General features: G+C 34.2%; 1 long non-coding RNA gene across 1 annotated transcript; it reads left to right on the plus strand.

Moving 5' to 3' along the window:
• Nucleotides 1-9241: 9241 nt before the first annotated feature.
• Nucleotides 9242-57206, plus strand: LOC143228688 (uncharacterized). Its single transcript, XR_013015414.1, has 3 exons — nt 9242-9678; nt 41781-42004; nt 56585-57206. It is a non-coding gene; the product is annotated as an uncharacterized LOC143228688 (long non-coding RNA).
• Nucleotides 57207-60948: the final 3742 nt, after the last annotated feature.

A 60948-nucleotide genomic window follows, 5' to 3' on the forward strand; every position in this document is an offset into this window, starting at 1 on the left:
AAATCTTTGAGGTGGGTGTGAAGCTAAGAATACAGTTTACATCTCAGGTTTTTAAAGAAATCGTTTCTCTGTAAGTATAAACATGAAAACAATATTCCTTTACCCAACCTGAGTTCATTGTTGTGGTTAGGGCGAGGGTGTGTCTGTAGGGTGTCACGTTTGTGGGACTGACGCCACCACATCTACTGACATTTGAAACGACTTCGAGGAAACTGTTTTTTTTGTTTTTTTGTATAGGTCGTTCCATAGAACCAACTAAACTACGTCACTCCAACTGTCCTATGGTACTTCGAATAACTAGTATATCTTTATCACAACCATCATACATCCTTGTCACCGTACCTGTTACCATGACCACCATATATCCTAGTCACGGTACCTGTTACCACCACCATCATACATCCTTGTCACGTCACCTGTTACCACCATCATCATACAGCCTTGTCACGTTACCTGTTACCACCACCATAATATATCCTTGTCACGTTACCTGTTACCACCATCATCATACAGCCTTGTCACGTTACCTGTTACCATAACCATAATAAATCCCACTCAAAAGTACCTGTTATTATGACCGTCATATACCCTTCTCACAGGCACCTGTTACCACCACCATCATATACCCTTCTCACAGGCACCTGTTATCACCACCATCATATATTCTTCTCACAGGCACCTGTTACCACCACCATCATATATTCTCCTCACAGGCACCTGTTACCACCACCATCATATATTCTTCTCACAGGCACCTGTTACCACCACCATCATATATTCTTCTCACAGGTACCTGTTACCACCACCATCACATATTCTTCTCACAGGTATCTGTTACCACCACCATCATATATTCTTCTAACAGGCACCTGTTACCACCACCATTATATATTCTTCTCACTCATACCTATTATCATGACTATTATATATCCTTTTCACCGGCACCTGAGAAAGGTAGAAGGATAAAGAGAGAGAGAAGCATCTACCATAAAATGGAATATAACATACAGGAGGGTAGACAGATAGTTGTATGTAATAAATAATGGAACACAACGTAGAGAAGGTTAGAGAGAGAGAGCGACACCAAACATAGAATGGAACATTACATGCAGAAGGGTAGAGAGAAATTTGTATCTACTAAATAATGGAACACAACATAGAGAAGGTTAGAGAGAGAGAGCGACACCTAACATATAATGGAACATTACATGCAGAAGGTTAGAGAGAGAGAGCGACACCTAACAGAGAATGGAACATTACATGCAGAAGGTTAGAGAGAGAGAGCGACACCAAACATAGAATGGAACATTACATGCAGAAGGGTAGAGAGAAATTTGTATCTACTAAATAATGGAACACAACATAGAGAAGGTTAGAGAGAGAGAGCGACACCTAACAGAGAATGGAACATTACATGCAGAAGGTTAGAGAGAGAGAGCGACACCTAACAGAGAATGGAACATTACATGCAGAAGGTTAGAGAGAAAGTTGTATCTACTAAATAATGGAACACAACCTAGAGAAGTGTAGAGAGAGAGTTGTATGTAATAAATAATGGAAAACAACAATAGAGAAGGGTAGCGAGAGAGTTGAATCTAATAATAATGGAACACAACATAAACAACAGAAAGATAGAGCAACATCTATCATGGAATGGAACATAACATAGAGAAAGGGAGAAAACAGAGCAGGATATACCACAGAATGGAACATAACATACAGAGTGGCAGAGAAAGAGTTCTATCTGGTAAATAAAGGAACAGAACATAGAGAATGGTAGAGAAAGAGTTCTATCTGGTAAATAAAGGAACAGAACATAGAGAATGGTAGAGAAAGAGTTGTATCTAGTAAATAATGGAACAGAACATAGAGAATGGTAGAGAAAGAGTTGTATCTAGTAAATAATGGAACAGAACATAGAGAATGGTAGAGAAAGAGTTGTATCTAGTAAATAATGGAACAGAACATAGAGAATGGTAGAGAAAGAGTTGTATCTAGTAAATAAAGGAACAGAACATAGAGAATGGTAGAGAAAGAGTTGTATCTAGTAAATAATGGAACAGAACATAGAGAATGGTAGAGAAAGAGTTGTATCTAGTAAATAATGGAACAGAACATAGAGAATGGTAGAGAGAGATTTGTATCTAGTATATAATGGAACAGAACATAGAGAATGGTAGAGAGAGATTTGTATCTAAAAATAGTGGAACAGAACATAGAGAATGGTAGAGAGAGATTTGTATCTAGTAAATAATGGAACAGAACATAGAGAATGGTAGAGAAAGAGTTCTATCTGGTAAATAATGGAACAGAACATAGAGAATGGTAGAGAAAGAGTTGTATCTAGTAAATAATGGAACAGAACATAGAGAATGGTAGAGAGAGATTTGTATCTAGTATATAATGGAACAGAACATAGAGAATGGTAGAGAGAGATTTGTATCTAAAAATAGTGGAACAGAACATAGAGAATGGTAGAGAAAGGGTTGTATCTGGTAAATAAAGGAACAGAACATAGAGAATGGTAGAGAAAGAGTTGTATCTAGTAAATAATGGAACAGAACATAGAGAATGGTAGAGAGAGAGTTGTATCTAAAAATAGTGGAACACAACATAAACAAGGTTAGAAAGAGAAAAAAAAAACTATCTACCACGGAATGGAACACAACATAGAGAAGGGTAGAGACAAGGAATTCTATGTAGTAAATAATGGAACACAACACAGAGAAGGTTAGAGAGATAGAGCAGCATTTACCATAGACTAGAACATAAGACATTGGAGAATACAGATAGAGAGACCACCCTCTTACAGAGAATAGAACTCAACACATTAAACGATACAGATAAACCAACTTCTAATCCAAATTGGAACATAACACAATGAAAGAGACAGAAATACTGACCTGCATCTGATAGGAAATGGAACACCACGCAGAGAAGGAACAAGTGAGAGTAAAATGGAACATTGCTTTTGTTTACATTAGTGTCTCTACATGTCCTTACTTGTAGTATGCATTTAACAAGTGACAGTAAAGTGGAACAGTGCTTTTCTTAACGTTAGTGTCTCTACATGTCCTAACTTGTAGTATGTACTTAACAAGTGACAGTAAAGTGGAACAGTGCTTTTCTTAACGTTAGTGTCTCTACATGTACTTACTTGTATGTATGTATTTAACAAGTGACAGTAAAGTAGAACTGTGGTATTGTTAACCTTAGTGTCTCTACATGTTCTTACTTGTACTGTGCATTGAATAAGTGAGAGTAAAGTGAAACAGTGTTTTTGTTAACGCTAGTGTCTCGACATGTCCTTAGTTGTAGTATGTATTGAAGAACTGACAGTGAAGTGGAACATTATTTTTGTTAACGTTAGTGTCTCTACATGTCCTTGCTTGTAGTATGTATTTAACAAGTGACAATAAAGTGGAACTGTGCTCTTGTTAACGTTAGTGTCTCTACGTGTCCAAACTTGTAGCATGTATTGAGAAAGTGCCAGTAAAGTGGAACTGTGCTCTTGTTAACGTTAGTGTCTCTACGTGTCCAAACTTGTAGCATGTATTGAGAAAGTGCCAGTAAAGTGGAACAGTGCTTTTGTTAACGTTAGTTTCTCTACATATCCTTTATTTAGTGTGTATTGAAGAAGAGACAATAAAGTGGAACAGTGCATTTCTTAACGTGAGTGTCTCTACATGTCCTTAGTTGTAGTATGTATTGAAGAAGTGACAGTAAGGTGGAACAGTGTTTTTGTTAACGTTTGTGTCTCTACATGTCCATTCTTGAAGCACGTATTGAAATAGTGTGTAGTAAAGTGGAACAGTGCTTTTGTTGACATTAGTGTCTCTACATGTCCTTACATGTAGTATGTATTTAACAAGTGACAATAAAGTGTAACTGTGCTCTTGTTAACGTTAGATTCTCTACATGTCCTTACATGTAGTATGTATTTAACAAGTGACAATAAAGTGTAACTGTGCTCTTGTTAACGTTAGATTCTCTACATGTCTTACTTGTGGTATGTATTGAACAAGTGACAATAAAGTGTAACTGTGCTTTGTTAACGTTAGTGTCTCTACATGTACTTACTTGTAGTATGTATTGAACAAGCGACGGTAAAGTGGAACAGTGGTTTTGTTAACGTTAGATTCTCTACATGTCTTACTTGTAGTATGTATTGAACAAGCGACGGTAAAGTGGAACAGTGGTTTTGTTAACGTTAGATTCTCTACATGTCCTTACTTGTAGTATGTATTGAACAAGCGACGGTAAAGTGGAACAGTGGTTTTGTTAACGTTAGATTCTCTACATGTCCTTACTTGTAGTGTGTATTGAACAAGTGACAGTAAAGTGTAACTGTGCTCTTGTTAACGTTAGATTCTCTACATGTCCTTACTTGTAGTATGTATTGAACAAGTGACAGTGAAGTGGAACATTGCTTTGTTAACGTTAGTGTCTCTACATGTCCTTACTTGTGGTATGTATTGAACAAGCGACGGTAAAGTGGAACAGTGGTTTTGTTAACGTTAGATTCTCTACATGTCCTTACTTGTAGTGTGTATTGAACAAGTGACAGTAAAGTGGAACAGTGCGTATCTTAACGTTAGTGTCTCTACATGTCCTTACTTGTAGTATGTGTTAAACAAGTGACAGTAAAATGAGACAGTGTTTTTGTTAACGTTAGTGTCTCTACATGTACTTACTTGTAGTATGTATTGAACAAGTGACAGTAAAGTGGAATAGTGCTTATCTTAACATTAGTGTCTCTACATGTCCTCACTTGTTTTTTGTATTGAACAAGTGACAGTAAAATGAGACAGTGTTTTTTGTTAACGTTAGTGTTTCTACATGTCCTTACTTGTTTTTTGTATTGAACAAGTGACAGTAAAATGAGACAGTGTTTTTTGTTAACGTTAGTGTTTCTACATGTCCTTACTTGTTTTTTGTATTGAACAAGTGACAGTAAAATGAGACAGTGTTTTGTTAACGTTAGTGTCTCTACATGTCCTTACTTGTTTTTTGTATTGAACAAGTGACAGTAAAATGAGACAGTGTTTTTGTTAACGTTAGTGTCTCTACATGTCCTCACTTGTTTTTTGTATTGAACAAGTGACAGTAAAATGAGACAGTGTTTTTGTTAACGTTAATGTTTCTACATGTCCTCACTTGTTTTTTGTATTGAACAAGTGACAGTAAAATGAGACAGTGTTTTTGTTAACGTTAGTGTTTCTACATGTCCTCACTTGTTTTTTGTATTGAACAAGTGACAGTAAAATGAGACAGTGTTTTTTGTTAACGTTAGTGTTTCTACATGTCCTTACTTGTAGTATGTGTTAAACAAGTGACAGTAAAATGAGACAGTGTTTTTGTTAACGTTAGTGTTTCTACATGTCCTCACTTGTTTTTTGTATTGAACAAGTGACAGTAAAATGAGACAGTGTTTTTGTTAACGTTAGTGTTTCTACATGTCCTCACTTGTTTTTTGTATTGAACAAGTGACAGTAAAATGAGACAGTGTTTTTGTTAACATTAGTGTCTCTACATGTCCTCACTTGTTTTTTGTATTGAACAAGTGACAGTAAAATGAGACAGTGTTTTTGTTAACGTTAGTGTTTCTACATGTCCTTGTTTTTTGTATTGAACAAGTGACAGTAAAATGAGACAGTGTTTTTGTTAACGTTAGTGTTTCTACATGTCCTTACTTGTTTTTTGTATTGAACAAGTGACAGTAAAATGAGACAGTGTTTTTGTTAACGTTAGTGTTTCTACATGTCCTTGTTTTTTGTATTGAACAAGTGACAGTAAAATGAGACAGTGTTTTTGTTAACGTTAGTGTTTCTACATGTCCTTACTTGTTTTTTGTATTGAACAAGTGACAGTAAAATGAGACAGTGTTTTGTTAACGTTAGTGTTTCTACATGTCCTTGTTTTTTGTATTGAACAAGTGACAGTAAAATGAGACAGTGTTTTGTTAACGTTAGTGTTTCTACATGTCCTTACTTGTTTTTTTGTATTGAACAAGTGACAGTAAAATGAGACAGTGTTTTTGTTAACGTTAGTGTTTCTACATGTCCTTGTTTTTTGTATTGAACAAGTGACAGTAAAATGAGACAGTGTTTTTGTTAACGTTAGTGTTTCTACATGTCCTTGTTTTTTGTATTGAACAAGTGACAGTAAAATGAGACAGTGTTTTTTGTTAACGTTAGTGTTTCTACATGTCCTTGTTTTTTGTATTGAACAAGTGACAGTAAAATGAGACAGTGTTTTTGTTAACGTTAGTGTTTCTACATGTCCTTACTTGTTTTTTGTATTGAACAAGTGACAGTAAAATGAGACAGTGTTTTTGTTAACGTTAGTGTTTCTACATGTACTTACTTGTAGTATGTGTTAAACAAGTGACAGTAAAATGAGACAGTGTTTTTGTTAACGTTAGTGTTTCTACATGTACTTACTTGTTTTTTGTATTGAACAAGTGACAGTAAAATGAGACAGTGTTTTTGTTAACGTTAGTGTTTCTACATGTCCTTACTTGTTTTTTGTATTGAACAAGTGACAGTAAAATGAGACAGTGTTTTTGTTAACGTTAGTGTTTCTACATGTCCTTACTTGTTTTTTGTATTGAACAAGTGACAGTAAAATGAGACAGTGTTTTTGTTAACGTTAGTGTTTCTACATGTCCTCACTTGTTTTTTGTATTGAACAAGTGACAGTAAAATGAGACAGTGTTTTTGTTAACGTTAGTGTTTCTACTTGTTTTTTGTATTGAACAAGTGACAGTAAAATGAGACAGTGTTTTTGTTAACGTTAGTGTCTCTACATGTACTTACTTGTAGTATGTATTGAACAAGTGACAGTAAAGTGGAATAGTGCTTATCTTAACATTAGTGTCTCTACATGTCCTCACTTGTTTTTTGTATTGAACAAGTGACAGTAAAATGAGACAGTGTTTTTGTTAACGTTAGTGTTTCTACATGTCCTTACTTGTTTTTTGTATTGAACAAGTGACAGTAAAATGAGACAGTGTTTTTGTTAACGTTAGTGTTTCTACATGTCCTCACTTGTTTTTTGTATTGAACAAGTGACAGTAAAATGAGACAGTGTTTTTGTTAACGTTAGTGTTTCTACTTGTTTTTTGTATTGAACAAGTGACAGTAAAATGAGACAGTGTTTTTGTTTTTGTTAACGTTAGTGTTTCTACATGTCCTTACTTGTCTCTTTTTTGTATTGAAGAAGTGACAGTAAAATGAGACAGTGTTTTTGTTAACGTTAGTGTTTCTACATGTCCTTACTTGTTTTTTGTATTGAACAAGTGACAGTAAAATGAGACAGTGTTTTTGTTAACGTTAGTGTTTCTACATGTCCTTGTTTTTTGTATTGAACAAGTGACAGTAAAATGAGACAGTGTTTTTGTTAACGTTAGTGTTTCTACATGTCCTTACTTGTCCCACTTTTTTTGTATTGAACAAGTGACAGTAAAATGAGACAGTGTTTTTGTTAACGTTAGTGTTTCTACATGTCCTTGTTTTTTGTATTGAACAAGTGACAGTAAAATGAGACAGTGTTTTTGTTAACGTTAGTGTTTCTACATGTCCTCACTTGTTTTTTGTATTGAACAAGTGACAGTAAAATGAGACAGTGTTTTTGTTAACGTTAGTGTCTCTACATGTACTTACTTGTAGTATGTATTGAACAAGTGACAGTAAAATGAGACAGTGTTTTTGTTAACGTTAGTGTTTCTACATGTCCTTACTTGTAGTATGTATTGAACAAGTGACAGTAAAATGAGACAGTGTTTTTGTTAACGTTAGTGTTTCTACATGTCCTTACTTGTTTTTTGTATTGAACAAGTGACAGTAAAATGAGACAGTGTTTTTGTTAACGTTAGTGTTTCTACATGTCCTTGTTTTTTGTATTGAACAAGTGACAGTAAAATGAGACAGTGTTTTTGTTAACGTTAGTGTTTCTACATGTCCTCACTTGTTTTTTGTATTGAACAAGTGACAGTAAAATGAGACAGTGTTTTTGTTAACGTTAGTGTCTCTACATGTACTTACTTGTAGTATGTATTGAACAAGTGACAGTAAAATGAGACAGTGTTTTTGTTAACGTTAGTGTTTCTACATGTCCTTACTTGTAGTATGTATTGAACAAGTGACAGTAAAATGAGACAGTGTTTTTGTTAACGTTAGTGTTTCTACATGTCCTTACTTGTTTTTTGTATTGAACAAGTGACAGTAAAATGAGACAGTGTTTTTGTTAACGTTAGTGTTTCTACATGTCCTCACTTGTTTTTTGTATTGAACAAGTGACAGTAAAATGAGACAGTGTTTTTGTTAACGTTAGTGTTTCTACATGTCCTTACTTGTAGTATGTGTTAAACAAGTGACAGTAAAATGAGACAGTGTTTTTGTTAACGTTAGTGTTTCTACATGTTTTTTGTTAGTTAAGAAGTGACAGTAAAATGAGACAGTGTTTTTGTTAACGTTAGTGTTTCTACATGTCCTTACTTGTTTTTTGTATTGAACAAGTGACAGTAAAATGAGACAGTGTTTTTGTTAACATTAGTGTCTCTACATGTCCTCACTGTGTGTTTGGGATTTTGTTTTAAAACGTGTCTAAAGTTGTTAATGTGTAAATGTGTGCTATGACCTTGTTCAACAGAATGAGACAATTCTCACCATTGCAATGTTGTTCGCTCTTCCATGTAAAATATAAAAAGTTGTTAATGTGTAAATGTGTGCTATGACCTTGTTCAACAGAATGAGACAATTCTCACCATTGCAATGTTGTTCGCTCTTCCATGTAAAATATGTTCTCAACCCAAACGAGCCGTTTTTGCATATATATTGGTCTTATCTTAGAAGTGAAAATTATGTATATACAGATTAATTAAATATTCAAATTATGTTTCAGCTTTTGTTTGGGTTAATCGTTGTTTTATTTTGTTTTGATGTCTCACATTTATAGCCATGGTCCCTAAAATTAGAAGTTGTTCGACCCTCTCTGGACTTCAAAGATTTCCTGGTTATTCGTGTACTAATTTAAATATATGGTAATTTCGTAATAACCCAATTTTCTACTTTCTAGTAACTATATGCTTAATATATTCTCTGCAGCCCCAGATAATTACTATTTTATTCAATTGTTTAGAGGATTGTATGTTTCAGTTATTTGAATAAATTAAAAAACGCACCAATAGAGAAAATGATGTAGGCTTAATACTTTAGGACTACTTTTCTTTGTGTTGTACAGTAGACGTTCTTTCCTGTCAAATCTTTCATAGCAACGCAGATAATTTTTTTTTTGGTTAAGGTTAAATTTTAATTGTTATCATAAAGTAATATGCCTATCTTACATGAAGACAGAATTTTATAGGACTAATTCTAATTAGACTAGGGTATGCATTGGAATAAAAATACTGTGGCTTGCTCGTAAAGCTGAGAAGGTTTATTAGGCCTCTTTGTAACAAATTACCGCGGCTTCAGACTGAGTCAGATAAGATCTTTACGAGCCGCTATTTTGTCACATGAAGTAAAGACATTTGGCTACTAATCCTCATATAAAGATACGTCTTTCTTTTGTTGTAAATCTACATGTTCATTCGTTAAACTGTGCACTTAATTGTTTATTAAGCCTTGGATTGAATTCGACTTTGTTTCTGTGGGCACCGTGTACAACTGACTTATGGTAGGTAAATATTATCGTAATTATCATTTGAACTAACAGTCAATCTCACGAGCTATTGGAACAGGTTCTGTACGTTGATTACACGTTAAGCACTGGAGGAAATATAAAGGTTTAATTAAATGTTAAAAGTTCTTGATTAAAATATCAGTATTCATTGCCAAATAGTTTAATCTTACATAGACATAAAAATAAAATGAAAAATTTATGAAGTAAATCTGATAAATTATTCAACGTCAATCCATCGACTAAAACTTGAGTGTTTGTTCAGCAAAAATAGAGATAAGGTAAAAGTGTTTGTGAATTTTCAAAAATATCTACCAGTTGATTTGACAACTCCATATTAGCCTGATGAGATAGAGCCTTTAAAAATTTTATTCTACTAATTTTCCCAGTGGTGAGTTTAAAAAGATTTAGATTTTTGCTCTTCTCACTCCTAGTGGTGGATTAAAAAACGTTCAGAAATTTGTTTTATCAGTTCTCCGAGAGGTGTGATATTCAGAGTTTCATTCTACTGGTACTTATAGTGGTGGATTAAAGAACATTTATAGTTTTGTTCTACCAGTAATCCTTCTGGTGAATTAATGAACATTTATAGTTTTGTTCTATCAGTTCTCAGAGTGATGGATGAAAGAACATTTAGAATTTTATTTTACTTACTCCTAGTGGTGAACTAGAGAAAATTCAAAGTTTTGTTCTACTAGTACTCCTAGTGGTGAATTTAAGAGCTTTTAAAATAGTTTTATTTTTTACTAATACTCCTAGTGGTATATTTAAACACATTTAGAATTTTCTTTTACTTACTCCTAGTGATGAACTTAAGAACATTCATTTTTTTTTGTACTAGTAATACTCCTAGTGGTGGATTAAAGAGCATTCAGTTGTGTTTTTTTTTTGTACTCCTAGAGGTGGATTAAAGAACATTTGGAGATTTGTTCTACCAGTACTCCTAGTAGTAGGTTAAAGAACATTTAGATTTTTGCTCTACTCACTCCTAGAGGTGGATAAAAGAACATTCAGAAGTTTGTTCTATCAGTTCTCCCAGTGATGAATTTAAGAACTTTAGAGTTTTGTTTTACCAGTATTTCTTGTAGTGAGTTTAAAAACATTCAGAGTTTTGTTCTATCAGTGCTCCTAGTGAAGAGTTTAAGAACATTTAGAGTTTTGTTCTATCAGTGCTCCTAGTGAAGAGTTTAAGAACATTTAGAGTTTTGATTTAGTTATTTGTAGTGGTGGGTTAAAGACCATTCAGTTTTTTCTTTGTACTCCTCGTGGAGGATATAAAGAATTTGGAGTTTTTTTTCTACCAGTATTCCCATTAATGGATTAAAGAATATTCAGAGGCTTGTTCTACCAGTATTCCCATTAATGGATTAAAGAATATTCAGAGGCTTGTTCTATCAGTACTCCCATTAATGGATTAAAGAATATTCAGAAGCTTGTTCTATCAGTACTCCCATTAATGAATTAAAGAATATTCAGAGGCTTGTTCTATCAGTTCTTCTAGTAGTGGATTAAAGAACATTCAGAGGTTTGTTCTATCAATTCTTCTAGTGGTGGATTATAGAACATTTAGAGTTTTATTCTACTAGTACTCCTAGTGGTGGATGAAAATACATTTAGAATTTTGTTTCACTTTCTCCTAGTGGTAGACTAAAGAACATTCAGAGTTGTGTTCTACTAGTACTCCCAGTGGCGAATTTAAGAGCTTTAGAATTTTGTTATACCAGTACTCCTTGTGGTGACTTACAGAAAATTTATAATTTTGTCCTCCTAGTATCATAACAACATTTCATATTGTGTTACATGACTGTTTTCTTGCTGCGATATAGTAGGCTTTGTAAAAAACATCAAACGCAGTGTTCACATTGTCTTCCGCATATGCTATGAAAATATGTTTCAACTCCCTTATTTATGGAAGATGAGATAGCACACCTGCTGTTATTTTAGTTTAAGGTGTGCTTTTTCCACTCCTATAGTCTTCTTCATCTCGCCCAGGTGTGACACGTGCTGCACCCATAATAGCACCTGTAAACCTGACGCTAATCTGCGTAACCAGAGTCTCGACCACCGAATGGTGGGTGTGGAACGAATGCAGCGCCCCCGCTGTGCTAGGCTAAATTTGCAGCTGTGTTGGACATGCTCTTTTAAAAATCAGCGGGTTTAGGTAAATCCCGGTTGACAAGTGAAAAGGAGAGATACTTCTTACATTACAGTTCTTCCGGGCGAAACAGAACATTGTAGGTTTTTCTTGATTCTTGTTGAAGAGAAACCCACTTTAAATAAAAATATAGAAACAGTTTAGATTTATCTAAACACAGTAACTTTTGAGCTTGAACTTAATGTCCTCTATCGGCGATTATTGGAAACATCCTGCATGACTGACTTTTCTGCAGGATTAGTTTGGCAGTTTTGAGCAAAGCCACGTTGGATTTTATTCCGTGTCCACTACGATTTTGGCATTGTAAATTTATACACTTACTGCTGTCCCATCAGGAAACATTCTATAGAAACTAAAGCTTGAGCACTTATTAAAGCTAATTCGAAGTATCCTTCGTGACTAGCTGTTCTAGTGGAGACGTCAAAACACAAGTAAACAAAATTTATGTACACTTCAAACTTTTCTATTGTGTTATAACTTTTGAAATAAGACAAGCAATAAAATACTTTCTCCATATTTAGATTCTGGTAAATTATGAATTATCCTCTGAAGTACTTTCTTCCAGTCATTTATAATTAGGGTTTCTGTTTTTCGGTGTTTATTTTAGTTATTTATTGTGTTTAGGGTATTTTTAGATGTTTATATGTTAACACTGAGAGCCAGAAATTCTAATTGTAATAAATACTTACGAGAACAAAACTGTGATTTTCAATATCACTTCATTTTATTTTTCATAACATTTGTCTGGTTAATTTTAGCGACTAAGCACGTAGGCAGAATTAGGCTTAGCAGGATTATTTAGCTATTGTTTCGGGGCCCGACATGGCCAGGTGGGCTAAGGCGTTCGACTCGTAATCTGATGATCGCGGGTGCGAATCCCCGTCGCGCCAAACATGCTCACCCTTTCAGCCGTGGGGGGCATTATAAAGTTACGGTCAATCTCATTATTCGTTGGTAAAAGAGTAGCCCAAGACTTAGCAGTGGGTGGTGATGACCAGCTGCCTTCCCTCTAGCCTTACACTGCTAAATTAGGGACGACTAGCGCGGATAGCCCTCGAATAGCTTTGCGCGAAATTCAAAAAACGAGCAAAATATTGTTTCGGTGTTTTTTTAGTTATTAATTATTATAAGGGGTAATTACGTGAACAGAATTAGGACTAAAAGAACTATTTAATCATTATTTCAATAGCTTGTAATTACAAGAACAGAATTAGGCTTACCTTGATTATTATGTCCCGTTTTTCAAAACCTTTTTAATTGGTATTTACAGAAACATAATTAGGCTTATCAGATCCTTTCGTCAGGTTTCTGCTAGTCTCTAGCGATGTATTATGTGGAATAATTACGAGAGAAGAATTAGGCTTACCACGTTTGTTTGTCCTTTCTTATTCCCGTACTCATCATTATAACCAAGAAGAACAATTTTCACCGCTATTTATTACAATATTGTTTAGTTCTCATAAGCTATTTTTCAGTCACTCTTCTAATTAAGTCAGCTAGCACCGGGAATTCAACAGTGATATAATAGGTTGAAAATATTATGGTTTAAACATTCAGGCACAAAGATGTTGTTCGGTCACTCATTCATGCTATTTTAGTAGTTTTTTAAAAGACTACAAAAAAACAAGTTACCATAGGTAAGATAACCGATATCGTACTGAGACTTTTCTGTTTAGCTCCAAAGGCAAAATACAAATTCATTAGATGCACAGGAGGGCGCCTTCAGTCTCATTGCAATTCCTCTATGTATGGATCATGCACATTACCTGCAGACTTTATCGTTCAATAGTTTTAGTCACTGGTCCTATAAGCTGTGGAATAAAGTAATAGTTAGCAGTATTTTCCGGTGAAAGTCCATGTTCAGTCAGTGATGATACCGCAGGTTAAATACGGGGGATTTTCCGATAATATTAAACATTTAAAATGTTGAATGAGGTAACACTTCCTAGTAGTTTTATATTAAAGTTCAGTTCAACAGAAAAACGTACCACATGTTAAAGAGGGGCTGCTCTTCTCTATATTTAACATATGTTGATAGATAGAGCTAGGAAAGTGTAAAATAGTAACACTTTGTTAACAACTTTGTCGATAAAGATGTACTTAGGTAATTAACTTATTGTGTAAAAAGGTTAAGAAAGTGTAAAATAGTAATTTGTTTACAACAACCTTGTGGATAAAGATGTAGTTAGGTAATTAACTTATTGTGTAAAAAGGTTAAGAAAGTGTAAAATAGTAATTTGTTTACAACAACCTTGTGGATAAAGATGTAGTTAGGTAATTAACTTATCGTGTAAAAAGGTTAAAAAAGTATAAAATAATAATTTGTTTACAACAACCTTGTGGATAAAGATGTATTTAGGTAATTAACTTATCGTGTAAAAAGGTTAAGAAAGTGTAAAATAGTAATTTGTTTACAACAATCTTGTGGATAAAGATGTATTTAGGTAATTAACTTATCGTGTAAAAAGGTTAAGAAAGTTTAAAATAATAATTTGTTTACAACAACCTTGTGGATAAAGATGTAGTTAGGTAATTAACTTATCATTGAAAAGAAAGTGAAAAATAGTAATTTGTTTACAACAACCTTGTGGATAAAGATGTAGTTAGGTAATTAACTTATCGTGTAAAAAGGTTAAGAAAGTGTAAAATAGTAATTTGTTTACAACAACCTTGTGGATAAAGATGTAGTTAGGTAATTAACTTATCGTGTAAAAAGGTTAAGAAAGTATAAAATAATAATTTGTTTACAACAACCTTGTGGATAAAGATGTAGTTAGGTAATTAACTTATCGTGTAAAAAGGTTAAGAAAGTGAAAAATAGTAATTTGTTTACAACAACCTTGTGGATAAAGATGTAGTTAGGTAATTAACTTATCGTGTAAAAAGGTTAAGAAAGTATAAAATAATAATTTGTTTACAACAACCTTGTGGATAAAGATGTAGTTAGGTAATTAACTTATCATTGAAAAGAAAGTGACAAATAGTAATTTGTTTACAACAACCTTGTGGATAAAGATGTAGTTAGGTAATTAACTTATCGTGTAAAAAGGTTAAGAAAGTATAAAATAATAATTTGTTTACAACAACCTTGTGGATAAAGATGTAGTTAGGTAATTAACTTATCATTGAAAAGAAAGTGACAAATAGTAATTTGTTTACAACAACCTTGTGGATAGAGATGTAGTTAGGTAATTAACTTATCATAGAAAAGAAAGTATAAAATAATAATTTGTTTACAACAACCTTGTGGATAAAGATGTAGTTAGGTAATTAACTTATCATTGAAAAGAAAGTGAAAAATAGTAATTTGTTTACAACAACCTTGTGGATAAAGATGTAGTTAGGTAATTAACTTATTGTGTAAAAAGGTTAAGAAAGTATAAAATAATAATTTGTTTACAACAACCTTGTGGATAAAGATGTAGTTAGGTAATTAACTTATTGTGTAAAAAGGTTAAGAAAGTGTAAAATAGTAATTTGTTTACAACAACCTTGTGGATAAAGATGTAGTTAGGTAATTAACTTATCATTGAAAAGAAAGTGACAAATAGTAATTTCTGAACAAAACAAAAGAGAAATAGGATTACCAGTTAATCACTTTATTATTGGGAATAGTTAAGGTTGTGTATATGATCACATAGGATTACCAGTTAATCACTTTATTATTGGGAATAGTTAAGGTTGTGTATATGATCACATAGGATTACCAGTTAATCACTTTATTATTGGGAATAGTTACGGTTGTGTATATGATCACATAGGATTACCAGTTAATCACTTTATTATTGGGAATAGTTACGGTTGTGTATATGATCACATAGGATTACCAGTTAATCACTTTATTATTGGGAATAGTTACGGTTGTGTATATGATCACATAGGATTACCAGTTAATCACTTTATTATTGGGAATAGTTAAGGTTGTGTATATGATCACATAGGATTACCAGTTAATCACTTTATTATTGGGAATAGTTACGGTTGTGTATATGATCACATAGGGTTACCAGTTAATCACTTTATTATTGGGAATAGTTATGGTTGTGTATATGATCACATAGGATTACCAGTTAATCACTTTATTATTGGGAATAGTTACGGTTGTGTATATGATCACATAGGATTACCAGTTAATCACTTTATTATTGGGAATAGTTATGGTTGTGTATATGATCACATAGGATTACCAGTTAATCACTTTATTATTGTTACGGTTGTGTATATGATCACAAAACGTAAATTAGAGAAATCAATTTACTACAAAAAATACGAAAACTTATATTTCGAGCGTACTTCACTCGGTACAGTTTTCTTACACCTGTTCTAATTGACTTACTGGAATCTTCCAAACTACCGACCTTTTAATCGTTACTTTCACCTCTTCTGAGTAGGTTGTTGGAATCTTCCAAACTACCGACCTTTTAATCGTTACTTTCACCTCTTCTGAGTAAGTTGTTGGAATCTTCTAAACTACCGACCTTTCAATCGTTACTTTCACCTCTTCTAAGTAAGTTGTTGGAATCTTCTAAACTACCGACCTTTCCATCGTTACTTTCACCTCTTCTGAGTAAGTTGTTGGAATCTTCCAAACAACCGACCTTTTAATCGTTACTTTCACCTCTTCTAAGTAAGTTGTTGGAATCTTCTAAACTACCGACCTTTCAATCGTTACTTTCACCTCTTCTAAGTAAGTTGTTGGAATCTTCTAAACTACCGACCTTTCCATCGTTACTTTCACCTCTTCTGAGTAAGTTGTTGGAATCTTCCAAACAACCGACCTTTTAATCGTTACTTTCACCTCTTCTAAGTAAGTTGTTGGAATCTTCTAAACTACCGACCTTTCAATCGTTACTTTCACCTCTTCTAAGTAAGTTGTTGGAATCTTCTAAACTACCGACCTTTCCATCGTTACTTTCACCTCTTCTAAGTAAGTTGTTGGAATCTTCCAAACAACCGACCTTTTAATCGTTACTTTCACCTCTTCTAAGTAAGTTGTTGGAATCTTCTAAACTACCGACCTTTCAATCGTTACTTTCACCTCTTCTGAGTAGGTTGTTGGAATCTTCCAAACAACCGACCTTTTAATCGTTACTTTCACCTCATTTAAGTTAGTTGTTGGAATCTTCCAAACTACCGACCTTTTAATCCTTACTTTCACTTCTTCTAAGTATTTTGTTGGAATCTGCTAAACTACCGACCTTTTAATCCTTACTTTCACTTCTTCTAAGTATTTTGTTGGAATCTGCTAAACTACCGACCTTTCAATCGTTACTTTCACCTCTTCTGAGTAAGTTGTTGGAATTTTCCAAACAACCGACCTTTTAATCGTTACTTTCATCTCTTCTAAGTAAGTTGTTGGAATCTTCCAAACAACCGACCTTTTAATCGTTACTTTCACCTCTTCTAAGTAAGTTGTTGGAATCTTCCAAACAACCGACCTTTTAATCGTTACTTTCACCTGATTTAAGTTAGTTGTTGGAATCTTCCAAACTACCGACCTTTTAATCCTAATTTTTTTCTTCTTTTAAGTATTTTGTTGGAATCTGCTAAACTACCGACCTTTTAATCCTTACTTTCACTTCTTCTAAGTATTTTGTTGGAATCTGCTAAACTACCAACCTTTTAATCGATACTTTCACCTTTTCTGAGTAAATGTTGGAATCTTCCAAACTACTGACCTTTTAATCGTTACTTTCACCTTTGTAAAGTAAGTTCTTCGAATCTTCCAAACTACCGACCTTTTTAATTTTATTTTCACCTCTTTTAAGTAATTTGTTGGAATCTTCCAAATAACCGACCTTTTGATCGTTACTTTCACCTCATTTAAGTTAGTTATTGGAATCTTCCAAACTACCGACCTTTTTATCTTTATTTTCACCTCTTCTAAGTAAGTTGTTTGAATCTTCCAAACTACCGACCTTTTACTTATTACTTTCACCTCTTCTAAGTAAGTTGTTGGAATCTTCCAATGAACAGACCTTTTAATCATTGTTTTTAACTTTTCTCAGTACGTTGTTGAAATCTTCTAAACTACCGACCTTTCAATCGTTACTTTCACCTCTTCTAAGTAAGCTGTTGGAATCTTCCAAACTACCGACCTTCTAATCCTTACTTTCACCTCTTTTAAGTGAGTTGTTGGAATCTTCCAAACTACCGACCTTTTAATCGTTACTTTTACCTCTTCTAAGTAAATTGTTGGAATCTTCCAACCTACCAACCTTTTAATCGTTTCTTTCACCTCATTTAAGTAAGTTGTTGGAATCCTCCAAACTACTGACTTTTTTATCTTTACTCTCAGGTTTGATTAATTTTGAGTAAATTGTTGGAATTAGCCAAGTTACGAATTTTCTCGCTTATTTTATTTTTTATACGGGTTGTAAATACGTAAATTATTGTAATGAACGAACTATTTATTTGTAACTTTGATCTATTATAAGAGTTTGTGTAAGTTGTTAAGAATAACCCAAGTTCGACCATTTGAATCGTTACTGAGATCCTTTCTAAAGGTTTAACATCAGTAAACTAACAGAATTACCCGAAGTTCGAACTTTGTAGTTGTTACTCTGATAAATTGTAAGTTTTAACTTGTACTTTGGTTGAATAACGAACTTTTTTCAATGTTTTATTAAATAAAATGTTTGATATATTGTGACATATTGAACTCCTGTTGTATTCATTCAGGTGACGGATCTTGTTTTGTCTGTGTTGCATTACTCACAGTATAAACAATTAGTGTACGGCAACGAATCGACACTAATTTATTTTCCCATGTCAACGTGCCTTGCAGCTTAAGCAGTCCCCTGTAATCTCCTAGCCACGCGCTTCATTGTGGGTCCATGAGCTTGGAAGGTCGCGAGGCCCTGGTCCAAACGACGTTGAGCCTGTATTTACATGCATTTTGAATGACAGTATTGGCCCGGCAACTACACGGTTGGCCTTAGCAACTGGTGTTTTTAGAGTGAACCGTGTTAAACATATAATCACGACTTGCCACATCGTGCAGCCACTAATGTTTTATGTTGTCTGACGACAACGACTAGTACCGACTTGCTGTGCACTATGAGCTTTCCTCCAGTTAAAAAGAACTGTATTGGTGCTTCGCTGCTTCCTCTACAAACATAAAACAAACCGTTATTAAGCTACTAACCTTTAATAACTGTTATTACTGATTAAAAATTAAAATTAGACCGTTGAAAATTAGTGGACTTACTTTTCTTGTTTTTTTAAAGAGTTATTAAATTTGTGTGCGAGTTTCACCAACAAAACAGCGTCTGAATTATCCATGACCAACAGGCCTACTTGGATAGATAGTTTATCACGAGTCGCGTGCCAAGACCATTCGTTTGGTATGTGACGTTAAGGTCAGAATGATTTAAATTCCACCATATATTTTTAAAATACTTTAAATTATTGATACGAGAATTAGTATGCATTATTAATTTATGGTACGGGTTTATTAATTAATACTAACTAAACTATCCAGTTCTGAGAGAGACATTACTCATATTCAGAGATAATCATTGTCACCAGTAACAGTATCTAATGAGTGCTTTCACAGTTATTGGTTTTAAACACTGGTAGCTAGGTTCTTATGTATAATAACTTGCAAGTTGGTTTAGTTTTTATATTTACTTAAAGATTAACATCGAATCAACGTCAAAGATTTAAGGTTTAATTACAGATCTATTCCAATACATCAAACAGTTACAGTTTAACATTGTTGTTCTTTTTTGAATTTCGCGCAAAGCTACTCGAGGGCTATCTGTGCTAGCTGTCCCTAATTTAGCAGTGTAAGACTAGAGGGATGGCAGCTAGTAATCTCCACCCACCGCCAACTCTTGGGCTACTCTTTTACCAACGAATAGTGGGATTGACCGCAACATTATAACGCCCCCCCTGCTGAAAGGGCGAGCATGTATGATGTGACGGGGATTTGAACCCGCGACCTTCATATTACGAATCAAACGCCTTAACCCATCGGGCCATGCCAGGCCTACACTTTAACAATAGATCAACTCTAATACACCAGATATAACAATGGAGTTTATATATCTCAGAATGGCTGGTATGGGTCTTTACACTTTTACACAGTTAGTGCAATTTATTTTATTTTTTTATCAATAAAAATGTTAATACCCATACCAGCCGTTCTGAGTTACATTTTCATTTTAAGTGGGTTTCTGGTCATCATATATGATACTAGTAATGAAAGATTATAACCGGTGTTTTATGTTCTCCATATCTGATATCCGCCATGACCCAAGCTCACCATAACCGCGATGTATTACGTCCATGACAAGATATACCACTAGAGACACAGTATAATTTTATGTTTGAAATAAACAGTATCACCATGTTAGATTCATTTTAATATGATACTCCAATTATATCACGATCTTTATAAATTACTTTAACTATATATGGTACTACTATTAGACCGTGACCTCATGTTTCACATTCACTATACATGATACTAATATTAGAGCATGACCTGATGTTTTGCATTCACTATATATGGCACTAACATTAGACCATGACCTGATGTTTTACCTTTACTATATATGGCACTAACATTAGACCATGACCTCATGTTCAACATTATCTACATATCATACTAATATTAGACCATGACCTGATGTTTTACATTCACTCTATATGGTGCTAATATTAAACCATGACCTGATGTTTTACATTCACTATATATGGTTCTAATATTATAGCATGACCTGATGTTTTACATTCACTATACATGATACTACTATTAGAGCATGACCTGATGTTCAACATTATCTACATATCATACTAATATTAGACCATGACCTGATGTTTTACATTCACTCTATATGGTGCTAATATTAGACCATGACCTGATGTTTTACATTCACTATATATGGTTCTAATATTAGAGCATGACCTGATGTTTTACATTCATTATATATGATACTACTATTAGAGCATGACCTGATGTTTTACATTCATTATATATGGTTCTGATATTATACCATGATCTGATGTTTTACATTTACTATATATGGTGCTAATATTAAACCATGACCTGATGTTTTACATTCACTATATATGGTTCTGATATTAGAGTATGACCTGATGTTTTACATTCACTATATATGGTTCTGATATTAGAGCATGACCTGATGTTTTACATTCACTATATATGGTTCTGATATTAGAGTATGACCTGATGTTTTACATTCACTATATATGATACTACTATTATACCATGATCTGATGTTTTACTTTTCACTATATATGGTGCCAATATTAGACCATGATCTAACGTTATATATTTAATTTTTAGTGAACTTAGACGAGTTTGAAATAAATACAAGGACGTTACTTAACTCCTTTGAAAAACAACTTTATTGTGAGAAATCTTCGACGAGCTGTTTGTTTCCTTATGGCTAACAGTCACTATTCAGTGATGTCACCATTCGTTTATTTCTACCCTATAGTTAAGGACTGTCTTTTAGCTACAGCTCTCATGTTCCTGAAAACTCTTTTTTGATGACAAAACTAGTATCTGAGTTTAATGAACTGTGTATCAGTACTTAGTTTTATCTTGTTAATTATCATAAGGACTAGAGTGCTGGTGTTCTCTGGTATTGTTTACGTGTTTGTTATTATTCATTACACAAATAGTTTCACAGGTCGTTCTATAAGTTTACAGAAACTTCGAATTAAATTAAAGCTAATAACGGTGATTATCGGACAAATATGGTTTGAGATTCAATAAAATGCTTTACGTGTAAAAATATTCAATGGTAAACGACACGCGTTTTCTCTGTACACCTGCCCATCTGTCATGATCACATGATATGGGCCCAATTGGCCTTGTGTAGCTTTGTGCGAAATTCAAAACAAATAAACGTCTTCATGGATAGATAGTAAGGAATAGAAAGGATCAATCACTGTGGAATAACTGTGGTGAAAGGCTTACGTACCTATTATTAACTGAATAAACTTTGATACGAGCAATTTGTATAATATTATTTGCAGTACCAATATGCCTTTGATACATATGTACATATTTGATACTTGACTTAATAATTCTCTCGTGAAGTGGTTTTAGGTTTCGAATAAGTGCTGCGAATTTTAAAGCGTGTAGCTGGATGTTTTAATAAAGACTTAAAATGTCACAAGTATCATATGACATGACAATAATAATTTATTAGTGGGAGTTATGTGTCAGTTTGTTCAATTTTTCTAATTAAATCTAGGAACTAAACACACGTAAAGACGTGTTTTAAACCGTCCATCAATAATTACTCAACACAAATAGTTAAGCCTAATGTATGGATAAAAGAGCAATGAATGTCATACGAACCGAAACTCACTATAAGAATATGTGATTTATCTTTTAAGTTTTCTTTAACTAGTAGCCTAAGAAATAGATGAATGTATAGTTCAAGAATTCTAACCCATGTTCTAAAGACTGCGTTACAAGGTATAACACGGGAATCGTATCGTTTCCTCGTGTGATGATAACTGCAGCTGATAACATAAACCGTGTTTAATTATAATCTAACTAATCAGAAGTGTCATAGGAGTATATGGCTATAAAAGAACATGTACTTATTAAACTATGCCCAGTAGTAGTAGAGGCATCTCTCCCAGTTCTGAAGTCACGTATAACGAGTGTTTTGTACGTAAGATTCTAAAGAGAACACGTGAAGCTTTTGTAGTAATAATAGAAATGGTTGAAGTATAAAACTGAAACTCTCCAAAAATGACGTAAAGTATGTGAATGTGTGTTCCATACAAGGTAGAGGATGGTCAGGCACCGATCTGGCCATAATCACAAGTGTGAATGTATATGTGAGTGTGTGTTCTATACAAGGTAGAGGATGGTCAGGCACCGATCTGGTTATAATCACAAGTATATGTGAGTGTGTGTTCCATACAAGGTAGAGGATGGTCAGGCACCGATCTGGCCATAATCACAAGTGTGAATGTATATGTGAGTGTGTGTTCTATACAAGGTATAGGATGGTCAGGCACCGATCTGGCCATAATCACAAGTGTGAATGTATATGTGAGTGTGTGTTCTATACAAGGTAGAGGATGGTCAGACACCGATCTGGCCATAATCACAAGTGTGAATGTATATGTAAGTGTGTGTTCTATACAAGGTAGAGGATGGTCAGGCACCGATCTGGCCATAATCACAAGTGTGAATGTATATGTGAGTGTGTGTTCTATACAAGGTAGAGGATGGTCAGACACCGATCTGGCCATAATCACAAGTGTGAATGTATATGTGAGTGTGTGTTCTATACAAGGTAGAGGATGGTCAGACACCGATCTGGCCATAATCACAAGTGTGAATGTATATGTGAGTGTGTGTTCCATACAAGGTAGAGGATGGTCAGACACCGATCTGGTTATAATCACAAGTGTGAATGTATATGTGAGTGTGTGTTCTATACAAGGTAGAGGATGGTCAGGCACCGATCTGGTTATAATCACAAGTGTGAATGTATATGTGAGTGTGTGTTCTATACAAGGTAGAGGATGGTCAGGCACCGATCTGGTTATAATCACAAGTGTGAATGTATATGTGAGTGTGTGTTCCATACAAGGTAGAGGATGGTCAGGCACCGATCTGGCCATAATCACAAGTGTGAATGTATATGTGAGTGTGTGTTCTATACAAGGTAGAGGATGGTCAGGCACCGATCTGGCCATAGTCACAAGTGTGAATGTATATGTGAGTGTGTGTTCTATACAAGGTAGAGGATGGTCAGGCACCGATCTGGCCATAATCACAAGTGTGAATGTATATGTGAGTGTGTGTTCTATACAAGGTAGAGGATGGTCAGACACCGATCTGGCCATAATCACAAGTGTGAATGTATATGTGAGTGTGTGTTCTATACAAGGTAGAGGATGGTCAGACACCGATCTGGCCATAATCACAAGTGTGAATGTATATGTGAGTGTGTGTTCCATACAAGGTAGAGGATGGTCAGGCACCGATCTGGCTATCATCACAAGTGTGAATGTATATGTGAGTGTGTGTTCTATACAAGGTAGAGGATGGTCAGACACCGATCTGGCCATAATCACAAGTGTGAATGTATATGTGAGTGTGTGTTCTATACAAGGTAGAGGATGGTCAGACACCGATCTGGCCATAATCACAAGTGTGAATGTATATATGAGTGTGTGTTCTATACAAGGTAGAGGATGGTCAGGCACCGATCTGGTTATAATCACAAGTATATGTGAGTGTGTGTTCTATACAAGGTACAGGATGGTCAGACACCGATCTGGCCGTAATCACAAGTATATGTGAGTGTGTGTTCTATACAAGGTAGAGGAGGGTCAGACACAGATCTGGCCATAATCACAAGTGTGAATGTTACTTCAGAAAGAGTCACAGTATTATGAAATGGTTTCAATGGAAATATAGATAACTACTCGAAAACCGTTGCTTGGAAAAGGTAATGAAACTACAGTCAGTGGTATAAACAGACTGGTAACGTGTATTGTTTAAAGCTTTGAATTGTTCAGAAAGAATCATGGACGGTATAATAGTCAGTGAACAGGTAACCATGGTGGAAGATAAATACGAATTTTGGAATGCAAAGTTTCGATGCTCAACATAAAATTTGATGGCACCCTGACTGTTGATAAGTACAGACAGATTGTGATTCATCATTTTCTCAGGAACATCGATGGATTAATAATGAAATAATAACATACGACATCTTTATAGTAATGGTGTGTATGTGTGATGGAGCACCGAACGTTATTGTTCTATCTGTGCAATGTCACGATATGAACATTGTCGAGGTTATACTATAAAAGCCGAGAACTAAACAACTTGAATGGTTGTTGCAAGAAATGCGGGACATTTGGAGCAACATTCCACAATCACAAATTGATAGTCGATAAGTATGGCAGCATGGAAACAAGGTGTCAGTTCTGTATAATACCTCACATATATTGTATTTGTTCAACACATCACGTGTTCACTTGCACTTTCTGTGGCATTATCTTTATCACTCTGTTCCTTGTTTTGTGAGATTCTCCACTAAACTGGTCACAATAACGTACTTATAACTGACCAATAAAGTAATTATTCTCTGTGTTCCTCTGTAGTGGTTAATTAGAAGTAATTTGTCCTTCCTTACGACCAATATGACCTTCTCGTGTAATATTTCACTAATATAGTTTTTCACAGTTTGTGTGTGGCCATCATTGCTGGTAAGCCGTTTTACTCAAAACTATCAATTACAATTAAGTCCTCGTAGATGGGGTCAATCATGAAGACCCAAGGTCACGTTAGTCGTGCATTGCAAACTTGGCTAACAGCTAATTGGTATTCAACGAAAGAATGGCCAAGTCTTTAAGCTAAGCAGGACTTTAATAAGTTACTTGTTATCAATAATGACCATAATCATGCGGGAGTCAAACTGACGTCATCTTCACCTTGGTCCTCATCTCACCGACAATATCTTGTATTATCATGCAATACTTGTGCACGCCACCTTCAGGAGTTGAGGGAAAATAGTTAGACGGCCATGTCTCGAGGATGGATAATATTGTATTTGTTTTACCTTCTAACCTGAAATTACTTGTTTGATAACGACTAATGTAACTGAAAATCACATGTTAGCTGAAACGTCTAAACAAAATAGTAAAACTATGAATATAAACAAAACTTAGGAACCATATAGTACCTTTATTTTTGTGACCAAGTCGGATTAAGTAACAAGTTGAATAAAAATATCGTGAACTGCCAGAGATTTATAACAAACACATGCACATGGGGTCGTAGGTTAACCAAACAATTCTCTAGACACTGATGAAGTTTGACAGCTGTTTAATCAAGACTACTCTCTAGACACTCGTGATGTTTGACAGCTGTTTAACTAACAACAGATACTGGTGAAGTGTGACAGTTGTTTAACAGACACCAGATATTGGTGATGTTCTGCTCAACTAAGACATCATATGCTGGTGATGTGTGACAGCTGTTTAACTAAGACATCATATGCTGGTGATGTGTGACAGCTGTTTAACTAAGACATCATATGCTGGTGATGTGTGACAGCTGTTTAACTAAGACACCATCTACTGGTGATGTGTGACAGCTGTTTTGGTAAGACATTCGGCGTGATGTTGTTTTTATCTGTTTAAGTGTTTTGTTTTAAAAGAGTAAAACAGTTACCACAGTATTATAAGATTATTTTTAGTGCCAGTTTTTGGTTATAATTTTTTTTTCAGTTAATCAGAAATGTTCTGATATTTGTCAGTCATATGAAATTCATTTCGGTCTTTTCTTATTTTTTCTATATCAAACTCTATTTCAAACTATTGTAAAGATATACAAGATCTGAGAACCAACATACCTACTATCACAATAAATATTGCAAAGATATACAAGATTTTAGAATCAACATACCTACTATCACAGTAAATATTGTAACGATATACAAGATTTGAGAACCAACATACCTATTATCACAATAAATATTGCAAAGATATACAAGATTTTAGAATCAACATACCTACTATCACAGTAAATATTGTAACGATATACAAGATTTGAGAACCAACATACCTATTATCACAGTAAATATTGTAAAGATATACAAGATTTGAGAACCAACATACCTACTATCACAGTAAATATTGTAAAGATATACAAGATTTGAGAACCAACATACCTACTATCACAGTAAATATTGTAAAGATATACAAGATCTGAGAACCAACATACCTATTATCACAGTAAATATTGTAAAGATATACAAGATTTGAGAACCAACATACCTACTATCACAGTAAATATTGTAACGATATACAAGATCTGAGAACCAACATACCTACTATCACAGTAAATATTGTAACGATATACAAGATTTGAGAACCAACATACCTACTATCACAGTAACCTGAATATTTGTTACACAATTATTGTGTTACCGCTTGACTTACAATATTTTGATTTGCAAATGTTTGTTAAACTGATATGAAAACAACAAAAACATCTATGTGCTTGTACCGAGAAATATAAGATTCTTACAATGGGGAGTGACTTCTTTACTTTAAAGGAGTGGAATGTTTGGAAAATTGCCAAGTTATACGCGATACAAAGTGGTATTAACAACATACAAAGAGGAACGTTAGGTTTACCTATCATAGTGGATGGTTTCTAATGAGGAAGGAAGTTATCCTCACGATGAAAAACGAAGGAGTTAACAATCAACGTCCTAAATGTTGTACTGAAAATGTTCACCCTCTAGTGGTAAGACAATTTAATATCTTCTCTTGGTGACCAAATGACCTTTATTTGCCCGTCCAATTAATGTTTGATTAAGGGGCGTCGGTCTCGGTAGGCGTCTAGCCCCGTGGGTTTAACACATGTATCACATCAACCATCGGTGCGGTAATCAGGAACTCTGGTGAAATACTAGCTTTTCCTCGGCGACCAGCGCCCACCACCTTCTTTGTGACCTGTAACTGCCTCCTCCTGCTTGTGTCAACAGTTTGGATGGATCCGATAACTGTTGAATTGACCACACCTATTCCTTCGGATCTCGGTCTTTGGTCCAAAATTAGACGAGGCTTAATGTTTCCACTTACGAAGCTAGGCTGATTCTGTAAGTTTGGAACTTCCCTCATGAATGTTGAGAACACCTGCTTACAACAACATCAAATTTCCCAAGGTACATTTTCATTTTGGAAAATATATTTAGCTTCACAAAACTGCTATACAAACAAAGAGAAGTCGTCAGTGAGAGCTTGGCAAGCTGGTACATTAGCTTAACGTATACTACTAAGTAAGAATGAAATTACGTGAGGTGAAACACAGAGATTAAAAGTGAGGATTTATCATGTAGAGACGTGGGTATTATAGATAGGCTGTTAGAGACGTAGGTATTTTAAATTATAGATAGGCAGTTACAGACGTAGATATTATAAATTATAGATAGGCTATTACAGACGTAGATATTATAAATTATAGATAGGCTGCTACAGACGTGCATATTATAAATTATAGATAGGCTGCTACAGACGTGCATATTATAAATTATAGATAGGCTGCTACAGACGTGCATATTATAAATTATAGATAGGCTGCTACAGACGTGCATATTATAAATTATAGATAGGCTGCTACAGACGTAGATATTATAAATTATAGATAGCCTGTTACAGACGTGTATATTTTAAATTATAGATAGGCTGTTATAGACATGGATATTTTAAATTATTAATAGGCTTTTACAGGCGTGCATATTTGAAATTATAGGTATGTGTTACAGACATGGATATTTTAAATTTTACATAGGCTGTTACAGACGTGAATATACTCTTCAAAAAAAAAGAAACGCAAAAGGCAAAATATGAGACAAATTGTTAACAAGTTTACTCGGGTAGTTCTGTATGACGTGTGTGAAACTTTGCACATTCACTGCTGAACATCCAAAGTCTGCAAAGGCGAAGTCCACGCTCACTAGTTGAAGTTTAACGTCACTCAACGTCAATAACGAGTATGCCCCCCGTGAGCATCAATAACTGCTTGGCATCTCCTGCCCATGGAAGCGATGAGATGACGAATCACATTCTGTGGAATGGCTGTCCACTTAGCCTGCAAAGCTGCTGCAAGCTCAGGTAGAGTCTGCGGTTGAGGTTGTCGCTGTCGCAGACGTCGGTTCAACTCGTCCCAAAGATGTTCGATGGGGTTTAAATCTGGTGATCTGGAGGGCCAGGGAAGAACGTTGATGTTGTGGTGTCTCAAGAAGACAGTGGTGAGTCGGATTGTGTGAGGACGGGCGTGGTCGTGTTGAAAAACGTCGTTGACGTTCACCATGATGGGTTGCACATGGGGCCTAAGAATCTCGTCGATGGTTGCGTACGGTCTGATCGGAAATCCTACGCAGCCCTGGTATGGTTGAGGCAGTAGACGTCGCAGTGGTGGTCCTATCCCGAAGGTGACGTAACCGAATGTTGCGATCTTGTGCGGGCGTGGTCACACGAGGTCTGCCAGATCGTGGAGGGTCACGAGTTGATCCATGTTGTTTGTGACGATTTCATAGCCTTGTGATGGTGCTTGGGTGGACATTCACAGCTCTGGCAACATCTGATCGAGATTCGCCTGCTTCCAAGCAACCAATGGCGTTGTTGCGTTGTGCTTCAGTCAGTCTTGGCGTAACTGTATTGTGTGTCGGTGGCTTAACACTGAGCTATGGAAACCGAGAACCCGTCACTTTTATAGGGATTTTGCACATGTTGCACTTGCAGAACATGCAGATCTCTCAAACAAATTTATTGGACACGCATGCGTTTTGGCGTAAAATCCGATGTTTTCCTCCGTTTTCAAAGTGCACAACTTTTATTGTTATTTTGGTCTGACAATCAGTGCCTTAACACGTGTAACATCACATACTCTGAGCTTGTAACGTTATTACATATATTTCTCTTTAAAATAACAAAAATATCCCTTTTGCGTTTCTTGTTTTGAAGAGTATATTTTAAGTTACAGATAGGCTGTTAAGGCGTCGATATTTTAAATTACAGATCGGCTGTTACAGATGTGGATATTTTAAGTTACAGATAGACTGTTACAGACGTCGATATTTCAAGTTACCGATAGAATTTTACAGGCGGGCGTATTCTAAATTATAGATAGCCTGTTAGAGACGTGGATATTCTAAATTACAGATAGGCTGTTACAGGCGTGGATATTTTAAATTACAAATAGACTTAGAGACGTCGATATTTTAAGTTATAGATAGTCTGTTACAGACGTGGATATATTAAAGGATAGATATACATTACAGATGTGGATATTTTAAAGAATAGATACTGTCACAGACGTCGATATTTTAAGTTATAGATAGTCTGTTACAGACGTGGATATATTATAGGATAGATATACATTACAGATGTGGATATTTTAAAGAATAGATAGACTGTGACAGACGTGGATACTTTAAATTGTAGATAGGTTTTACAGACGTGTATATATTAAAGGATAGATTTTGATCTTGTATATTTAGATTTTCAGAAAGCTTACACAAGGTGCTGCATACATAGCACATTTCTATTGGTCTTGCATATAGGTTGATGTTATGGTTTAAAGAATTTACATTTGCTAATGATATCAATTTTTTGTTGTGTAAATGAAATTAGGATGTAAGTGTTTTGGTTAGTTTTCTTATCAGCTGGTAAATGGCTCTTAATAGTAATAAACAGAAGTCAACACTTGTGTCATAATTTAAATAATGTTGATGAGAACAACAGTGGTAAAGAAGAAAGCCTCTGGTTGGTTAGTCTATTGAAGCATCATGTAGCTCATGACAACTAAAGGTTTGGCTTGTATCTACAGCAATACTGAAGACGAATCTTTATAATGTCAATGTAAAGGGCATTTGGGCGTACAGTCCTTAGAAAGGAAAATTGTGTCGTTGAGAACACTATAACACCATAGAACATATTGCAGAGCAGACAGATTACCTTCATATAACATGATTCAAAAGAACTATACAATCAGGTTTTGTGAACCTGACGATGACCGAAGAAGGTCGAAGCGTTGTTCGCTCTTCTATGTAAAATATTTTCTCAACCCAAACGAGCCGTTTTGCATATAAATTTCTCAACAAGTGGGTTTCTCGACATCACTGATTGTATAGTTTCAGACACGAGACATACATCTCTTGTGTATAACACCATAGAACATATTGCAGAGCAGACAGATTACCTTCATATAACATGATTCAACAGAACTATACAATGTTTCTCACACGAGACATATATCTCTTGTGTATAACACCATAGAACATATTGCAGAGCAGACAGATTACCTTCATATAACATGATTCAACAGGACACTACAATGTTATCAGAACATATTGCAGCAGACAGATTACTTTCATATCATGATTCAACAGAACTATTGTTTCAAACACGAGACATACATCTCTTGTATATAAACTATAGAACATATTGCAGAGCAGACAGATTACTTTCATATAACATGATTCAACAGAACTATACAATGTTTCATAAACACAGACATACATCTCTTGTATATAACACTATAGAACATATTGCAGAGCAGACAGATTACCTTCATATAACATGATTCAACAGAACTATACAATGTTTCAGACACGAGACATACATCTCTTGTGTATAACACTATAGAACATATTGCAGAGCAGACAGATTACCTTCATATAACATGATTCAACAGAACTATACAATGTTTTAGACACGAGACATACATCTCTTGTGTATAACACTATAGAAAATATTGCAGAGCAGACAGATTACCTTCATATAACATGATTCAACAGAACTATACAATGTTTCAGACACGAGACATATATCACTTGTGTATAACACTATAGAACATATTGCAGAGCAGACAGATTACCTTCATATAACATGATGCAACAGAACACTACAATGTTTCAGGCAGGAAATATATATCGCTTGTGTATAACAGTATAGAACATATTGCAGAGCAGACATATTACCTTGATATAACATGATGCAACAGAACACTACAATGTTTCAGACATGAGACATATATCACTTGTGTATAATACTATAGAACATATTGCAAAGCAGACAGATTACCTTCATATAACAGGATGCAAAAGAACACTACAACGTTTCAGCCAAGCGACATATATTAGTTTTGTATAACACAACAGAACACAACACCAACATATTGGACAGTAGGCATATTACCTTCATATAGCCTGATGCAACAGAACACTACAATGTTTCAGCCAAGCGACGTATATTGGTTTTGTATAACACAACAGAATACAACACCAACATATTGGACAGTAGGCATATTACCTTCATATAGCCTGATGCAACAGAACACTACAATGTTTCAGCCAAGCAACGTATATTGGTTTTGTATAACACAACAGAAAACAACACCAACATATTGGACAGTAGGCATATTACCTTCATATAGCCTGATGCAACAGAACACTACAATGTTTCAGACACAAGACATACATCACTTGTGTATAACACTATAAAACACAATACCAACATATTGAACAGTAGACAGGCTACGTTCAGAGAACATTACGTTTCAGCCAGGAGACATATATTAGTTTTGTATAACATGATGGAGTACAAGCTTGCAACATTTGGATGAGAGACATATTAGTTTTGTATAACATGATGGAATGCAAGTTTGCAACATTTGGATGAGAGACATATTAGCTTTGTATAACATGATGGAATGCAAGTTTGCAACATTTGGACGAGAGACATATTAGCTTTGTATAACATGATGGAATGCAAGTTTGCAACATTTGGACGAGAGACATATTAGCTTTGTATAACATGATGGAATGCAAGTTTGCAACATTTGGATGAGAGACATATTAGTTTTGTATAACATGATGGAATGCAAGTTTGCAGCATCTGGACAAGAGACATGGTTGTGACTCTTTAGTTACAGCTGTAGATAAGAGTTGTATGTTTGACTTTCTAGCTGTTTTTTGTTATTATCCATATCTGCGGTATGGACAAGAGACATATTTGTGACTCTTAAGCTGCTTTTATGTTACACAAGTCCACAGCTATGGACAAGAGACATATTTGTGACTCTTCAGCTGTTTTTATGTTACACAAGTCCACAGCTATGGAGAAGAGATATAGTTGTGACTCTTCAGCTGTTGTTATGTTACACAAGTCCACAGCTATGGAGAAGAGATATAGTTGTGACTTTTAGCTGGTTTGTGTTATACTACATCAAAGTTAGGGCTTCAGACTATGAAACCACAAGCAGAAAACCAAATCATTGGTTGTCTTGCTATTTCATGATAAAACGAGTGTTAACAATGATACAAAATTGTTATAACAATAACTTTTGGTGTGGCTTAAGGAAGTTCGCATTAGTTAGGAGGTTCCGCCTGTTACAGGATCTAACCACACCCCATAGCAAACAAAACCACTGGGTAGGGTGGAGATACAAAAAACAAATACTGAACGTTATCTAACCCTCACGAATATAAAATACTGAACGTTAATGAAAAGTAAAACTCACTTAAGGGAGAATTTAGAGTGAATAATTATTAGTAGTGTTAGTACAGTTATTAATCTATACAGTGTATGTATCACTGTTTATATTAAACACTGGTTTATTAGTAGTGTTAGTACAGTTATTAATCTATACAGTGTATGTATCACTGTTTATATTAAACACTGATTTATTAGTAGAGTTAGTACAGTTATTAATCTATACAGTGTATGTATCACTGTTTATATTAAACATTGGTTTATTAGTAGTGTTAATACAGTTATTAATCTATACAGTGTATGTATCACTGTTTATATTAAACACTGGTTTATTAGTAGAGTTAATACAGTTATTAATCTATACAGTGTATGTATCACTGTTTATATTAAACACTGGTTTATTAGTAGAGTTAATACAGTTATTAATCTATACAGTGTATGTATCACTGTTTATATTAAACACTGGTTTATTAGTAGAGTTAATACAGTTATTAATCTATACAGTGTATGTATCACTGTTTATATTAAACACTGGTTTATTAGTAGTGTTAGTACAGTTATTAATCTATACAGTGTATGTATCACTGTTTATATTAAACACTGGTTTATTAGTAGAGTTTATACAGTGTATGTATCACTGTTTATATTAAACACTGGTTTATTAGTAGAGTTAATACAGTTATTAATCTATACAGTGTATGTATCACTGTTTGTATTAAACACTGGTTTATTAGTAGTGTTAGTACAGTTATTAATCTATACAGTGTATGTATCACTGTTTGTATTAAACACTGGTTTATTAGTAGAGTTAGTACAGTTATTAATCTATACAGTGTATCTATAACTGTTTATGTATTACCAACTGAACATGGAACTATTGGTGGATTGATAGATTTTGTTTTTCATTTTTTCAACTGAGTAATTAAACAGTAAAATAGTAGTTTTATTCATTAGTTGTGGAATAATTACTCATCCTGGTCCATATTACTATCAAGTTTAATTTCTTCATTTTATGTATTGAGTTCGTAACCCCTGTTCTCCGTTGTCCTTGTTTCTATAAGTTTTTTTATAACAGGTAACTAAATTTTCATTAACGGTAACCGACATTTAAAATAATTATTTTCGTGGTTTCAGTTATCATCTGTAATACTCATGTGTGTATCATTTTATTTCACAACTTTGAATTATTATCGCTAGATCGTGCGCTTTTATTTATCCACACCCACTCGTCCTGTTTCCAAGTATCCCTGACCTGAGGGTGGCCACCACACCCAGAGTTTGAAACTAAAGTGTCATTTACAGAACCAGGTACACTACACCCTGTCAAATAGCGCGCGACATCGCTGGAATACTTGGTGGAGGGATTCGAAACTTTGTCTTATTTAAATCATTCCTCAGTGGCTCGTGCAAACGTGCTGTGTTTCGCCCTCTGTAGGTTAACCGGTAGTGGGTGGGGACGTGCGATGCACGTTCAACACCCAATACGGACAAAATGATGTCCTTTGAAAATTTTGGAGACTTCAGGCGTAGATCGTTCTTCTAACTTCCGCTTTGTTTCATGATAATAAACACAAAATAAAAAAGTTGATAAAAACCAAGATAAAAGTTTCATGATCATAACTGAATGAAAACGGACAAAACACTCGCAGAATGACATTGTAGAATCAAAATGTCGATCACGTGCGAAGTACGTTTATGTGTGGACGTTGTTTAGAACTGCTAGAAACAGCATATAATAATGACGTATATGTTTTAACGTTTATAAAATATAATGTTATGGACTCAGAACTACCAATGAATAAGACCACAGACCGAATAGCATTTATCTTCAGGACTACTAAACAAATCATACTATTGTGTGTTTAGGACAATTCAATACCGTAATAGAAAATAACTTTGTAACCTGGAGTGTTAAGGACTACCTACCATAACATACTGTGTTTAGAACCACACAATCAAATATCATGTAATATGCTGTCTTCAGTATTATTAAATAAACAATTACATTGTGTGCTTAGGACCATAAAATGAAACATCATGTTTTCTGCTGTCTTAAGGACTTCTAAACAAACTGTAACATTGTGTGTTTAGGACCATTCAGGAACATAAAATGAAACATCATGTTTTCTGCTGTCTTAAGGACTTCTAAACAAACTGTAACATTTTTCTTTAGGACCATTCAGGAACACAAAGTCAAATATCAATTTATCTCCTGTTTTCAGGACTGCTAAACAAATGATAAACAAGAATGTATAGAAACATTCAGAACCACAAAACAAACACCATGTAACCTGCTGTCTCTGGTAGAAATAAACAAAGCATTGCATATGGTCTCTAAAACTATTCAAGATTATAAGAGAAAATACTATGCAAACTCCAACAATTAGTAAACAAAACACAATGTAGAATGTAGAAAACCAAAAGATGTGTTTTGTTAGCTACTATCTGTAAAAATTACTAAACAAAACATAATGTAGAATATTCTGGACCAAAATATGTGTTTTCTTAGCTAAAGTCTATAGAAATACAAAAAATATATAATGTAGAATGCTCAGAACCAAAAGATGTGTTTCAATAGCTAGTGTCTGTACAATCAACAAATACAAAATAGTGTAGAATGTTTAGTACCAAAAAATGTGTTTTGTTAGCTACTGTGTGTACAACTACTAAACAAAATATAATGTAGAATGTTTAGTACCAAAAGATGTGTTTCAATAGCTAGTGTCTGTACAATCAACAAATACAACATAGTGTAGAATGTTTAGGACCAAAAGATGTGTTTCAATAGCTAGTGTCTGAACAATCAACAAATACAACATAATGTAGAATGTTTAGGACCAAAAGATGTGTTTCAATAGCTAGTGTCTGTACAATCAACAAATACAACATAATGTAGAATGTTTAGTACCAAAAGATGTGTTTCAATAGCTAGTGTCTGTACAATCAACAAATACAACATAATGTAGAATGTTTAGGACCAAAAGATGTGTTTCAATAGCTAGTGTCTGTACAATCAGCAAATACAACATAGTGTAGAATGTTTAGTACCAAAAGATGTGTTTCAATAGCTAGTGTCTGAACAATCAACAAATACAACATAATGTAGAATGTTTAGGACCAAAAGATGTGTTTCAATAGCTAGTGTCTGTACAATCAACAAATACAACATAATGTAGAATGTTTAGTACCAAAAGATGTGTTTCAATAGCTAGTGTCTGTACAATCAACAAATACAACATAATGTAGAATGTTTAGGACCAAAAGATGTGTTTCAATAGCTAGTGTCTGTACAATCAGCAAATACAACATAGTGTAGAATGTTTAGTACCAAAAGATGTGTTTCAATAGCTAGTGTCTGAACAATCAACAAATACAACATAATGTAGAATGTTTAGTACCAAAAGATGTGTTTCAATAGCTAGTGTCTGTACAATCAACAAATACAACATAGTGTAGAATGTTTAGGACCAAAAGATGTGTTTCAATAGCTAGTGTCTGTACAATCAACAAATACAACATAATGTAGAATGTTTAGGACCAAAAGATGTGTTTCAATAGCTAGTGTCTGTACAATCAGCAAATACAACATAGTGTAGAATGTTTAGTACCAAAAGATGTGTTTCAATAGCTAGTGTCTGTACAATCAACAAATACAACATAATGTAGAATGTTTAGTACCAAAAGATGTGTTTCAATAGCTAGTGTCTGTACAATCAACAAATACAACATAATGTAGAATGTTTAGAACCAAAAGATGTGTTTCAATAGCTAGTGTCTGTACAATCAACAAATACAACATAATGTAGAATGTTTAGGACCAAAAGATGTGTTTCAATAGCTAGTGTCTGTACAATCAACAAATACAACATAGTGTAGAATGTTTAGGACCAAAAGATGCATTTCAATAGCTAGTGTCTGTACAATCAACAAATACAACAAAATGTAGAATGTTCAGGACCAAAAGATATGTTTTGTAACTGCTGTCTATAGAACTACTAAGAAAAACAAAATGTAGAATGTTCAGAACGAAAAGATATGTTTTGAAGCTGCTGTCTATAGAACTACCAAGGAAAACAAAATGTAGAATGTTCAGGACCAAAAGATATGTTTTGTAGCTGCTGTCAATAGAACTACTAAGAAAAACAAAATGTAGAATGTTCAGGACCAAAAGATATGTTTTGTAGCTGCTGTCTATAGAAATACTAAGAAAAACAAAATGTAGAATGTTCAGGACCAAAAGATATGTTTTGTAACTGCTGTCTATAGAACTACTAAGAAAAACAAAATGTAGAATGTTCAGAACGAAAAGATATGTTTTGAAGCTGCTGTCTATAGAACTACCAAGGAAAACAAAATGTAGAATGTTCAGGACCAAAAGATATGTTTTGTAGCTGCTGTCAATAGAACTACTAAGAAAAACAAAATGTAGAATGTTCAGGACCAAAAGATATGTTTTGTAGCTGCTGTCTATAGAACTACTAAGAAAAACAAAATGTAGATGTTCAGGACCAAAAGATATGTTTTGTAGCTGCTGTCTATAGAACTACTAAATAGAACATAATTCAGATTATTGAGGACCAAAACATTTTATTTTGTTAGCTCGTGTTTGTAGAATTACTAAATAAAATGCAGTGTAGAATATTCAGGACCAAAAGATGAGTTTTTTAGCTACTGTCTTTAGAATTATTAAATAAAACATAATATAGAATGCTCAGGACCAAAAGCTATTTTCTCAGCTCATGTCTGTAGAACTACTAAATAAAAATTAATGTAGAATGTTGAAGACCAAAAGATGATTTTTTTTGTTAGCTATTGTCTCTAGAATTACTAAATAAAACATTATGTAGAATATTCTTTACCAAAAGATGTATTTTCTTGGCTAGTGTCTATAAATCTAATAAATACAACATAATGTAGAACATTCAGGGCCAAAAGATGTATATTATTAGCTAGTGTGTTTAGAACTACTAAACAAAACATAATGTAGAATGTTCAAGAATGAAAGGTGTGTTTTGTTAGCTTCTGTCTGTGGAATTAATACATAAAACATAATGTAGAATGTTCAAGAATGAAAGGTGTGTTTTGTTATCTCCTGTCTGTAGAACTACTAAATAAAACAATGTAGAATGTTCAAGAATGAAAGGTGTGTTTTGTTAGCTTCTGTCTGTGGAATTAATACATAAAACATAATCTAGAACTTTCAGGACCAAAGATGTGTTTTGTTAGACTGTCTATAGAACAACTAAACAAAACATAATGTAGAACTTTCAGGACCAAAACATGTGTTTTGTTAGCTACTGTCTATAGAACAACTAAACAAAACATAATGTAGAACTTTCAGGACCAAAACATGTGTTTTGTTAGCTACTGTCTATAGAACAACTAAACAAAACATAATGTAGAACTTTCAGGACCAAAACATGTGTTTTGTTAGCTACTGTCTATAGAACAACTAAACAAAACATAATGTAGAACTTTCAGGACCAAAACATGTGTTTTGTTAGCTACTGTCTATAGAACAACTAAACAAAACATAATGTAGAACTTTCAGGACCAAAACATGTGTTTTGTTAGGTAGTGTCTATAGAACAACTAAACAAAACATAATGTAGAACTTTCAGGATCGAAACATGTGTTTTGCTAGCTATCATTTGTAGAACTACTAAACAAAACATAATGTAGAACTTTCAGGACCAAAAGATGTGTTTTGTTAGCTACTGTCTATAGAACAACTAAACAAAACATAATGTAGAACTTTCAGGACCAAAACATGTGTTTTGTTAGGTAGTGTCTTTTGAACTAATAAACAATACATGACATAGTGCTCAGTACTAAAGTACTAACTATTATCTTTGCCAGTGTCTGTAGAACTAATAAACACTTCGTAACATAGAGTTTTGGAGTAAAATACTATGTATTTTCTTTGCTACTGTCTGCAGTACTAATAAACAACACATAACTTGGGTAATTAGGCAGTTTATTGTTTAAGAAAGAGTTTGTTTGATTTGTGTTTTGTTATTTCTAAAACTGATAACCCTTTAAACTATTAATTATACTGTATATATAAATAGTGTGCTAGGAAAACTGATAACCCTTTAAAGTATTCATTATACTGTATATATAAATAGTGTGCTAGGAAAACCGATAACCCTTTAAAGTATTCATTATACTGTATATATAAATAGTGTGCTAGGAAAACTGATAACCCTTTAAAGTATTCATTATACTGTATATATAAATAGTGTGCTAGGAAAACTGATAACCCTTTAAAGTATTCATTATACTGTATATATAAATAGTGTGCTAGGAAAACTGATAACCCTTTAAAGTATTCATTATACTGTATATATAAATAGCGTGCTAGGAAAACTGATAACCCTTTAAAGTATTCATTATACTGTATATATAAATAGCGTGCTAGGAAAACTGATAACCCTTTAAAGTATTCATTATACTGTATATATAAATAGCGTGCTAGGAAAACTGATAACCCTTTAAAGTATTCATTATACTGTATATATAAATAGCGTGCTAGGAAAACTGATAACCCTTTAAAGTATTCATTATACTGTATATATAAATAGCGTGCTAGGAAAACTGATAACCCTTTAAAGTATTCATTATACTGTATATATAAATAGCGTGCTAGGAAAACTGATAACCCTTTAAAGTATTCATTATACTGTATATATAAATAGCGTGCTAGGAAAACTGATAACCCTTTAAAGTATTCATTATACTGTATATATAAATAGTGTGCTAGGAAAACTGATAACTCTTTAAAGTATTCATTATACTGTATATATAAATAGTGTGCTAGGAAAACTGATAACCCTTTAAAGTATTCATTATACTGTATATATAAATAGCGTGCTAGGAAAACTGATAACCCTTTAAAGTATTCATTATACTGTATATATAAATAGTGTGCTAGGAAAACTGATAACCCTTTAAAGTATTAATTATACTGTATATATAAATAGTGTGCTAGGAAAACTGATAACCCTTTAAAGTATTAATTATACTGTATATATAAATAGCGTGCTAGGAAATCTTTGGTCTTTCATCGACCAGATCAACTTATGAATTTTGATACTGAATGGAAAGTTGTTTGTTATCTCGAGCAAAAATCTATACACAAAGGACTATCTGTGCTCTACTCATCGCGAGTACTGAAACCCGATTTCTAGCAGCATAAATATGCAGACATACATACCACTGTATCACTAGGGGCTGAACGGAAAGATTATTGTGAGTGTGGGGAAGTTTGTTTGGTTTGTTTTGAATTTTGCGCAAAACTACACGAGGGCTATCTGCGCTACTCGTCCCTAATTTAGCAGTGTAAGACTAGAGGGAAGGCCACTAGTCATCACCACCCACCGCTAACTCTAGGGCTACTCTTTTACCAACGAACAGTGGGATTGAGAGTAACATTATAAGGCCCCACGGCTCAAAGGGCAAGCATGTTTGGTGTGACGAGGATTCAAACCAGCGACCCTCAGATTACGAGTTGAACGCCTTAACCCACCTGGCTCTAAGAGAGTATGTAGTAAATTAGGACTAACAAAATATTTTTGTGACGTAATGTTCAGCACGACGTGAGAGATGATTTCATTTGGTGTTGTTCAAGGCTCCCATATATAATATGTCATCAAGGAATCTACAACACCACTACATGGGATATTTGTTCACGAAGTGTTTAGGGCAACTACATGAATCGTTTTATAGTGTAGCGTTGAGGGGCTGTGAAGGAGGGTTGAGCTGTGTGAAAATCATATAGTAACTACTATAATAGATCTTGTGTGACACGTATCAACTCATATTACCGACTGTCAACTTATACTTTTGAGCATTTAATGATGTGCCTTTCGTTTTCTATTTTGCTCGTCGTTTTGCCCAAAGAATTTGTGTTTCGAAACGTTGGTCATCCAAGGCCTTGGTGTGGGTGGGTGTTTGCACGTGCGAGCCGCCATACTGGCAGACACCGCCCTGAAGATGTGCGTCTGTATGTGTGCATTTATTCGATAGTAGGCACGCCCTGCCTCCCCATCATAACGCACGTGTACATACACATAGTACGTGGCCCACCCGTCTGCTGATTTAATTTGTTGACCTTGGTTCTGTTGCCCCACCCTAGCAGGCTCGTGCCGACCCGCAGTTGCACCCTTATCATCGGTTCTACCAGTCCGTCCCGCTCTATTGCACTAGAGATACGTTCGTTACTATCAGAACATAAGAGTTTATACCCATAGAAAGAAACCCAGTAAGTTTATATATATATAATCAGTGATGACGAGAAACCCACTTGTTGAGAAATTTATATGCAAAACGGCTCGTTCGAAACGTTGTTCGCTCTTCTATGTAAAGTGTTTTCTCAGCCCAAACGAGCCGTTTTTGCATATAAATTATATATATATAGTTTGTACCCATGGAAACCCAGCAAGTTTGTATATAAATATATATATATATAGTTTGTACCCATGGAAACCCAGCAAGTTTGTATATATATATATATATATATATAGTTTGTACCCATGGAAACCCAGCAAGTTTGTATATATATAGTTTGTACCCATGGAAACCCAGCAAGTTTGTATATATATAGTTTGTACCCATGGAAACTCAGCAGGTTTGTATATATATATAGTTTGTACCCATGGAAACCCAGTAAGTTTTATTCCTGTGACTTATTTTCTTAATCTAAACTTATGACAAATAGTTTGTTTCCTGTTGCTGTTGGTCAGTTTTGATAACTCCTAACAAATATCTTCAGAGTGTGTTGTTAAACCTCAAACATTATGTTTACAGATTAGTAGAATTCTAGAAATATTAGAACACTTTATTGGGTACAGTTTTAAAAAGTGTCAGATAACAGTTATTTAGTGGCACTTAAGATAAATTTTGTATGTAATTTCAGCAACACGTCGACGAGATGCAACAAGAAAAGTGTAAAGGAACATTGATAAAGTGAGATCCAAAACTATATACAGTCTCCAGGCTCGACCCAAGGTGATAATGGGAAGTAGAAGACTTCGTACAGTTCATTGGAAGCAATCACACTAAAAGTGTTCAGTTTTTATTAACCTTACACATGGTTACACATTTGTTGTAAAGAAACGAAGACAAACTGTTCAACAGAAGGTAAGTATGATTATATGAATAAAAGCTTTTGTTTTTAAAAGGTTAAAACTAAACAAAATTTTAGACATCTCAGAAACTAGAGACCACTTTATCCAGCTCTCAGCAAAGGAGAATATGCTCATATTTAGCTCGTAGTGTAAGTGGGCTAGTTGGTTTGATACTAATTCTACAAAACCTGGAGTACAACTCGAAGTCATACACGTTAGACAACCTTCTAACCTATGATTTGTATAAAGACTGGAACATAGTTGGTAGTTAATCAATATAAATATCCCTGTAATCCATGATTTGTAGATGTATAAACATTGGAACATACTTTGTAGTTCATCAGTATAGACATAGTTGACAGTTAATAAGTATAGATATCCTAGTAATGAATGATTTGTAGATGTATAAACATTGGAACATAGTTGGTAGTTAATCAATATAAATATCCCTGTAATCCATGATTTATAGATGTATAAACATTGGAACATAGTTGGTAGTTAATCAATATAAATATCCCTGTAATCCATGATTTATAGATGTATGAACATTGGAACACAGTTGGTAGTTAATCAATATAAATATCCCTGTAATCCATGATTTATAGATGTATAAACATTGGAACATAGTTGGTAGTTAATCAATATAAATATCCCTGTAATCCATGATTTATAGATGTATGAACATTGGAACACAGTTGGTAGTTAATCAATATAAATATCCCTGTAATCCATGATTTGTAGATGTATAAACATTGGAACATAGTTGGTAGTTAATCAATATAAATATCCCTGTAATCCATGATTTATAGATGTATAAACATTGGAACATAGTTGGTAGTTAATGAGTACAGATATCCATGTAATGGATGATTTGTAGATGTATAAACATTGGAACATAGTTGGTAGTTAATCAATATAAATATCCCTGTAATCCATGATTTATAGATGTATAAACATTGGAACATAGTTGGTAGTTAATCAATATAAATATCCCTGTAATCCATGATTTATAGATGTATGAACATTGGAACACAGTTGGTAGTTAATCAATATAAATATCCCTGTAATCCATGATTTGTAGATGTATAAACATTGGAACATAGTTGGTAGTTAATCAATATAAATATCCCTGTAATCCATGATTTATAGATGTATAAACATTGGAACATAGTTGGTAGTTAATCAATATAAATATCCCTGTAATCCATGATTTATAGATGTATAAACATTGGAACATAGTTGGTAGTTAATGAGTACAGATATCCATGTAATGGATGATTTGTAGATGTATAAACATTGGAACATAGTTGGTAGTTAATCAATATAAATATCCCTGTAATCCATGATTTATAGATGTATAAACATTGGAACACAGTTGGTAGTTAATCAGTATAAATATCCCTGTAATCCATGATTTGTAGATGTATAAACATTGGAACATAGTTGGTAGTTAATCAATATAAATATCCCTGTAATCCATGATTTATAGATGTATAAACATTGGAACATAGTTGGTAGTTAATCAGTATAGATATCCATGTAATCCATTGTTTCTGGATCTATAAACATTTCAACATATTTGGTAGATAATTAGTATAAATATCCTTGTAATCCATGACTCGTAGAGGTATAAACAATGGAACATAGTTGGTAGTTAATCAGTACACATATCTCTGTATTCCATGATTTGTGGATATATAAACATTGGAATATAGTTGGTAGTTGTTCACTATAGATATCCTTGTAATCCATGATTTCTATCTGTGTAAACATTGGAATATAGTTGGTAGTTAATCAGTAAAAATATCCTTTTTATTCATGACTTCTAGATGTATAAACGTGGAGTAATATTTGGTCGTTAATCACTCTAGATATCCGTGTAATCCATGATTTGTAGATATATAAACACTGAAACATAGTTGGAAGTTAATGTGTATAGATATCCATTTAATAGATGTTTTGTAAATGTATAATCATTGGAAGATACTTGGTAGTTAATTGGTATAAATATTTTTGTAATCCATGATTTTTAGGTGTATAAACATTGAAACATAGTTGGAAGTTTATCGGTATATATATCTTTGTAATCATAAATTGGTAGATGTATAACATTGGAACATAGTTGGTAGTAAATGAGTATAGATATCCTTGTAATCCATGATTTGTAGTTATATAAACATTGGAACAGAGCTTGTTGTTAATCAGTATAAACATCCTTGTAACACATGATTTCTAGATGTATAAACCTTGGAATATAGTTGGAAGTTAATCAGTATAGATATCCTTGTAATCCATGATTTTTAGATGTATAAACATTAGAATATAGTTGGTAGTTAATCAGTATAGATATCCTTGTAATCCATGTTTTTTACATGCATAATCAGAGGAACATAGCTGATAGTTAACAAGTATAAATATCTTTGTAACCCATGACTTGTAGATGTATAAACTTTGGAACATAGTTTCTTGTTAATAAGTATAGTTATCCTTGTAATGGATGATTTGTAAATATATAAACATTGATACATAGTTGGAAATTATTCAGTGTAGATATTCTTGTAACCCATGACTTGTAGATGTATAAACTTTGGAGCATAGTTTCTTGTTAATAAGTATAGTTATCCTTGTAATGGATGATTTGTAAATATATAAACATCGATACATAGTTGGAAGTTATGCAGTGTAGATATTCTTGTAACCCATGACTTGTAGGTGTATAAACTTTGGAACATAGTTGGTAGTTAATCAGTATAGACATCCCTTGTAATCCATGATTTCCTGATGTATAAACACTGAAAGACTTTGTGCAGTTCTTCTATTGGAATGTAATATTGAGACTTTAAGAAAGAGTGACTGTAGTAGAATATGTGTTGGCACCTCGAGAATGTTAAACACTGTGTGATTGGAGTTCTTCGTTTGTTAAACACTCTGTGATTGGAGTTCTTCGTTTGTTAAACACGGTGTGATTGGAGTTCTTCGTTTGTTAAACACTATGTGATTGTTTCCAAAATATCGTTTGTGGTAAAATAGTTCTGAAATGGCTGATGTTGGTTGGCTACAAATAAACATATCATAGAAACGATTAAAATTAAAACCACTTTGTGACAGCTTGAGGGTGAGTGGACAACGTGGTGTTACACTTGTAGAAGGGTAGAAGTCCAAATCTGAAAATGATTTTCCTGTATAAGAGGTGTAACAGTTATTTCCCAAGTTGAGAGACAGAACAAGCCTGTTATTACCCAGCAAAGAATTATGAATACTGGTGTGCCAGTTGTACATATGTTATAAGAATTGAAATACCACTATTAGTAGTGCACCATTTAGCACATTGTATAACCCAGTTAATTGTTTATAGAATCTACATGTAATCTGTTATATCAGAACAAAAAAGACAATTTCTAGCGGTAATTTTCAGAAAGTGTTCGGTTTTCTTGTTTATCAGATATTGCAACACATTCTACTGAGTTCTTTGAAAGTCGAGATTATTGTACGAGTTGTTTAGTTGAATCAATTTGAAAAGGGTGCGTACACTTGTTGTTCAGTCATGACAAATAAGATTTGTGTTTTATTTTTGTTTCAGCCGCGAGGAAACACGTTAACATGGTATGTGCCGGTTTGACGAGCGGGCTGTTCTAGTGTGTGGCGTTTTAGCTAGGTGGCTTCAAAAGTACCTATACAATAGGACTAATTAGTAGAGCATGCTAGACAAAGAACTAAATAAATAGCATGTAATTTGTTCCTTTGTCTCGTTAATTATCCAAGTCACACATTTATCTACTTGTCGTAAATGTCTTTTAAGCTGTGTTGTTTAAAACAAGATGGCTGTATCACGTGGATCTGTTATACATAGCAACTGTCAGCTGAAATATTAAATGTTATTTCTACACTATCAGAAAGAGTACTTTTACCAATCATTTAACAAGAATTACTCAAATTACATATTTATAGTATGAACTTCCTTTGTCTCAACCATTGACAAAAGACTGAACGAATGTGTATATACATCCACGAGTAGGTTGTCTTGTTTCAGAATTTCGTGTAAAGCTACAGTCCTCTTATCTGCACATCTCGTATATTGAACTGCTTGTCTACACAGAAAGTTGTTGGGCAGCAAGAGCCATCGCCGACTCTTGGGTTACTCTTGTCTGATAGAATAATGGGATATGACTGTCACTCTGATAGAGTACCCATGGCTTCACTAAACTATGCCGAGTAAACACACGCACATATATTTTCACATTTATATGGGGAGCGCATATTTAATTTATATATATGTCGCTTCAGTAGCTCAGCAGTAAATAGTTTATAACTATCAAATTCGCAGCTTGATTTTTGCAGTAGATACTACAGTCTGTTGTGTACATTTCACAAGTATGGTTAGGTTTGTTGGGTTCAATAATCTGCTTGGAGAAACGTCTTCAGTAATTATCTGTTCTGTGTGATCGAACATCTTGGAAGAGTTTTAAAACATCTTCCAGGTTGTCGAACTTTCCTGGTTCTCCTCATCAGCACGTGTCAACTTCCCGGACGACGATGGTCACGCTTGCAAAGCACGTGAGGGCGGACATCAATACAAAAAGCACGATCTGGCGTGTTAACGTCTCACGTTGTTGGCTGGAAGGGTTTGTTGAGTCTGAGCATGAAGACAGAATGGCCTCGGGGTCTTAGTTGGCCTTCTGCAACGCATGGGCCACCAAGTGTGAAGTATTGACGCGTTGAAGTTGAACCGAACGAACAAACAATTTATAACTCACTATTTTGGTAGAGGTGATTGAAACGGCATCGTGTTGATTTTACAAATATTTCATTATTTTCCGAAATCCTCAACAGATGCCGCCACTAATAATTTGACATTTTACGACTGAACAGTTCCTCTAAAGAGCGTCAGAAAAGTAGACGATCCGAAAACAACACATTTTCTAGAATTTTGTAAACTTTTATGGAAACATACTTGTTTGATAAATCAAACTCAGCGGTAATTTAAATATTACAGTTATTACGACTGGAACGATTACGAGAAACTCCGTAATGGTATAATGTTTTTTTTTTACAACTTTGATAAATTACGTGTTCGTACAGGAATATTTTGTGTTTTATCTAAGTTAGACATGGTACCAGAGTAGAGATCACTGTTTGTTTCTTACTGTTCTGATAAGTGACGCTTACACTTCCATGGCTTGTGTGGTTTTCTTACAGATTAAATTGTGTTTTTCATGGCTGGATAATTTTTACTGTTTTTATCTAACATCTAATTCATTATTTCTTTCTAGTGTATTATAATTTTCCTTCTTGTCCACGCTTTGTGTGCCAACTTTTGTCTTCTTGTTAGAACGTGCTTTGTCGTAAGTCGACCAATCCATACTCCATCTAGTAATCAACATTACAGTAGGTGTCCTTTGAGGGTTTCTTTCTTAATTAATCACTTTGTGTTTCCTGTGTTCTAGTCATCACTACTTTATGGTCTCTGTGTTCCAATCATCACTACTTTATGGTTCCTGTGTTCTGGTCATTATTACCTAATGGTTCGTGTGTTCTGGTCATTATTACCTAATGATTCCTGTGTTCCAGTCATTATTACCTAATGATTCCTGTGTTCCAGTCATTATTACCTAATGGTTCCTGTGTGACAGTCATTATTACCTAATGGTTCCTGTGTTCCAGTCATTAGTACCTAATGGTTCCTGTGTTCTAATCATCATTACTTTATGGTCTCTGTGTTCTAATCATCATAACGTTATGGTCTCTGTGTTCTAATCATCATAACTTTATGGTCTCTGTGTTCCAATCATCATTACTTTATGGTCCCTCTGTTCCAGTCATCATTACTTTATGGTTCCTCTGTTCCAGTCATCATTACTTTATGGTTCCTTTGTTCCAGTCATTATTACTTTATGGTTTCTTTATTCCAGTCATCATTACTTTATGGTTCCTGTGTTCTGGTCATTATTACCTAATGGTTCCTGTGTTCTGGTCAATATTAATTTATGATTCCTGTGTTCTAGTCATCATTACTTTATTGCTCCTCTGTTCTGGTCATCATTACTTTATGATTCCTGTGTTCTAGTCATCATTACTTTATTGCTCCTCTGTTCTGGTCATCATTACTTTATGGTTCCTGTGTTCTGGTCATCATTACTTTATGGTTTCTGTGTTCTGGTCATTATTACTTTATGATACCTGTGTTCTAGTCATCATTACTTTATGGTTCCTCTGTTCCAGTCATCATTACTTTATTGCTCCTGTGTTCTGGTCATTATTACTTTATGGTGTCTGTGTTCTAATCATCATTACTTTATGGTCTCTGTGTTCTAATCATCATTACTTTATGGTTCCTGTGTTCTAATCATCATTACTTTATGGTTCCTGTGTTCTAATCATCATTACTTTATGGTCTCTGTGTTCTAATCATCATAACTTTATGGTCTCTGTGTTCTAATCATCATAACTTTATGGTCTCTGTATTCCAATCATCATTACTTTATGGTCCCTCTGTTCCAGTCATCATTACTTTATGGTTCCTGTGTTCCGGTCAATATTAATTTATGATTCCTGTGTTCTAGTCATCATTACTTTATTGCTCCTCTGTTCTGGTCATCATTACTTTATGGTTCCTGTGTTCTGGTCATCATTACTTTATGGTTCCTGTGTTTTGGTCATTATTATCTAATGGTTCCTGTGTTCCAGTCATCATTACTTTATGGTGTCTGTGTTCCAGTCATCATTACTTTATGTTCCCTGTGTTCTAATCATCATTACTTTATGCTTCCTGTGTTCTAATCATCATTACTTTATGATTCCTGTGTTCTGGTCATCATTACTTTATGGTTCCTGTGTTCTGGTCATTATTATCTAATGGTTCCTGTGTTCCAGTCATCATTACTTTATGGTGTCTGTGTTCCAGTCATCATTACTTTATGGTCTCTGTGTTCCAGTCATCATTACTTTATGGTTCCTGTGTTCTAATCATCATTACTTTATGGTTCCTGTGTTCTAATCATCATTAATTTATGGTTCCTGTGTTCTAATCATCATTACTTTATGGTCTCTGCGTTCTAATCATCATAACTTTATGGTCTCTGTGTTCTAATCATCATAACTTTATGGTCTCTGTGTTCCAATCATCATTACTTTATGGTCCCTCTGTTCCAGTCATCATTACTTTATGGTTCCTCTGTTCCAGTTATCATTACTTTATGGTTCCTTTGTTCCAGTCATTATTACTTTATGGTTTCTTTATTCCAGTCATCATTACGTTATGGTTCCTGTGTTCTGGTCAATATTAATTTATGATTCATGTGTTCTAGTCATCATTACTTTATTGCTCCTCTGTTCTGGTCATCATTACTTTATGGTTCCTGTGTTCTGGTCATCATTACTTTCTGGTTCCTGTGTTCTGGTCATTATTACTTTATGGTTCCCGTGTTCTGGTCATTATTACTTTATGGTTTCTGTGTTCCGGTCATTATTACTTTATGGGTTTTTTTATTCCAGTCATCATTACTTTATGGTTTTTTTATTCCAGTCATCGTTACTTTATGGTTCCTGTGTTCTGGTCATTATTACTTTATGATTCCTGTGTTCTAGTCATCATTACTTTATGGTTCCTCTGTTCCAGTCTTTATTACTCTATGTTTCCTGTGTTCTGGTCATTATTACTTTATGGTGTCTGTGTTCTAATCATCATTACTTTATGGTCTCTGTGTTCTAATCATCATTACTTTATGGTCTCTGTGTTCTAATCATCATTACTTTATGGTCTCTGTGTTTTAATCATCATTACTTTATGGTCTCTGTGTTCCAATCATCATTACTTTATGGTCTCTGTGTTCCAATCATCATTACTTTATGGTCTCTGTGTTCCAATCATCACTACTTTATGGTTCCTGTGTTCCAGTCATCATTACTTTATGGTCTCTGTGTTCCAGTCATCATTACTTTATGGTCTCTGTGTTCCAGTCATTATTACTTAATGGTTCCTGTGTTCTAATCATCATTACTCTATTGTTCCTGTGTTCTAATCATCATTACTTTATTGTTCCTGTGTTCTAATCATCATTACTTTATTGTTCCTGTGTTCTAATCATCATTACTTTATGGTTCCTGTGTTCTAATCATCATTACTTTATGGTTCCTGTGTTCTGGTCATCATTACTTTATGTTTTTTTTATTCCAGTCATCATTACTTTATGGTTCCTGTGTTCTGGTCATTATTACTTTATGGTTCCTGAGTTCTAGTCATCATTACTTTATGGTTCCTCTGTTCCAGACATAATTACTTTATTGCTCCTCTGTTCTGGTCATCATTACTTTATGGTTCCTCTGTTCTGGTCATTATTACTTTATGGTTCCTGTGTTCTGGTCATTATTACTTTATGGTTCCTGTGTTCTGGTCATCATTGCTTTATGGTTTCTGTGTTCCAGTCAATATTACTTTATGGTTTCTTTATTCCAGTCATTATTACTTTATGGTTTCTTTATTCCAGTCATCATTACTTTATGGTTCCTGTGTTCTGGGCATTAATACTTTATGATTCCTGTGTTCTGGTCATCATTACTTTATAGTTCCTGTGTTCTAGTCACCATTACTCTGTAGTTCCTCTGTTCTAGTCGTCATTACTTTATGGTTCCTGTGTTCCAGTCATCATTACTTTATGGTTCCTGTGTACTAAACATCATTACTTTATGATTCCCGTGTTCTGGTCATTATTACTTTATGGTTCCTGTGTTCTGGTCATTATTATCTAATGGTTCCTGTGTTCCAGTCATCATTACTTTATGGTGTCTGTGTTCTATTCATCATTACTTTATTGCTCCTCTGTTCTGGTCATCATTACTTTATGGTTCCTGTGTTCTGGTCATTATTACTTTATGGTTTCCGTGTTCTGGTCATTATTACTTTATGGTTCCTGTGTTCTGGTCATTATTACCTAATGGTTCCTGTGTTCCAGTCATCATTACTTTATGGTCTCTGTGTTCCAGTCATCATTACTTTATGGTTCCTGTGTTCCAGTCATTAGTACCTAATGGTTCCTGTGTTCCAGTCATTATTACTTAAAAGTTCCTCTGTTCTAGTTGTCATTACTTTATGGTTCCTCTGTTCTAGTCGTCATTACTTTATGGTTCCTGTGTTCCAGTCATCATTACTTTATGGTTACTGTGTACTAAACATCATTACTTTATAGTTCCTCTGTTCTAGTCGTCATTACTTTATAGTTCCTGTGTTCTGGTGATCATTTCTTTATGATTCTTCTGTACTAATCATCATTATTTTATGATTCCTGTGTTCCAGTCATTATTACTTAAAAGTTCCTCTGTTCTAGTTGTCATTACTTTATGGTTCCTGTGTTCTAGTCGTCATTACTTTATGGTTCCTCTGTTCTAGTCGTCATTACTTTATGGTTCCTGTGTTCCAGTCATCATTACTTTATGGTTACTGTGTACTAAACATCATTACTTTATAGTTCCTCTGTTCTAGTCGTCATTACTTTATAGTTCCTGTGTTCTGGTGATCATTTCTTTATGATTCTTCTGTACTAATCATCATTATTTTATGATTCCTGTGTTCCAGTCATTATTACTTAAAAGTTCCTCTGTTCTAGTTGTCATTACTTTATGGTTCCTGTGTTCTAGTCGTCATTACTTTATGGTTCCTGTGTTCTAGTCGTCATTACTTTATGGTTCCTGTGTTTCAGTCATTATTACTTTATGCTTTCTTTATTCCAGTCATCATTACTTTATGGTTCCTGTGTTCTGGTCATTATTACTTTATGATTCCTGTGTTCTGGTCATCATTACTTTATAGTTCCTGTGTTCTAGTCACCATTACTTTATAGTTCCTCTGTTCTAGTCGTCATTACTTTATGGTTCCTGTGTTCCAGTCATCATTACTTTATGGTTCCTGTGTACTAAACATCATTACTTTATAGTTCCTCTGTTCTAGTCGTCATTACTTTATGGTTCCTGTGTTCCAGTCATCATTACTTTATGGTTCCTGTGTACTAAACATCATTACTTTATAGTTCCTCTGTTCTAGTCGTCATTATTTTATAGTTCCTGTGTTCTGGTCATCATTTCTTTATGATTCTTCTGTACTAAACATCATTACTTTATAGTTCCTCTGTTCTAGTTGTCATTACTTTATGGTTCCTGTGTTCTGGTTTTCATTACTTTATTATTTCTGTGTTCCGGTCATCACTACTTCATGTTTAGTGTGATATGTTTGTGTTTGTTTCATCACTACGTCGTGTTTAGTATGGTAAGTTCGTGTCAGCATTGTTTTAGACAATGAATAGCTGTAAGTGTTCGAGTACCTTGTTCTTCAGTTGGACTTACATATGGTCATCAAAACACTTGTTTCGTTAGTTGTTCATAGTTTTATAAAATGTGCTGTCAAGGAACTTGTTTAAGTTGACTTTTACTGTAAATTTAGTGGTTGTGTGTGCAGATTGTTGAAAACACCTACAACCGTGAGTTTCATTTTTTCTTGAATCATCACATCGAAAGGGAGAAAAAAATTTTCTGGTGTTTTGATCACATATTATATAGAGCGCATCAAGTGATTTTCTGGATAATGCATGTTGTCAAGTCGCCAAGGCAATGGTCCTTAAGTTGATTGTTTGTTTAGCAACAGGGAACTATTGTGTTTTCATACCAGCAACTTCGGTTCCATTAAGAGGCGTCGTCTGTTGTATTTTCCAATATATATATACATATATATATATATAGCTAAATATTATACATAAACAAGAACTTTCTGGACGTCTTGTGCGTGATCGAGAGTTTTAGTTTACTTTTAGAAAAGAGTATGCCCTCTATAGGCCTAGTTACCAAACACTGACTACAGGCAAGACTCAATGGTAAGTATAACAGCTAATACGGCTTAAATCTGAGTTTCGATCCCCGTTCTGTGCAGAGCACAGATATTTTATTTTGTGGCTTTGTGTTTCATTAGAAGCAAAGTACTGACAAATAATAATAAAGTAATTTCTCTACTGAAGTTAAACTTCAGGTAAATTTAAGGAACAACTTTTATCCTCTTAAAGGTAAATTTAAGGAACAACTTTGATCCCCTTAAAGGTAAATTTAAGGAACAACTTTGATCCCCTTAAAGGTAAATTTAAGGAACAACCTAGATCCCCTTAAAGGTAAATTTAAGGAACAACTTTGATCCTCTTAAAGGTAAATTTAAGAAACAACTTTGATCCCTTTAAAGGTAAATTTAAGGAACAACTTTGATCCCCTTAAAGGTAAATTTATGGAACAACTTTGATCCTCTTAAAGGTAAATTTAAGGAACAACTTTGATCCCCTTAAAGGTAAATTTAAGGAACAACTTTGATCCTCTTAAAGGTAAATTTAAGGAACAACTTTGATCCTCTTAAAGGTAAATTTAAGGAACAACTTTGATCCTCTTAAAGGTAAATTTAAGGAATAACTTTGATCCCTTAAAGGTAAATTTAAGGAACAACTTTGATCCTCTTAAAGGTAAATTTAAGGAACAACTTTGATCCCCTTAAAGGTAAATTTAAGGAACAACTTTGATCCCCTTAAAGGTAAATTTAAGGAACAACTTTGATCCCCTTAAAGGTAAATTTAAGGAACAACTTTGATCCTCTTAAAGGTAAATTTAAGAAACAACTTTGATCCTTTAAAGGTAAATTTAAGGAACAACTTTGATCCCTTTAAATTTAGGGAAAAGCTGTGATTCCCTTAAAGTTACATGTTTTAATTTTAACCAGTATCATGATATCTAGAAATGTGGTTACACAAACCGGTAATCTTACAATGTCAGTTTATATAGGTCTGCTGGTTCAATTTCAGAACCAATGATAGAATACATTATTATTGTTTCTGTTTTACAGCGCTACCTACATTTTGTCCATTGCAACTATCGAGCTCCGAATTTAGCGTTATAAGAAATCAAGTTTAAAGTTGAGCCACTGGACAAGTTAATGAATCAGCTGTTGTTGATATACGTGTATTTAATGTCCACTGATTGTTGTATCTAGAACTTTATGTGTTAGGTCCATAATCAAGTGGACCGTTTTAAAAAAGAAACCTTCTATCTAACAAATGACGATACATGACATACAAAAAACAGAGTAGTTGTATCAGATCATGTCAGTATCGAACAACCTTTACGTCTATATTTGTACATAAACTAAGAAGAAACAAACGTTTCGTCTATCACGAAGTTTAAACTAGGAACATGTTGAAAGTGTTAAGACTTGTATCAACTCCATTTGGCCGTAAGTATACATGGACATTCTAAATGTAGAAAACTGTATATAGCGCTCGACCTCACAAGTAGCACGTGCCCCTTCTGGCCATTTGGTCAGACGCCTGTATCTAGAAGTACAGGTAGTAAACCTCACAAGTGCCTCAGTTTAGGTGCCTATAAGACTGAATGTTGGATATATTTAATTTGCTTTTCTTAGACGATTTAAGTAGAACTGATTTGCGTGAAACTAGAGCAGTTTCTCTTTGATATAATAATTACTTATTATTCTTTTAAGAGTTTTAAAAGATATACAATAAACAAGGATATAGTTTGTGATATACTTAATTCACCACACTGAATATCAGGCGATGTCAGTAAGTAGGACGTTTATCTACATTAGTGACATCACAGTGACATGGCCCTAACTTGCAACAGTTAATCGTGGACTCGCATCACACTCAACATTTCAATTTCCGTCTTTAACATACACCGACTTTTATTTACTTAAATCCTATATATTACGTGTCACGAAGATCCATTCACCATGTTTTTGTAGGTGTTCTGGACGTTTTTGTAGACAATACATATTAACGTGCCATGACAAAATAACTCGGCTTATCGTTGACCTAAAATATACTTAAATTCGCTTGCAACGGTCGTTGGACTAAGACAGATTGTACATCTATTAATCGTGAGATCTCTGTTCAAGTTTACGTCATTCGACAAAACCGTTTCACGCAGAAGAATATTGTATTACTAAAACGACTTGTTACCATATACATACAATAGAACAGTTTCACCTAGTAATACCATATCATAATACTACGACAAGTTGTTACCATATACATACAATAGAACAGTTTCACCCAGTAATACCATATCATAATACTACAACAAGCTGTTACCATATACATACAATAGAACAGTTTCACGCAGTAATACCATATCATAAGAGTACAATAAGTTGTTACCATATACATACAATAGAACAGTTTCACGCAGTAATACCATATCATAAGAGTACAACAAGCTGTTACCATGTACATACAATGGAACAGTTTCACGCAGTAATACCATATCATAAGAGTACAACAAGCTGTTACCATATACATACAATAGAACAGTTTCACCCAGTAATACCATATCATAAGAGTACAACAAGCTGTTACCATATACATACAATAGAACAGTTTCACCCAGTAATACTATACCATAATACTACAACAAGCTATAACCATATATATACAATAGAACAGTTTCACCCAGTAATACCATATCATAATACTACAACAAGCTGTTACCATATACATACAATAGAACAGTTTCACCCAGAAATACCATATCATAATACTACAACAACCTGTTACCATATACATACAATTGAACAGTTTCACCCAGTAATACCATACCATAAGAGTACAACAAGTTGTTACCATATACATACAATAGAACAGTTTCACCCAGTAATACTACAACAAGCTGTTACGATATACATACAATAAAACAGTTTCACGCAGTAATACGATATCATAATACTACAACAACCTGTTACCATGTACATACAATAGAACAGTTTCAAGCAGTAATACCATATCATAAGAGTACAACAACCTGTTACCATATACATACAATAGAACAGTTTCACCCAGTAATACCATATCATAAGAGTACAAGAAGCTGTTACCATATACATACAATAGAACAGTTTCACGCAGTAATACCATATCATAATACTACAACAAGCTGTTACCATATACATACAATAGAACAGTTTCACCCAGTAATACCATATCATAATACTACAACAAGCTGTTACCATATACATACAATAGAACAGTTTCACGCAGTAATACCATATCATAAGAGTACAACAACCTGTTACCATATACATACAATAGAACAGTTTCACCCAGTAATACCATATCATAATACTACAACATACAATGGAACTATTGCATGCAGGAACACTATAAGTAATATAATTATAAAGCAAGCTGTTGTTTTTGACAATAGAACCGTTGTAAGTAGGAACATTATAAGTAATATAATTATAAACCAAGCTGTTGTTATTGACAGTAGAACCGTTGTAAGTAGGAACACTATAAGTAATATAATTATAAACCAAGCTGTTGGTATTGACAGTAGAACCGTTGTAAGTGGGAACACTATAAGTAATATAATTATAAACCAAGCTGTTGTTATTGACAGTAGAACCGTTGTAAGTACGAAGACTATAAGTAATATAATTATAAACCAAGCTGTTGTTATTGACAATAGAACCGTTGTAAGTGGGAACACTATAAGTAATACGGTATAGCTGTGTTTGTGCCACGTATTGTAAACCTGAGGCTCTGAACAAGGAAGTTTCTTGCAGGTGAACATCAGCAGTCAAGATGAAGACAAGAGACTGTTTCCGATTTGTTACTAAAACATAAATTATAATTTAGTGTCATCTTCTCACTTCACATTGTCACTGTTGTACACAAAGTTACTTTTATAAACTAACGTTTACCAGAATATTGTGATGAACGTGAGTTTTTGTTGAGTTAGTGATGGTTAAAATAAAGTTGTTTGATATTTCGATATTGTGTTATTAGAGTAGTTGTGGTAGTTTTGAATTATTCTGAACATTTAATTATTTTATGTGTAGGATGTTGGTACTTGCAGTCTAATCACAAAACAAAGGAATGACAACTTCGTGTTTGTATGTAAACAATATTTGTTGAATTTAAATATTGTCATAAAAACCGTATTTATGAAAGACCTGTATTTGTTAACAACATTTTATAAAGTAATTATTTCCGTAGTAACCGTGTTTATGAAAGCTGTGTTTTTATAATCATTATGTGACAAACTTGATTTGTCGTTATAACGACCTTATTTTGTGAATTACGTCTTATATTCTCATGAAAGGAGGTAAACATGAATAATTGTAGATTTCTTTGAATAAACCTAATTCTTCGTTTCAATCTTGTTGGAAGCAAACAAATATTGTTCTTTTAGTCAACAAATGATCATTTTCACGCTTATTAACATTTCTTGTTTTTGTCTGAATGAAAGTTGTCTGAAATAAATTAAACATCTACTAATGTGAATGATATACTGTTTGTAACACCATGAACAAAAAACACTGAATGATATACCGTTTGTAACAACATGAACATAAAACACTGAATGATATACTGTTTGTAACAACATGAACATAAAACACTGAACGATATACCGTTTGTAACAACATGAACATAAAACACTGAATGATATACCGTTTGTAACAACATGAACATAAAACACTGAATGATATACCGTTTGTAACAACATGAACATAAAACACTGAATGATATACCGTTTGTAACAACATGAACATAAAACACTGAATGATGTACCGTTTGTAACAACATGAACATAAAACACTGAATGATATACCGTTTGTAACAACCTGACCAAAACCACTGAACTTTCAACAAGGTAAATGTGCAGTGTGATAAAACATCATGAGTAAACACACAGAATTAAAAATTTAAAACCAAGTATTTTATCACGAAGCGTGAGATAAATCGAGAATGAACTTAAAACCTCATCTTTACCAGTCTGAAAATTCAATTTATTTTGAATTTAGTGTCATTAAAAGTTTACTTCCTGTGAAAAGAATCTGGAAAGCTAGTGCTATTTTAGACACGAAACTGAACCTTTTCCTGCTTCTCCGATGTGCACCGGCTAAACTTGTAAAAAGTCCAAATCTAACAGTGGAAACATTAACCCTAACTTGACCCCTCATAGTGACGATATCCTTTGTAAGACCTGTTTCTTGCCACTCATGCACCTGCTTGATTTGAACCAATAATGTTTGAGATAAAACTGGAATAACCAATAGGAACTCATTTCTTTATCGTTTCTTGGTGATTGGTGCGTCTGTGACCTCCCGAAGAAGGCGGGCCATTCACCCCTGTATAAAGAGCGGGTTTTCAAAGGTTAGAAGTCTTTCACTCCCCCCATCCATCCTATTGTAAAGAATAGGATGTGGTCGACTCAAGTATTGGGGACAAAACGCCTCGAGTACTGTAGCTTGTCGTAGAGACTTTCAAACTGACTATTCTACGGTCACCTAGAACGGGTTTCACGTGCCAATGGAGCACCTGGTCCTCCACCCCCACCCACGGAGCAAACAGGAATTTTGAGTTGAGCTAAAATATTCTGGGAGCTATTTGAGTTATCTTTAGGTTAGGTTCACAAGGTCAGTTGTTGCTCTGATCAGTAGGATGGAACTCAGGGTCAACTTTTAGTAGCTTTCTGTCACATCGCCCAACTAATTCTTGTAGCTCTAATATGTGACATTCTTGGACTAATTAGATAACGTTCTTAGATCTGTTCTTATTGTTGTAGTGTTAGGTTCTTAGAGCATGATGAAGTTTGAGATTTCGCTTAGAATTATAGTTTGGTTTTTATGGATTTCGCTCAAAGCTACAGGAGGGCTGTCTGCGCTAGCCGTCCCTAATTTAGCAGTGTAAGACTAGAGGAAAGGCAGCTAGTCATCACCACCCACCGCCAACTCTTGGACTACTCTTTTACCAACGAATAGTGAGATAGATCGTAACATTATAACGCCCCCACGGCTGAAAGGACGAGCATGTTTGGTACGACGGGGATTCGAACCCGCAACCCTCGAATTACGTGTCGCGTGCCTTAACCAACCTGGCCATGCCGGGCTTAGCTGTACAGAAGTACAAACATCGTACAGTTTTTTATGGACTAGTCCTGTATGTCCTTGACAGTCGCTAATAACAGAAGGTTTACCTTGTTTTGACCACAAGTGTGGGGAACAGAGAGACATTATTCTAAAGTTCCTCTAAAGATTAGCGCACACACAAGAAAGAGCTTGGGATGATAGCTAGGGGAGACCATTGGAAACTCAACAAGTGGATGGGGTTACTATCTCGGTTGGACAAAGTGGTATCTAAGTTGTTTAATGATTTGCTTTGACAACGACATTAGTTAGATTATGAGATGGTTTCCTTTCCTTAAAAGAGTAGCTTCATTGTGTTTATATACCACAAGACATATTGTCAATCATGGCTAATTTAAAACTACTGATTTTAGGTTAAAGAAACCACATGAGCCACTGTCAAAATAAAGGATTAGATAGGAACGTTCATGTTCTGGGATAATGAGTCTGTTCATGTATACAATTGAAACTACGTCCAATCAATCTTGGATACTTATAAACACACTTAGATACACCACTGTGTACAATATACAATAAACACACCTAGATACACCACTGTGTACAATATACAATAAACACACCTAGATACACCACTGTATCATTCTTGTTCTGAATACTAATAACAATAAACACCTAGATACACCACTGTGTCATTCTTGTTCTGAATACTTATAACAATAAACACTTAGATACACCACTGTGTACAATATACAATAAACACACCTAGATACACCACTGTGTACAATATACAATAAACACACCTGGATACACCACTGTATCATTCTTGTTCTGAATACTAATAACAATAAACACACCTAGATACACCATTGTGTCATTCTTGTTCTGAATACTTATAACAATAAACACCTAGATACACCACTGTGTACAATATACAATAAACACACCTGGATACACCACTGTGTCATTGTTGTTCTGGATACTTATAACAATAAACACACCTAGATACACCACTGTGTACAATATACAATAAACACACCTGGATACATCACTGTATCATTCTTGTTTCTGAATACTTATAGCAATAAACACACCTAGATACACCACTGTGTCATTCTTGTTCTAAATACTTATAACAATAAACACACCTAGATACACCACTGTTTACAATATACAATAAACACACCTAGATACACCACTGTGTACAACATACAATAAACACACCTAGATACACCACTGTGTACAATATACAATAAACACACCTAGATACACCACTGTGTACAATATACAATAAACACACCTAGATACACCACTGTGTACAATTCACAATAAACACACCTAGATACACCACTGTGTACAATATACAATAAACACACCTAGATACACCTCTATATCATTCTTCCTGGTACGTATCTCTCTTAATTTTAGGTTTGTAACTATAGCCATAGATAACACAAGTCTGTGAATTGAAGTTTTGTGGAGGTTGTTGGATTTTAATAAGTGGTTTTCCATAATTCAGCTGCGTAGATGTCGATATAATATTCATTTATTCTCTATCACGTAAAGATTTTTCATATCTGGAAGATAAAACTATTACTTAGGTAAAATATCACATAATATGTTTGGACCATCTTCATAACCTCTTGTTACCATAGCAGTAATTACATAATACTAATTACAGAGTGCATACACAAACAAACAGTATCCAGAACTGACACCTCATGTAGCCTTTTATACTTTCATATATTAGCGGTGTATTTCTTGTGGGTTCTAGAATGATCGAATAGACCTTGACGTACGACTGGTCAAGAGACATCTACAGCCAGTGGTTGTCAACATTTTATGAATAATGAAATGTGACCCGACTTCAATAAAATGATTCACTCATGTAAGAGTTCATATGACGCTAGCCATCCCTAATTTAGCAGCGTAAAACTAGAGGGAAGGCAGACAGTTACCACTATCCACCGCCAACTCTTGGGCTACTCTTTTATCAACGAATAGTCGGATTGATCGTCATATTATAACGCCCTTACGACTAAATGGACAACCATGTTCGG

This window comes from Tachypleus tridentatus, chromosome 10, assembly GCF_004210375.1.
Source record: "Tachypleus tridentatus isolate NWPU-2018 chromosome 10, ASM421037v1, whole genome shotgun sequence".
Lineage (NCBI taxonomy): Eukaryota > Metazoa > Arthropoda > Merostomata > Xiphosura > Limulidae > Tachypleus > Tachypleus tridentatus.